This window comes from Leucopleurus acutus (genome assembly GCF_964270905.1).
Source record: "Leucopleurus acutus genome assembly, chromosome: 5".
Classification (NCBI taxonomy): Eukaryota; Metazoa; Chordata; class Mammalia; order Artiodactyla; family Delphinidae; genus Leucopleurus; species Leucopleurus acutus.
The window spans coordinates 124,105,796-124,162,033 of NC_139147.1; the positions used below are offsets into that span (position 1 = coordinate 124,105,796).

The 56,238-nt window shown below is 47.1% G+C and overlaps 1 protein-coding gene across 1 annotated transcript; it reads left to right on the forward strand.

Moving 5' to 3' along the window:
• The first annotated feature begins 5,753 nt into the window (after positions 1-5,753).
• RBP1 (retinol binding protein 1) lies at positions 5,754-29,610 on the forward strand. The gene is made up of 4 exons (XM_082839417.1): positions 5,754-5,991; positions 6,524-6,702; positions 26,606-26,707; positions 29,372-29,610. Exons 1-4 carry the CDS (start codon positions 5,919-5,921, stop codon positions 29,423-29,425), a joined length of 408 nt encoding a protein of 135 aa, XP_082695543.1. The 5' UTR covers positions 5,754-5,918; the 3' UTR covers positions 29,426-29,610.
• The last annotated feature ends 26,628 nt before the right edge of the window (positions 29,611-56,238 follow it).

Below are 56,238 nucleotides of genomic sequence, written 5' to 3' on the forward strand. Positions count from 1 at the left end.
TACAAGATCTCTCAGCTGAACCAGTGCCCTGGGGAACCTTCCTGTCAGACATCTGTAACTCCACCCAAATCCTCCTGGTCCTGTCATCTGGGTTGGTGGGCCTCTATTCCATAAAGTCTCCATCCCACTCTAGGGCTGTCAGGTCAGGAGACATCCAGCACAGTTGCCTCCCTGGCACAGCTTTGGAACTCACGTGGCGGGGGCCTTACACCAACTGCCGCTGAAAAAATGTTACCTGCCGAATCAGTAAGCAAAGGATGATCACATTACAGCCGCCCCTACGGTGAGCCCCGAGGGCACTCAGGATGGACACAGAATGCCGGCCATCTAGCAGTCAGTTGCTGCAGCTGCCCTTGACAGTACAGCCTGAGGAGACTCAGGATGAGAAACACAGGATACTGGCCCCAGATAGCTGAAGTACCTATCAAAGGAATGATTTTAGCAAGCCCAGACCCTTGCATCTTCCCATATGTAGGAAAGCGCTAAATTCATGAACTTGAGATTTCTGGTTTTCTTTAACTAACAGTAATCTTTTGATGTTCCAACTCCCTGGTCTTTGTTGCAAAACCCCCTGTGTAACCCGGCTCCGCCCTGCCCTCTTTGGAGCGGTCCCTTAGAGCCATCTGAGAGGCTGTGTCCCAGGCTTAAGTCCTCAGTTTTGTCTGCCGAATAAAACGTAATTCTCAACTTGTGCATTTTTTCAGTCGACAGAGCTTATGGGTAATTCCCCTACCTACCTGACATCTATGCCTGCCCCACAGAAATCACAAGATTCCACAGGACCCAGGCTTCATTTTCCAGGAGGCAATTGCAGATATATGTCTGTGAGGCCACAGGATTGGAAAGTTGGGACCCAGGTATCTTTGCAGGATGTTAGGCTGGGGAGGTGGACTGGAGTAGATAAAGTAAAGGGTGCTCTGTTCTTCACAAAACTACCACTACCAAAAATGTCTCTCCATTGAGTGTCCTTGGATCTGCCTCTGCCTTCTTTCACATCCTACTCTCATCCCTAGAGCCCAGGGGCATGGTCCCAAAGGAACAAGACAGGTGTGCTTGCCATCGTGCAGCCCTTGCAATCTCCTGGTGGGCATATGAGTCACCTCCCTGCCTACTGCACTCCACCAGATGTTCTGTTCCTTCTGGGCTGGCCGGCTTGCACAGAGGCTCATGCCCAAGACCTGTTACCATGACTGCGTAATGTACGAAACTTGTTTGGATCCTGATTCAAACGAACAAACTGAAACAAAAAATTATACGTAAGCTCTTTCTGGATATGTGATGATATTAAGGAATTAATATTTTTGGTTTTTAGTTGTGATAATGGTGTTGTGTTATTTTTGTTAAATGAGTCTTTATCTTTTAGAGATACTTCTTGAAATGTTTCCAGATGAAAGGATGTGATATCTGGTATTTGACTCAAAATAATTTTGGAAAATGAGGCATGGGTGGGGATATAGTTGAAACCAGATTGGCCATGGGTTAATAATTGTTGAAGCTGGTGAGGTTGAATCCATGGGAGGTCAGTGTACAATTAATTATCTCTCTGTTTATGGAGGTTTAAATGTTTCCATAATAAAGTAGTTAAGAAAGCAAAAAACAGTGAGAGGAAAGAAAGAGAGAGAGAGAGAGGAGGGAGGGAGGGCGAAAGGAAGGAAGGAAGGAAGGAAGGGAGGGAGGGAAAGAAAGGAAGAAAGAAAGAACGAAAGAGAAACACAGGGGTTTATAAACACGCAGGGTTTATCACAGTCTGTAGAAACAATTGTCATGTGTCAATGAAAGGTAACTAACCCACTCTGCAGAACCATTTTCTATACAGAAATAAATCCCCAGTCCACCTCCCCAAAGTGGGTTTAAGATTCTGGGACTTGAAGACCTGGTGTTTCATTTGCATATTTGCATATTCATAAACGCATCAAAGACAAGCGTCCTGTGTAGACCTTGGTGCCCCTCAGCCCCTGTGGCCTCTCACAAGCCCTCTCACCCCCGAACATGGTGGACACAGGGAGGCAGCTTTGCCGGGTCACCCTCGTACTTTCAGGCATTAGCTTCTCAGATGGCACGGCAACGGCTCAGGGACTGGAGGGGGGTTGTTCTCCACAACACAATTCCAAACACATATTTGAACACAGGAAAAGAGAAGAGTTTACCAGTCTCTGAAGTAAAAAGAACTCTTGAGAAGAGAAACGTGGATGAGGAAGGTTTTCTTTATCAGCATGAGGCAGGAGTATGAGGCCACCTGTCCCCGGCTAGGACGCTTGAGTCTCAGGGAGTTGGAGACCCAGCAAAGAGGGTAGGCACTGGAAGGCATGCTCCTGCCCAGCTTCTTGTGAGGAGCATCTCTGGGGGAGGGATGGAGCCTCAGGGTCTGTCCCAGGGCTCTCTGCTCCAACCCCACTGCCCTCGGGAAGCTCTGCTGCCCCACCAGCTAGGGACACACAGGGCAAGCTGCTTGACCACTCAGTGATACGGGAATAGGACTGCCCGCCTCACACAGAGCTAGTCAGGATCATGGGAAATCAAGGTATCCTTGCATGGAGATGGTTCCCTGAGCTCTGACTTATCCCCAGGGAGCAGACTGCTAACGAAGGCAACGGCACATTTCCTCCCCAGCTCCTCTGAGCAATCCTCTCCCCCAGGCGACCACCTTGGGGGCCCTTGGCTGTCTCCTGTCCTCCCTGCACCCAACCCAGGATTGCTCACAGGCCTCACACATACAGCCTCAGGGTGGTTCCCCACTGGCCTGGTTCCTTCGTGGTCCTGCTGGCTCTCTGGGACTGGTCCTGGATCTCTGGATCTCCACTGCTCTTCTCTGAGGCTAGTGAATGACAAAAGCCTGGTTAGGATGTCCTAGAGTGTTTACAAATCTCTCAGCCAGGAACAAGTCTGCCCCTTCCTCAGCACCCCCTCGTTCACCTCTCTCCCTCCTCCCCTAGCTTTTGCGTTCCCCCCCTCCCCTACCTCTCTGATCCCGGCCATCCTCAACACCCAGCGGGAGCCTCACCCCCTCCAGGGAGCCCTCACTGCCTGCCAGCCCCTCACGGGTCCCCTCTCTCTTCTTCACACTCTGTCCTCAGATTCTCTCCTTGCTTTACACATCCCAAGAGATATCACCCCAGATAGAAAGGAGCACCCAAAAATCCTGATTAATGGAGTAAAGCAAGCATGATGGAGTGGGCTGAGGAAGGACAAGCGTGATGATATTTAAAGCTCCTGCAACACGTCCACAGAGCACTTTCACTCAACTCACTGGATTGATCTTAAGGCCCCAGAAGCAGGGGGCACAGGCCAGCACCTCTTCTCTCCCTTGCCTTTTCTCTCACTCCTCTGGCTCAAACAGCCGTGTATCTGGAGCAGTACTCTGTGCCAGGCCCTTTGTATCCCTTATCTCCTTTGCTCCTCACCACCTGAAGAGGTAGGTAGTCAGAGCATCCCCATTTTACAGATGTGGAAACTGAGGCACAGAAGGGATAAGCAACTTAACCAAGATCACTCAACTACACAGTGACACAGCCAGCTTCAAACCAAGTGTTCTGCCTCTTAAGCATTCCCTCACAACCAGCCCCCAGCTGCAGGTAACAGCACAGCCAGCAGAGGCTACACTTGGGAGAGCCCTCCTGGGAGGAAACCCAGCAGGACAGGAGTATACGTAGCCACTGGGAGACTAGACCAAGACAGGCAGGAACCGGGCAAAAGCAGGCTGAACTAAGTGCCCTGGGCCAGCTCAGAAGACTGAGGCTGGGTGAGCAGATGACCGAAGTTGCCGGGGGGTGTGGCGAGGAGCTGCCAGACCTTGGCTTCTTGGGATGAACAAAGGAGGACTAGAGAGGTGGGGAAGGGGCGGGCCTCTACCTAGTGCACGAGGGGACCCACTGGGCATGGCAGAGAGCCAGCCCTGACAGCCCTTGCTGGGCACCTTCAGACTGGGCGGGGCAGGGATAGGCTGCCCCACTGTCCCACTGAGATGAGCCCTGGGCTGGCCAGGGAAGGCTGCAGAGCCAAGGCCTGTGTGAACGACTGATGGTGTGAGCGTGAGATGAGATGGGAAACAGGCCTGATGAGGGGTACAGCTGTCCACAGCCGTGGCCCTCAACCAGGGGTGATTTTGACCCCCCTGGCCCCCAGCCTGGGGCATTTGGCAATGTCTGGAGACATCTTTGTGGGAGGTGCCAACTGATATCTGGCACGTAGAAGCCAGGGATGCTGCTAAACCTCGTACATGACGTAGGACAGACCCCTCCCCACCGACCAAAAATTACGTGGTCCAAACTGGAGACAGTGCCAAGGTTAAGAAACCCTGGTGTGGAGCAGGGCAGGTGAGAGAGGCTGAGATCCAAGCCACTCCCTGGGATGAAGCTGCCCCTACTCTGATGAAGAGGTATCTTTTCCTGACTCAGCCAGATGTAGTGTGAGGACTCACAAGAGCCTGGGGAGGGTGGGTGGGGAGGGGGTGGGGCTGGAGCCATTGTAGAGCTAGAGTGGGAGGAGAATGGACCTGCTGTCATCTAGGCTGTGAGTTGTGCAAAAAGCAATTTAAAAGAGTTGTTTAGTCTTCAATAGAGGTCAAAAAGTCAACCCACATGATTATGTCATCTCCTTGCTGGCAAAGACAGAGGTTTTAAAACACCATGACATACCCACCAGGTGAGAAATGAGATGTGCTCAAAGATCTTCTTGCAGTACTGCTTCTTATAGCAAAAGATGGGAAAATAATATACACATAAATGTCCAGCAGTGGGGGGCAAGCTGGATACACGATGGAATATCCTGCAAAAGAATGAGGTCTCCAGAACAGAGTAAGTGAAAAAAGCTAAGTGCACAACACTGTGGAGTGTTGTACTGCCACTAGGTGAAAGCGGAGGGGAAAGTCAACAGTGTATTGATAATTGCTTACATTTGCATAAAGCAGTGGATCTCAAACTTCACTCTGCAGAGGGCCTTTTTTTAACCATACTTACTTCAAGCAACATCAGCCTTGCTTACTTTTATTTTTTAATTAATTTATTTTTTAATTTTACTTTTTGTTTTTGGCTGTCTTGGGTCTTCGTTGCTGTGCGCGGGCTTTCTCTAGTTGCGGCGAGCAGGGGCTACCCTTCATTGAGGTGCGTGGGCTTCTCTTTGTGGTGGCTTCTCTTGTTGCAGAACACAGGCTCTAGGCACGTGGGCTTCAGTAGTTGGGGCACGTGGGCTTCAGTAGTTGTGGCGCGCGAGCTCTAGAGCGCAGGCTCAGTAGTTATGGCGCACGGGCTTAGCTGCTCCGCGGTAAGTGGGATCTTCCCGGACCAGGGATGGAACATGTGTCCCCTGCATTGGCAGGCGGATTCTTAACCACTGTGCCACCAGGGAAGTCCCCCGGCCTTGCTTTATTTGGGGGTAGGGATGTGGGGAGTGCCCCACTTTTCTTTCCCGGAGTTGAACTGCCCAGCTTTCTGGATCCTGGATCCCCACCCCGGCCACCCGCGCTGTAAGCCTGTAAGTGGTCTTTTTCCCTAATTACTCCAGCAAACGCAGGAGAATGTTTCCCCACCCTCAAGTGGCCGCTGAATGTGAGAAGTTCAAGGCGTTTGAAGGAATCCCGCAGGTACCGAAAAGTTGGAAACAATAAAACACCCCTCACTTCCACCGCCATCTCCTTTTCCTTCCTAGGGAAGGAAACTGAAGGTCTGAACTAGGCGGAGGCGGGCCTCGGACAACCTGGCCCTCCGACATCCCGGCCCCGCCCCGCTGAGGGGGGAGGAGCGACAGCTACGGTGGATCCTCCCGCTGGCTTTGTGCGCGCTTGCAATCCAGCTGTCGCCGCCGCGCGAGCCCCTGCCCCCCGAGGGCGCACATTTCCGGGCCGCCCACCACCCGGATCGCACCGCGAGCCCAGATCTGCTCCCACCCGCTCAGTCCCGGTCCGGCCCAAGTCGCCCCCTGAAATGCCGGTCGACTTTACCGGGTACTGGAAGATGCTGGCCAACGAGAATTTCGAGGAGTACCTGCGCGCGCTGGGTAAGCGCTGCCCGCCGCGCTCTGCCCGGGGCGCCCGGCCGGGCAGCTGGGGGTGGGATCCCGGCGCCCTCCCGAGCCGGCCGCCCACCCGCCTGCCTCCGCCGGCCAAGCCGCCGTCCTGAGCACCCCGACCGGGGAAGGGGCGTCTCCAGGGGTACAGCAAGTGCGAATTGGAGGACGGGGGTTATTAGGGTTCATGGTGGTCAATGTCTGATGGTTGGCTCTCGAAGTGGATAATTTCATTAGGAAAGCTGGGCTTGGCTGGCTAGCTTCAGTTTTCAAAAGGTTAGCATAAGGGTAGAAAACTTTGTTGTAAAAAAAAAAAAAAACAAAGCAAAGAAAAAAAGAAAGAAAAAGACACAGACCAGCTAGCTGCACGCAGAGGCCTTGCTAATCGAGCAGAGGACCCCGATGGTTTTCTTAGGGGAGTGGGGGTGGGAGAAGCGGGCTCCTAGGGCCCGCTACCTTGGCAACAGTTCTCTGCATTTTCCAGTCAACTCTCTGCTCCTTTCTGCCCCGGCACTCCCTGCAGATGTCAATGTGGCCTTGCGCAAAATCGCCAACTTGCTGAAGCCAGACAAAGAGATCGTGCAGAACGGCGACCACATGATCATCCGGACGCTGAGCACTTTTAGGAACTACATCATGGACTTCCAGGTCGGGGAGGAGTTTGAGGAGGATCTGACGGGCATAGACGACCGCAAGTGCATGGTGAGGCTTCGCGTACCCCTGGGCATCTGTTGCCCAGGGGTCCTGACCGAAGGCAGGGCTAGTTCATCCGAGAGGGGAGCAAGCGCCTTTGTGTTCTTAGGGGTCCAAGATCTTCACACTCCCAGCCCCCAAGGTAGGCAGCTCTCGACTTATCAAGCATACATACCCTCCGAAATGAAAGCTGTGGTTTGTTGAGTCTCTCCTGTGTCCCGGCATGGGTGCTTTATACACTTGCCTTCATCTAATCCTCATAACAACCTCTGAAGGAGGTCTCAGTATGCCCATTTTACAGATGAAGAAACAGTCTCAAAGAGACGAAGCAACAGGCTCAGAGTAACCCAGCTAGGGAGGGGCTGGGCAGGAATTCCAGGCAAATCTGTTGACTCTCTTCTCTGGCTGAACTGTAGGCTGGGGGAGGAAGGAGAGAAGGGAGGAAAGCAAGATGAAACACAGGCAACCCTTCTGAAGTGTAAACTTCCTACAGGACCTAGCACGAAGCCACTCTAGGAAGCAGGGGGCACCGTGACCTTGCCTTCTGACCTGCCCCTCTTCATCCCCAAAGTGGGGTGTGGCTCCTGGCCACCCCCTTCCCTACCCTGCCCTCCACTGCCCCGAGCTTCCTTTGAAGCTTGCAGCCAACAACCTACTCAGCAGGTCAGTGCCGCAGCAGCCCAGGCCAGAGGAGGCAACAGTGGGGGAAGGGAGTGAGCCCCCTGCCCCCAAGGGTGGGAAGCTGGTGACCCGGAGACCCCAATTAGCGCCGCCACAGCAGCCTCCGGAAGGTCAGCCCGGGGCCTCCGTCAACATTCTTGGGGTCGCTGGGAGGTCAGGGTGCTCCGGGTCTCCCTTTCCCAGTCTTGGGTCCAGAGCTAGCTCACTCCCACCCCCAGGGAGCTGCTTTGCTTACTGATACGCTTCTCCCCGACGCCTCTTCCCCTCCCCCCCACCCTTTACTGCGAGTCTGCTCCGTGCCCTGCACCGTGCCAGCTGTTTTCCACCAGCCCCGTGAGGGAGGGGTTAATCCCATATTTTACAATGACGGAGGCTCCCAGAGGAGATTCCGGAGACTGCACTTTGAGGCCCACACTCCCGCTCGGGGCCAGGCTCCTCTGTGGCTACCCTTTGCAGAAGCCAGGTGTCTGGGGTTTGTCAGAACTGTGGGTGAAGGAGTGCCGGTGTCTGGGGATGAGGAACCCTGGGCCGGGATGACTCACCCCCCTCCTTGTTGATTCATCTGAAGGGGATCTGAGTTAGTGTCTGAGTCTGCGCTCGGAATGGTGGTGGAAGAGGGGGCGGCCGCCAGGGAGGATCCTTGGAGAGGCCACCGCGGGGACAAAACACTGCTGTTGTAGGGAAATGTCAGGTTGTGCCAGCCCACTCTTGAGGTACTTGCAGGGCACAGCAAACATCTCTATGTATTTTGGGTCACTGCCACCTGTGGAATGTGCTGGCTTGTACTTACCTGGCTAATTGCCTTCGCTGTTTCATTCCCACCCTCATCCATTACTGTATGAAACATTTATTGATCACCTAGGAACACTAGTTAATATAGGCAGACCTCGGAGATATTGCAGGTTCAGCCCCAGACCCCCGCAATAAAACGAACATCACAATAAAGCAAGTGACACGAAGTTTTCTGTTTCCCAGTGCATATCAAACTTACGGTTACACTATACTGTGGTCTATTAAGTGTGCAGTAGTATTCTGTGTAAACAGCAGTGTATATACCTTAGTTAAAAACTACTTTAGGGACTTCCCTGGCGGTCCAGTAGTTTATACCCCACACCTCTAAACCAGGAGGCACGGGTTCGAGCCCTGGTCGGGGAACTAAGATCCCACAGGTGGCGCGGCCAAAAAAAAAAAAAGAAAAACTACTTTATAGCTAAAAAAATGCTCACCATCATCTGAGCCTTTGGCAAGTCGTAATCTTTTTGCAATAGTAATGTCAAAGATCACTGATCACAGATCACCGTAACAAATAACGAAAAAGTTTGAAATACTGCGGGAATTACCAAAATGTGACACAGAGACCCAAAGTGAGCAAATGCTGTTGGGAAGATGGTACCAACAGACTTGCTTGATGAAAGTTGCCACAAACCTTTAATTTGTAAAAAACACAATATCTTTGAAGTGCAGTAAAACGAGGTATGCCTGTGCTCTTCAAGTGCTGAAGTACCTTTCCCATTTTATTTTAACCCAGTGAACCTTCACAATACTGGTTTCAACCCCATTTTACAGATAAGAAAACCAAGACAGGATTTCTTGTTGGGTGACCTTGGGAGGTTAAGGAAGTGGCAGAGGGAGGATTTGAATGCGGTCTGACCCAGCGGAACATGTCACGATCTCTGATGTCCAGGAACTCACAGTCTTTGTGGTAGAGACAGACGCACACACAGTCAGAACAGTGTGATCAGTGGTGACAAAGGGAAGCTCCAGAGGAGGGCATCTTGGAAGGAATTCTGGAGGTGGTGACTTCTCCACTTACTTGTAACAAAAAAGAGGTGGGGGGCTTCCCTGGTGGCGCAGTGGTTGAGAGTCCGCCTGCCGATGCAGGGGACACGGGTTCGTGCCCTGGTCCGGGAAGATCCCACATGCCCCGGAGCGGCTGGGCCTGTGAGCCATGGCCGCTGAGCCTGCACATCCGGAGCCTGTGCTCCGCAACGGGAGAGGCCACAACAGTGAGAGACCCGCATACCACAAAAAAAAAAAAAAAGAAAGAAAAGGGGTGGAAGGGATGGGTTTGGACACAAAGGAAGGGGCACACGGCCCCCCTCTTTTTTTGGCCATTAAGCACTAGGACAGTGGTAGGTGAACAGATCAGGGAGCCCAGCAGCTGGGCAAACTCAATGACATTGTATGAGGACTCGTGGTCACCTTTGCTGTCCCAGGACTCAGGGCAGCCCCCTCCCAAGTATTATAGATGGCATGAGCTAACCGTGCTGTTGCCTGTTGGGAGGATGGACGGCCCTCTGCTCTGGCCTTCCCTTGGCCCTTGCACTGCAGAGAAGCCCTTCTCCTCTGCTGCCCAGCTGGAGGGGGCCACAGGGAATAGCACGGCTGGGGGAGAGCCTAGGATAGTAGAATGATGGCAACTGTCCAGCCTCGTGCTTGTGAATGAAGGGGAGCTGCCTGCAATAGACCACATGGCCAAGGCCTGGAGGGTCCTCGGGGACCCCCCTCGGGGGGTCCTGGGCAAGGTGGTTGCCAAAGAGAGTGCACCACTACCCCTTCTGCTCCCTGTGCTCTGCAGCCACCAGCCGGGAGCAGTGGCCGGAGGAAGCCAGCTCTCAGCATCAGGTTGGCCTCATTCTAACATGTACTTCCCAGCACATTACAAGGATCTCATTGCTCGCCTGTTCTGTTCATTCCTTTCTTGGTCCTATAAGCATTTTGTGGTGCTCACTCTGTCTTTGCGGCCCTTGCGTTACTAAGATGAATCGCACAAGATTCCCGCCCTCGTGGAGTTCAGTGTAGTGGGGGCAGCAGACCAAAGCAGTCACTCATACTGAGATGGTGTGTTGATGGGGAAGGACAGGCAGAGAAGGGCCCCCCGGGTCTGGGAGGTCAGGGGCTGTTCCCACAGGAAGTAGAGTCTGAGTAGTGGCTTGACGGATAGGCAGGAATTAGGCAAACAGAAAGGGGACGAGAGGAAGGCCAAGGCCAAGAGAACAGCACTTGGTAGGTGCTATTTCAGACCTGTCCCACACCAGCCCTGGGCTCAAGCCCGGGGTCACAGAGGCAGCAAGGCCTCCTGGAGCACCCAGGCCAGTGGAGGAGACAGACACAGCCTCAGGCCATTACAGCCCAGTGCAGTGATGGAAGCACAGCAGGCTAGGAGGGCAGGGATGGGGGAATGGGGGACAGGCAGTGGTCAGGGAGGGCTCCCGGGAGGAGGTGACGGCTGAGGGGGCCTTGAAGGACAAGAAAGAATTAGGGCGGATGTGGAGCGCATTTCAGGTGAAGGGAACCACGTGCACAAAGGCCCAGAGGTCAGAAAAGGCCTGGCTGGGAGGGGTTTCATCCGGGACAGAGGTGCAGTCTGCAAAGACTTCGTGTGGCCAGAGTGCAGGGTGTGGCTGGGGAAGAGGGCTGTGCTGAGGACCCAGTGGGGAGCCTGGATGTGGCCCCGACAGGCCCCAGGGAGCCTTCTGGGAGAGGCGTGGTCAGGCTGCCATCCTCCGCAGAGGGCCCGGAGGCTCAGAGAGCTCTGCTCCTGCCTCTTTCCGTGGGAACCTTATCTGTCTTCTGGAGCAGCAGCCAGAGGACGAAATCTGGCCTGCAGATGTGTTGTTTTGTTTGGCTCACGCAATGTTTGACAAATTTAAGAGCCAGTTGCCAATGATTGCCAAAGATTGTAAGATGTCACAGAAAAATCCATATCTCCAGCTGTTTGCACCCCAGTACAATCAAGACTGCTGAAAATGCTGGGTGCCCTTTTATTCCTGCACCCTGTGGATGCCCAGGACACTGTCGCAGCTCCTTCTTTAAGATGGGACCTTCTCCACATTTCCACAGCCCTCCCCCCACCCTGGTACCTAAAGTCAAGGATCAAACAGCCATACGTCATTGTTTGCACCGTGTGTTCCTTAGAGCAGTGGTTCCCGAAGCTGAGACTGGCGGCGGCGGCAGCAGCAGCGTGAGAACTTGTTAGAAACACAGATTCTCCAGCCAGACCCCTGGTGGATCAGAAACTCTGGGAGCGGGGCCAGCAATCTGGGTTTCAATAAGCCCACCAGGTGGTTCTGGTGCAACTAAACCTTGAGAACCACCGCTTTGGAGAAAAGAAACCTCTCTGTACCTGTGTCTCTGTAAAAAGTGGACAACACTCATGATGTTTCTTAGGCACTCAGGTGTAGAGGGCCACATGCTGGCTTAGTCCGTCGCTGGACCCCTGTGGACACGGTAGTCCATGCCCAGAACCACCTGAAATGGCTCTGCGGTCTCTCCCCAGGCTGATGGGTGGAGGGGCTCAGATCCGTGTAGCCGGGATCGCTCAGCTCCCATTTGCAGTCTTTTCTCTTCAGGTCTTTACATGACCACAAGTAGCTGGGGCTGTGGTTTTGGTAGAAGTGTATCAAGACTGGACTCAGCTTTTCTCCACCGCCTCCTGCACGCCTTTATGCATTAAAATGAAATCTCAGGCCCAGTTTGAAACCAGTATTATGTATCGAATCTAGCAGATGGAGGCTTTGGCAGGGTGGGGACCTTCCAAGAAGGAGATGCTCCTTCGCTTCAAATACCGTTCCCCACGCCGGGGCCAGGGAGCCCTTCGGCACAAGGAATGATCGGGTTCCTGGTTCCCAGCTCCCCCGGCACAAGCAGCTTTTGTGGGAGAAGACGAGCGTCGGCGGGAATCCCAGCCGGGAGCCTGGCTCTGCATGGTGGGGGCAGAAGGGCCATTTGTCGTCCCTGTGGACACCAGGTCAGGTTTTCCCTGGGGGAGGCAGCTATGTTCACTCAGCAGCCAGCACCTCCTCCCAGGCTGAGGCCTTGGCTTCATCTCCAGCCTTGAACTCAGGATGACCCCTTCCACAGAGCCTGCCTTCCACTTCCAGCCCTCTGTTGCTTTCTTTGTTTTCACTGTAAAAGGAAAAAAAGAATTCAGATGGCACAGGAGAAAGTGGACTGAAAAGGAGAGGACCCCTTCCCTTACTTGGCCTCATTCCCACCCCCCAGAGGTCATCACTGTCACTGTTTCTGGTGGATCTGTGCAGAAATCTTCCTCGAATATAGAAGCCATCCAGCCATGTAGTTATTGAGAAGGTGATTTGTCAATATTTGTATCTAAAGCCGAAAAGGACAGAAAGAGGGAGAGACAGAGAGAGAGAAAGAAAGAAGAAAGGGAGGAAGGAAGGAAGGAAGACAGAAAGAAAAAAAAATCTACCTCTTAGCACATTGTTTTCTCACTCGATGATATTTCTTAGGCATCTTTCCATATCAGCACTTACATGTTTCCTTCCCTTCCCTCCCTGACTTACTTTCCTCCCTCCATCCATTCATCTAAGTATGGTAATACATGATGTCTACCAAACTGCCGTTAATGCTTTGGTGTAAATTCTTTTGCCAGCTTTCTTCTGATCCTATTCTTGATTCATTAAAGAGGTTTTTTTTTTTTTTTTTTTTTTGGTTCTTATTTTAAAAAACACGATGCCAAAGGCAGAATCCACTCCCTGGGCTGCAGAGCTGAGAATGCCATTGGATTTGGAAGCCTTCTGAGAGCCGCCCCTGCTCAGATCAGGCCCCCAGCGTTTGGCAGGGTCTTTTCCAGGAAGGAAACACGGAGTCTCTTTCATGTCTTAGCTAAAGTTCTTCGACCTTTGAAATCGGTGTCAGCAGCATACTTTTGAGGATTACAAAGGGAAGAATTAAAGCAACCCAAATAAAATTCACAAAGTAACTTTCAAGAATCACACTTGTTTGTTAGGTTTTGTTTTTTGTTAGGCAGGAACAAAGGAAAATAACGTGCTAAATCCTGACTGAGTGCCATGCCTGTCCCAGATGATTTCAGCACTTTTTCTCTTTTGGTCCCCACAGCAAATGCTGTTCAGTGAGTATCATTATGCCCATTTTACAGATGGGAATCTGAGGCTCCGAGTTGAGGAACCTTTTCAGCCCAAGGTCATCCAGCCAGCTGGTGGCAGAAGAAGGGTTCTAACTAGTTTATTTATAAAGCTATTCCAAGGTCTCCTATGGAGCTCTGCTGTGAGGCTCTTATTGTGAGGCTCGTCGCAACCTGGAGGTGAGCACAGACAGTACTGACAAGGCTTGGGGGTGTGGAGAAGGAGTGCTGGTAGTGGAGTCAGACATCTGGTTTTAAATCCTCCTCTATTACTTAGTTAACAAAGTGACCTTAAATGACTGGACCCGCTGCCTCTGTTTTCACATCTGCAAAATGGGCACCATGATAGCTGCTTCACCTGGCTCACAGCAAATTCTGAGGACCATGGTGATAGCACAGAAGACAGGGCCTGGTGAAGCCACAATACTATGTGCAATAAGTGGGCAAAGCCCTTCTGATACCCTAGACTGCAGGCAAAGCGAACTTGTGTTGGCCAGATGTTTACTGGAGGATTACAGCTGTTTGTTTTTCTGACCGTCATTGCTCCCCTTATTTGGTGGGAATGACCCCTACTTACCTGTGGGTTCTGGTGAAGCTGCAAATCCCAGTACATTGTGTCTCCTGGGATGAGCACCTTAAACCAGAGCCATGACAGTATCCCGTGGCCTGTCCCATGATTGTGCGTTTGACCTGCACTGGGCCAGTCGTACATTTCCTGCCACCCTCCATGGCTGCATGCAGAAATCCAACGGAAGGAAAAAATAAGATGAGGCTGGTAGATAAGCAGAAATGAGAGAGAGAGAGAGAGAAACCTCAGCATCGGAGGGTTGCTGGAACTCCTGACACTTAATGCCATTCTGAGACTTTTCGTCTGTACTTGAACCAGCAAATACATGCCCTTTCTTTCCCCTGAAACTATTTGAACTGGTTTCCTGTCACTTGCACCTAAAAACATCCTATGACATACAGAGCCCACAGATCATAGGTTAAAAACCACGTAAGTAGTTAAAGCAGTAGTTCTCAGACTTGAACTTGCCCCACATCCAGAGTTTCTGATTCAGAAGGTCTAGAGTAGGGACCAAGAACTTTTCTAACAAGTTCCTGACTAATGCCGATGCCGTGGGTTCAAAGATCGTGCTTGTGATAACTACTAAGAAAGAGAAATGAGGAAGTGGGCTGGCCCACGCCCGGGTTCCAGTGATGGTCTCGTCATGATTCAGTGTAATAAGCCTGTGCTGGGGTTAAGGGTGCCCAGTTATGGGGGATGAATGAGAGTGAAGGGATGCAGTCCCTGTGGATGGAGTCTGCCTGGGGACACCAAACTTGCAGCAGCCCATGATGGTTTGCAACTGAGGGTCCGAATAAGTGATACCAGTAGTGTGTTCAGCTGGACAAGCGTGGGATACAGCAGAGCAACGGGGAGCCTTGTCTTTGAGATGAACCTGGATTTGAATCCTGGGTCCACTCTCCAACTGTGTTTCCTTGGGGAAGGTACTCTATCCCTCTGGACTTCAGTGTCCTCATTTGTGAAAAGGAGCCAGAGGTAGCACCACTGATGGGATCTTGTGAAAATTAAATATGGTGATGAATTATTTCAAATTTCTATTGCTATGTAACAAACCACTTCAAAACTTAGTGCTCCAAAACTCCGAAACAATAACAGTTGTTTATTTTCTTCATGAATCTGCAGTTAGGGCAGGGCTCAAAGGGGATGACTTGTCCCTGCGGCATGCCATGTCCGTGAGGTGTTGGAGGGTCCACTTTCCAGATGGCTCACTCATACTCACTCTCTACTGGCTGATTGAGCTTCCTTACAACATGGCAGCTGGGTTCTAAGAACGAGAGGGCCAAGAGAACAAGGCAGAGTGTATGACATTCTTATAATCTACTTAGCCTCTGAAGTCATATAGCAAGGATTTTGCCATACTCTGTTGGTTGAAGCAGTCACAAAGGCCCACCTGTCTTCCCAAGGAAGGGAACATGGACTCCACATCTCAGTGGGGGAGCACGTCGGGTGGAAGATACTTTAGAAAAGTTCAGTGTGCTCTATGCAAACTAAGCTGTGACCACAGTGCCTGATGTCCGGTGAGTACACAGTGGGAGTTGGAATATTATTCTCTGGCTGAAGTTTGCAGGTCTGTCAGGGCTGGGCTCTCGTTTCTGGCTGGTCTCAAGTAGCAGCAGAGCCCACAAGGACTCCGTGGGGGTGGGAGAAGGTATGTGGTGCCTGGAGCTGGGCCTCTGCAGGCAGGGTGGGAACTCTACCTCCCTGGGCTGCCTGCCACCCACGGCAGGCCCTGCACGGGAGGCTGGCATGTGAGTTGAAGGAGGAAAGGATGGCCTCAGAGTGTTGGGAGTGGTGCAGGCCTTCACCTTCAGCCCTGCACCCACCTCCAAAAGTACTTGATATATGTTATGTATTCAGCCCTCCAACAATCCTAGCACAGAGGGGCTACTCTCCCATTTAACAGACAGGGACCTGAGGTCCTGCCAGGGTCGCACTCCCAGTTAACTACAGCCCAGGGACTGAACTTCAGATCTCTCTGACTCCCAACTTTGTGTGGTTTACAGAACAGGCTGCCTTCTGCTGGTGTCCCTAAGTGCCCAGGAACCACAGGCCATTAGAGTGACTGTGGGTTTTTAATTCCGTAGACCACTAGGTAGCCATGAAAGTGATCGCTGTGAAGATAAATGGAAAGTGTTTATGGGCGATCAGTCCACAAGTTCCATAGATTCTGCTTCTTAATCTCTCTCTCCCCTTTCCCCATCTTCTGAATATCTCTCGCCTGTAATAATAATAACAGTTAATGTCTCTCATGCTTACTACATGCCAGGCTTGGCGCTGCTGGCCGAGACCTGCGGCTTCCGGGCTGAGGGCAGCTGTTCCTGGCCCTCCTCTAAGCTCTTACTTGTTCACAGCCCATCTCCCTCTGAGGCAAGACCTGGCAGTCCGGCTGTGTCATAACCAGTTCAGTCCATGAACCAGACTGTCATCTTTGGAATCCCATCTCCGCCACTTACAGACTGGGTGGCATTAAGCAAGTTACTTCACCTCCCCGTGCCTTCACTTGTCTGTGAGATGGGAGTTATTATCAAGTAAGGGATCTACTTCACAAGCTACTTCACCATGAGGATTGGATGCAAGAAAGCCTGCAGTCAACTGCTCCATCAATACGAGCTGTTATTAGTAATTCTCTCGCCTTGTAAACTGTGTGCTCCAGAAGACAAATTCTGGAGGTGGCAATGTGTGAAGGGACACCTGGCCATCCAGAGAAGAGCTAGCGGGGTTACATGTGCAGAGGCTGGCCTGAAAGGGCACTTGCCTCTCCACCCTGATGGAGGACGGTGCGGGGCAGTGGGGTGGGCCGCAAGGCCAAGAGCAGAGGGGAAACCAGTGCTTACTGAGAGTCCAGAGCTGCAACAGGTCCTTGCAACCCCTTGTTTCATTTCATCCTGGTGGCTCTGTTCTGTGGCGGGACTCATTAGCCCCATTTTGCAGATGAAAAAATGGAGGCTCAAAAGGTAAATTGCTGGGGTCACCCAGCTAGAAAGAGGTGGGGATAGATTGGAGCTCAGGCCCGCCTCTATCCAAGGCCATCTTCAGGTCCCTCCTGAACGCCCAGCTCAGTCAGGCAAGCTGCTGTCTGCTGACCAGACGAGCCCCACAGCCTGCCAGGTTCAATGGCAGTGGCATCCAGGGCAGCAAGATGTTCATGTGGGAGCAGTAGGCAGGACATGGGTTCAGAGCTGGGGAGAAGGGGGTTGAAACCATGACTCATGCTCTTCCTGGCATGATGACTAAGCACTCCAGGCCTCAGAAACTTGGGGCCAATGTCACTCCACTGGTTAACTTGTGTATATAAGACTAATCTATGGACGAAGAAACATACGCCTGGGATATTTTGTCATTTAAAAAAAGGTGTAAATTACAAGAGTACGCCTAGAATGTTTTCTGCCACTCATTCATTCTGTTGATTCAACAAATGGTAATGTGCATTTTCTCTGCCATAGATTCTAAGGTAGGGGCTGGTATCCTACAGTGAATAAAAGGATTCCAGAGCCCAGAGAACTCTTGGTCAAGAGACCCTGACCTGCTCTCTCTTCCCTGGTTACGGAACAACCATCTTTTATCTTCTGGGAACTGTTTGTTTCTGTTCGCCTTGAAAGATAAAAGATAGGGGCCAGAGGCTCTCGTGGAAGAGATGAGGCCTTGGGTGGGCTCTGCCCTCCTGAGCCCCTCTGAGCACCTTCTGGCAGGACGGCCCCTCCTTTATTCCACCCCCACTGCAGGTGAACCTGAGAATAGGCCGATTTCTTACACTTGCCCAAGCAGCAAAACCAGCTCCGCCCGCCAGCTGAGCAAATATTTGGATTTTCCATTGTACCAGGTTTGGCCGGTTGGAGCCACATAGGTGTGAAGTGAGGAAGAAGAGATGCTGGTAACTTCTAGGGGCGGAGGTGCAGGATCACACTCCCTGGGGAGTGTCCAGCCTGGCAAAGCCCATTCAGAAGCCTCACTCATGCAGCCCCTGACCTCCCTGCATCTGTGCAGGCTGTCCCCTCTGCCTGGGATTCCCTCGTTCCTCTTTTCCAGTTTCTACTTCTTCACCTAACTCTCTTGATGTGTTTTGGTGTCGGTTCCAGCATTACCTCCTCCGGGAAGCCTTCCCTGATGGACCTCTGTCTCTACTTCAGAGGCGGACGAGGTGCCTTCCCACTTCCAAAATCACCATCACCTGCCTCTACCCAGCACTTGCCGTTTTGCTGGAATTCTCTGTCTGCTTGTCTTCAATAGTCTGTGAGCTCTTGAGAACAGAATCCTCACCTTCCCTGCCTCTATTTCTAGCACACGAGGCTGGTGTGCAGGTGTGGCACCCGCATTTGCTGAATGATGCTTCCTTACGCAGAACCATGATGCAAAGTCTTACTGGTCATTCAAGGGTCAGCTTAGACCAGGGAACTGCAGAGCCCAGTAGCCAAGAGCATGGGCTGTAGAGTCAAACCTCATCTCCGTACTTCATGGCTGGGTGACCTTAATGCCTCAGTCTCCACATCTGTAAAATGGGGAGAAGCATAACTGCTCCAGGAGGTTTAAAGAATCAACTTGATGTGACCCACGTTTTAATACCCTGCCCAGCACATAGTGAGTATCAAATAGATGATTTTAGGGTGATGACGGTGATGGTGATAATGACAGTGCTGTTATTACTTACACCGGGAAGTACCCAGCACACAACACACAGGTGCTGTTGATGCCAGTTTACATGCGTGTCTTCCCTCCAGCCTGAGCTGCTCCACGGCAGAGCTTGGGTCCAGCCCAGCCTTAGGGCCACCCTCAGTGCTGGGCCCCTGCAATGACCGAGCCCAGTCCCACAGGATCCCTGTGACCTTCTCCAGCCTCACTTCCCTCCCACCCCCCGCATCCAGAACCTTGGCCTCATGGGGCCTTGAGCTCTCTGACGGTTTGTTGTTTTAAAATTAAGCCTGGACACTTTCTGGAATGTTTAAGGAATTTAAAATATTTCATGTCAACATGAGTCTTAACATTTTATCATTTAGTTTGTCCTAAGAATCGTGTTATCATTTGCTGTCCGCTTCTTCATGGTGTTGGAATCACATTTGCCCATGCGCACGAAGGCCTGCTGTGGCTTTACTGGTCTGTAGCTGTTGCTTCTAATGGCTTTTATGTGCCTAGTTACTCGTTCGTGTTTTAAGGCCTTATTAATCTAGTTTTAATATGCTTACAGAATGAATCGGCTTTTCCCCCGAATGTGCTGATTTTAGGTCATTGCCATTCCCCTGGGAAAGGATCAGAGGCTCACCCAACCTGACCTCCCAGGCAGGGCAGCTCATGGACTCAGCCAGAAAGAACTGGGTTCAAATGATGGCTCAAGCCCTAACCCCAAGGAGGCTTGGGCTGGTTACTTAACAAGCCTAATTTTGACTGGCTCTAAATCTTGAGGTGGAAAGCCCCCAGCACCATACCCGGCACTTGGCAGGTCCTCAGTTACCTTCCCTGCCCTTCCCGCCCACCCACGTATTTCACAGGCACCGGAGGCTGAGAACCTTCTCGTTATTCCAGAAACCCTCAAAGGGTGAAGCACACTGTAACATCAGACTCCAGGAGGAATGGCCAGTTTGTATCTTTTAGCGATTCACGTCATGCTAGAAAGTGTCTATCGCTGTCTGGTTTTTCAATTTTCCCCTTATATTTGAAGAGCACAGGCTTGGGAGTCAGACCTGGGTCAGTCCTGGCTCTCCCCTTTGCAAGGAGAACCACCGTGGACAAGACCTCCCCTCTGAGGACCTGGCTCTGGAACCACAGAGACAGTAACGTCCAGTCCCAGCCCTCTGGGAAGCGGCTCTGTAAGCAGAGGGCCTCCCAGAGCTGGGCGGGCGAGTTGCGGGGACTGCTGATCCATTTTCCCCCTGCTCATGAGAGTGGATGTTTGGGGCACGTGGGAGCTTTAAGGAACGTCACAAATTCTTGGCAGCCAAGTTGAATCCCACTATTTGTGGTTCATGCCAGGTCACTGCCAAGAGATGGGTCCATTTAGTGGGAATGGTCTGTCACTCCCAGTATAGGTCACTCATACAGGGTGAGGGGCCTCGAGGCTTCCCTGGAGCCAGCTTCCCCAGGCTGCCTGTGGGAGCTGAGTTTTCTATGTCACCCCAGGGCCAGCTCGAGTTTCTAAGTGGTCAGGGGAGCTGGATAACAGCTTTTGAAGTGACAGTCCCCTGTCAGAGTAATACAAAGCTGTCTTCACTCACCTTTTGGTGCATGTATCTCCGGGAGAGCTGCTGACAAGGCCAAAGTGTTGGAGGTTATTCGTTTTTAATAGAAAAGTGAGACCGGCTTTGCTTTAGAACCAGCTGCCCTGGGCACCAGCTCTTTTGCAGACTTCAGATGGTCTAGGCGGTGAGAATGACCGTTGGGAGGGGAGTTGAGGGTGGCCATCCTTTCCCCTTGTTCTTGGGTTTGTCTGGGCTTCATTTCCAAGATGGAGTTCCCAGAAGTGGGGTGCTGGGCAGCTCTGCCTATCCCCGTGGTTGGTACCATGCCCACCTCAGCCCGCACTGGCATCTGCCTTCCTGTGTCACTTGAAAAGCACCAGAAACATCTCCTTGCCTGAAACTCCCCCACTAGACCCTGATTAAATGGATTAAGCAATGGTGAGTGTCCCAGCTGGGCAACCGAATTGAATGACCTCTTAAGGACCCTTTCAGATCTGCACTCACGGGGCAAGCTGAGCCTCGTCCCAGACTCTGCCTGGTGTGGCAGAGGTGGCCGCTCACCACAGAGGGAGGTCACAGGAGTCCTCGTTATCAGAAGCTATGTTTTGTGTCACAAGAAAACAAGTGGCCATTGTTTGCTACATCCCCCTCCCAACGTTCTTTCTTTTGCTTCTCTCCTCTCATTTGTTTGTAGGTGGTGCTCCTCCTCCCTGACTCCCCGCCCCCCTTTTCTGTTCTTAGGACAAATCTGACCCTCTGGGAAATGGCTGGCTTATTCCCACAGGGTACAAAGCTTAGAAAGGAAAATCCATGCCCACCCCATGTGAACATGGAACAGCAACGTGGGAGAACTAAATCGCCTTTTCAGAGCCATCGCGGCTGTCAGTGGGGAGTCTCCAAATAGATCTTCTGCTTAAACAAAGACTAATTAAATTTTAGGGGAAGCGGACATCGCAGGGCTCCTGGGCACCCGGCTCAGCAGGCAGCCCCTGCAGGGTCTCCTCTTGGATCCAAGTCTCCCGGAAAAGAAGGAGCTCCTGAAACATTTAGCCATGGTGAATAGCTTGTCCGTCACTGCTTCACAAATCTCCGACTTAGAAAAGAAAGGCTCTAGTTATTGTTCAGCTTCTACAGGCAAATCCCCCCCGCCTTATCTAAGCTCTGGACATCGTGATTACCGTGGCCTCGGGCCCCCTGTGCCAGCCCTATGCATTTTATGTATATTTTCTCTCATCGTCCGCATACACTGGTAAAGTAGGTCTTGCAGTTATCCAAAGCCACATAACAAACCACCGGAAAACGTGATACGTTAAAACAGCCACCACGTGCTCTCAGGATGCTGTAGGTTGATTCAGTGTCCACGGCTCCGTGTGACTACCTTCAGCTGAAGGCTCGGCTGGGGCGACCAACAGACTCTCACAACCTCTGGCAGTGACTGCTTTCTCGTCGTCTGGGGCTTATCATGTGGGCTTTCACTCTAATAGAATAGCCTTCACTTCCTTAAAGCACAGCAGCTCGGTTCCAAGAGGCGAGGGTCCCGAGAGGACGAGCCCCCAGCGCACAAGGACTTCTGAAGGCGCCTCTTACCCCACGCTGGCTGCTGTCCTGTTCGCCAGAGCGAGTCGCGAAGCCAAGGCCAGAATCAGTGTGGGCGGGGCCTCACAAGGGCGTGAATGGCATGTGACCCATTGGGAGCCCCGGTGGAACAGTCTGCCATAGCAGGTACCATGAATCCCCCTCTTGTAGATGAGGGCACTGAGGCTCAGGTCATTCCACACAGTTAGGGACAGAGGACCCAGGTCTGTTGACGATGCTGACAACACTGGGTCAACCTGATACAGCGTGGGAGGGCGGCAGGTACCTGAAGCCCAGGGTAAATTACAGCTGAGCTTCCCAGAGGACAGCCCGGCAGACTCCCTGGCCCACTGGGGAGTGTTCCACCCAGCAGATCAGAGCCATGGGGCTATGTGAGGGCGCAGGCAGCATTGGGGGGCATTGAAAACATGCTCCAGGCCACAGTCCCAGTTATAGTCTGGCGCTATGACCCTGTCTACCCCCAGCCTCGTACCTGCCCCTCCTTCCGCACTGGCCTGCTTGTCGTCATTCACTCTGTTTGGGATGCCGTCCCACTTTAAAAACCTAGCTGTGTTTCCTCTGAGAATGAGGGGCCCTCCTGGGCACTGCAGCCCCTGTGCTTCCCCTGATGGCAGCACCTACCACACTGAGCCGTAACTGCCTGGCACTCCTCTGTCTGCCCGTCTCTTCAGTGATCTCTTAGCCCAGCGGCCTTCAGGACTCTGGCTCCCAGCACCCCACACCCAGCAATGGTTGGGCTAAACTGAAGTGTGTTCCTCCCGGGGGCTGCTCAGTCTTAGCATAATGCCCATGTTTTCTCTGCACCCCCCAAAAACTGAGCAGACATCGGCTGGGTGCATAGCCTGGCCTGGGAAACAAGGGGGCACTGAGTCACGCAAGGCCCATGTTCCGGCCCAAATTGTTTTCCTCATTAGCTGGGTGACACCGAGAAAGTCACCTAACCTCTCTGAGCTCAGCCTCCTCTGTATATCCAATACAGACGAGAATAGTGTCTTTTCTGTCCCACTCACTCTGGGTCAAGGGTCAGCGGGAACTCGGGGCTTGAGAAAGCGCCTGCTCTGGACACTGACATAGCATTGGTGCATTAAGGATCCCTCTCTTTGAGGGTCTGATCTGTAGGGCTCTAAGAAAGGGTTCTCTATGCTCAAAGAGCCTTCCGCTCCCTGAACCCCTCGATCTATCATGAAGCCTGAAATTGCACCATCCATCATTCTTTTGGTAAGGTATTTTGATTATCTATATCCAAACGGTTCTTGTTAAAAGATGCCAAATGAATCCGAAAGTGTAACATGTTAGCACAGGAGCAAAGCCTGCTTTACTGGGTTTTTTTTAATTTAATTTAATTGTTTTTATATACAGCAGATTCTTATTAGTTATCTATTTTATACATGTAAGTGTATATGTGTCAATCCCAATCTCCCTAGCCTGCCTTACTATTTTTTTTTTAGATTTTTTTTTTAAATTTATTCTTGTCTGTGTTGGGTCTTCGTTGCTGCACGCGGGCTTCTATTGCTGCGGTGAGTGGGGGCTACTCTTCGTTGCAGTAAGCAGGCTTTTCGTTGTGATGGCTTCTCTTGTTGCAGAGCACAGGCTCTAGGTGCACAGGCTTCAGTAGTTGTGGCACGTGGGCTCAGTAGTTGTGGCTCCTGGCGTCTAGAGTGTGGGCTCAGTAGTTGTGGTGCACGGACTTAGCTGCTCCACGGCATGTGAGATCTTACCAGACCAGGGCTCGAACCCATGTCCCCTGCATTGGCAGGCAGATTCTTAACCACTGCACCACCAGGGAAGCACCTAACCTGCTTTACTATTAATGAACATCTCTTTCATGCTCATTCTCTGACATTGACATTGGAAGGGAAGCAGGTGTGAGCCTTTTGGAGATCAAGGTGGTGATCCTTATCAAAAGCCTTAAAAATACGCTCACTCTTTCATGCGACAATTTTTCCTCCGGGAATTTATTCTAAAGAAACGTTGTGCTCAAAACTGTATACAAGGAAGTCTTCTTTGTAGTAGCACAGAATTATAAATAACCTAAGAGTCCAAGAATGGGTAATGGGCTAAATAAGTATGTATGTACAATGAAATACTACCAGGATTGTCCTCATGGGCCTGTGACCAGTGCAGTCCCAGAGGCTTCTGTGCCCAGAAGGGCCCCTCACTTGGTTTAATGCTCTGCTGTCACTGTCTTAAAATTCTTAATCGTTTTTTAAAAACGATTCATTTTCATTTTGTGCTAGGTGGGCACTACAAATTACATAGCCATTTCCTAAATATTATATAACAATTAAAATAATGCTTATGAAGAATATCTGTTGAAGTGGAAAATTGCTTCTATTAAGTGAAGAAACTAGAGTGCAAAGCCATAAATGATGCAATCCGAACTTTTTAAAAACAAAAATATATGTGTGCATGTGTGTGTATACACACACACACACACACACACACATATAAAGACTGGACAGAAATACCCCAAAATCTAATTATCTCTGAAGAAGCAAGATTTTAGGTATTCTTGTTACTACTCTATTCTTTTTTGAGCATTTCTCGAGTTTTCCAGGACAGAGGGTATGAATATGCTCATAGACTCTAATATTTCCGGTAGAGACAGAAGTGTATCTATTATAACTGAGCACCAGTGAGTCTCTCTTGGCCTCTGATAGCGTCTGGAGCCCTCAGTGTGCAGGGTAGACTTCTGGATAAACTCATGAAGAGAAGCTCAGTTGATGAGGAGGCCAAGTGTTCTTACGAGCTCCTTGAAGTTGAGGACCGTCTGATTTCAGTCCCCACCTCCCTTCACAGTCTGGGCATGGACATGGCACCCAGTGAATGGGCATCTTGTCGGTGGCCTGAGGTCGTTAGTGGCCTTTACCCTCGACCCACCTCGTCAGACATTCACTTCATTCTGTCCTGACTTGGAGGTGGGACCTTCTTTCTGGCTAGGGGCTGGACATGTGCCCCGAGTGATCTGTGCACCAGGGAGAGGAACCGCCTGCCCCCCACCAGGTCCTCCTGTGCCCCTCTCCCTCTGGGCTTCAGGAGCAGAGGGCAGATTGATGCCTGTGCAGAGCCGGGGGCACACTGGCTCCACCTGTCCCCCTTGTGCCCGCCTCTCATTGCATTCTTCATCCCAACAGTAGAGGGCGGTAGAGATCCACAAGCTCAGGCGTGAGACTGGGGGTTGGGGAGGAAGGGGGGAGGTGGTGCTCCCTAGGGAGAGGCCCACTCACTCCACACCCATTTCCCAGATTCCTCTTTCTCTCCTAAATCTTTATCAGGCTCTAGCTGCCTGTTCTCTCAGCTGAGCATGGCAGGAACAGAAGAATCCTAGAACCTTACCTCTGTAAAGCCAAGGCCTCTGAGTTCATGGCCTCTGACACCTCACATGACAGATGGGTGGGGGGGCGGGCAGAGAAGTGATGGACTTGCTCAGAGCCACACAGTGAAGGGGCAAATGGGGTTCTAACCTCTACAGGGGGAGGCGGGGCCCATGTGGATGGGAGGTGGGTAGCTGCAGATATGGGAGATGCCCACTGCACACAGGTCCCAGTCTAGACCTGTGTGAGCTCCTGGACCATCTCCCCTCTAAATTCCAGCACTTCGAGCCCTGTATTTCTGGGTGGGTCCATGTGCACAGGCTGGGCCTCCTCCTGCTGTCTGTCTGCCCTTCAGCACGCCCAGTACTTGGCGGGGCACGCGGGGCTCAGGGAAGATGTGAGCGCTCAAAGGTGGGGCCGGAGGCAGGGGCGGAGGCCAGACGGGCGGGCAGACCGGGGGCTTCCTCCTCTTTCCCCCACGGTCCCCTGGAATGTGGAACCTGCCTGAGGAGCTTCCTGAGCACGCCCCGCGCTGTTCAGTCTCTGTGCCTTCGTCTGGTCGTGGTCCGCGGAGAAACGCTCTTTCCCAGCGCCTGCTTGTCTCTGCTTCCGCTTTGCTCTCCTGTCTTTCAAAGCCCAGCCTGGTGCCTTCTCCTGCCAGCGCCTCCCTTCCCTGAGTCTCCTCTGGCTCCCGCAGCCTCTGGTCTGTAACTCTGGTGACGCTGGGCACCTAGGGAGGCAGCGTAGTCCAGCGGGGAGGGGAACCTCTGAACATCACAGATCCGTGTTCTGATCTGGCTCTGCCATTGACACCTGGGGGGACTTGGCAAGTACCGTAGCCTGATCTGTAGAGCAGAGATGCTAGCCCATGCTCCACGTGGACAGTCATGAGGATCCAGTCAGCGCCCAGAGTGCCTGGAAGAGCTGCCGTTTGTACCCACAGAGGGTGATGTATATCTAAGGTCATTCTCCAGGCAGTGAAAAGGTGTTTGAGGCGGGTGGGGGGCCTCTTTTTTGGTGTCCCAAGACCTTGCAACGGTTTAAACAGTGAATGAATGAATGAATGAATGTCTGGGGATGAGCAGGATATTCTAAGAAGTCTACCTCTCACCACCGAGATGCAGGCCAGCAGCCGTCACGCACCCCCAAACCCCGTGTGCGCTCAACCCTCAGAAACCCCTCCTCCCTTCCCAGCCCCATTCTCAGCCTTTGCACTGACAGCTCCCGCCCCAGTGACTTTTTCTCCCCTAATTATCCATTTAAATGAAATTTATGAATGTTTTTGTGAATTTTAAAACCGATTTGCGGGCTTCCCTGGTGGCACAGTGGTTGAGAGTCCGCCTGCCGATGCAGGGGACACGGGTTCCTGCCCCGGTCCGGGAAGATCCCACATGCCGCGGAGCGGCTGGGCCCGTGAGCCATGGCCGCTGAGCCTGCGCGTCTGGAGCCTGTGCTCCGCAATGGGAGAGGCCACAACAGTGAGAGGCCCGCGTACCGGGAAAAAAACAAAAAAAAAAACAAAAAACCGATTTGCCTGCTTTAATAAGAGCACGTGATGGACAAGGAGTATGAGGCTGCAGATTTTCTGAAATGAAATTGACTTGAGCGCACCCTGGATTCTCAAGGTTGGGGCTGCCCCTCCCCCAGCGCCCAGGGGCTGCTGGCTCCAGACTGACAACTGTGGTTTTTGGCTCCGCAGACCACGGTGAGCTGGGACGGGGACAAGCTCGAGTGTGTGCAGAAGGGCGAGAAGGAGGGACGTGGCTGGACCCAGTGGATTGAGGGTGACGAGCTGCACCTGGTAGGTTCCAGGGGTACGGGGGTAGGTAAGCCAAGCTGGGCCCCAGAGGCCCTGGTCATGTTGGGGTCTGGATGGACTTTGGAAGTATGCGCCATGGGTGGACCTTGGTTCTGCTCTGAAGCTTCACTTCCAAGGCCCTGGGGAAGATGCTTGAGTGACTTTAAAAACTGAGCAATGTGTTTTCAAGGTCTAGGCTGACCCACTTGTCCAATCAGAGGGAGGAGGTGAGGAGACGCATCTGCTAAGCATGAGATGTGGAGCATTCTGTATCTCTTTCCATTGTCTCAGCAGCCCGATGGGCCAGGTACTGTTAAGGTTCTTATTTTGGAGATGAGGACACAGAGGCTCACATCCAAGTAACACAGCCAGAAGATAGCAGAACTTACATTTGCTCCCAAATGCTACCTGTTTTCACCATGTCAAATTGTGGCTAGCCAGAGCCAGGCGAGTTCTCTAAGCTTCTCAAGACATGATCTTGTTACCTGAAAATTGGGTTCATCTCTTGGTGGGTGTCGAGCCAAAAGATACAACCGAGCCAGCGATCCGGAGAGGGAAGGGTTTATTACTTGGATCAAGTGAGGAGAACACTGGGGACCTTTCCCAAAGCTGTGTCTCCCTGAACAGCAAAATTGGGGAAGTTTTAAACCAAGGGCACATGTGTATTCATGAAGGGGCTTGAGCAGAGGAGAATTCAGCATTGAAATGGGGCAAAGGTCAACAGAGTCCTAGCTTTTTTTTTTTTTTTTTTTTTTTTTTTGTGGTACGCGGGCCTCTCACTGTTGTGGCCTCTCCCATTGCGGAGCACAGGCTCCGGACGCGCAGGCTCAGCGGCCATGGCTCACGGACCCAGCCGCTCCGCGGCATGTGGGATCCTCCCGGACCGGGGGCACGAACCCGTGTCCCCTGCATCGGCAGGCGGACTCTCAACCACTGCACCACCAGGGAAGCCCCAAGCTTTAATTGATTGAAGTCATGAGGGTCAGAAAAGGTCCACATCACAATCCCATCCTCCACCTGGGTGGAGGCCTTAGCTCCCGAGGAACTCAAAGCTGGTTATGTGTATTCCTTGAGGAAGAACCAAGCCTCTGTTTTATCACTGAACTGTGATAAACAAGTCCCTGAACTTGACTGCTTTTCCTTGGTTTCTGCATTTCTTCACTTCCCTTAAGATCAGTAATTACTGAGACCTGTTCAAGGCCAAGCACTGTAGCCAGGCTTAGATCACGAAATGGCTCAGGCCAAAAATGGCTTCGTTATGTCCGGGCACTCCCTACCCTATCTGCTTACCATCTCTACAATCTAGGTTGGAGGAGGAGAAGCCTTTCTCGGCTCAGGTGTGGGCCCCACTCACCCTGTCCTCCAGCCTTGGGATCGCTCGTCAAAGCCACTTCTACTCTATCCATTGTCTGGAAAAAGCACATCCAAATCCAGAGTAGGGGCCTTAGCCTCTGGGGGGCTAAAAATAACACCTGTCCTCTGAGCAGAGACCTCCTGTCATTCCTTCTGCCGCCTTGGAACTCCCCAGCTACTTTCCTTCTGAGAAAGGCGCCTCATCCAGGTGACTTGGGGTCTATTCTGACTCACCGCGTACTTTTGGGGAGGTGCCTTCCTTCCCTCAACCTCATCTGCAAAACGCCATCCTAGTACATAGGGCTTCTGCCAAGGTCAGGGTCTGCAGGAGCTTTGGGACATGTGAGCGCTGAGAGGAGACACATCATATTCAGAGGCAGCGTCGGCTCGTGTAGAGCCTGGGCTGCAATGTCTGACCTTGAGCCTTTCTCCCTCCTGGGCCTCTGTTTCCTCAACTGCAGAGCAATGAGGGTAGGTTATGTGATCTCCACTGGCCCTGTCAGCTCAGTAGTTCTGTGGCTTTTCGCCAGAGGTTGCAAAGTGCGGGCCACAGGCCTCTTTTATTTGGCCATCCGTGGGCTTCAAATTTCTTCAGCCAGTAATTTAAAAATTGGGAGATGTCACATAAATATTCAGATTTCTAGACTCCTACCAAAACAAACAAACAAACAAAAAGCTTCGCAGGTGTGGCGACACTGTGCTGTCATTCTTGCTGGCAACACTCAGCAGGGGTTGCCCTGGAGGCAGAGCATGGACTTTCTTAGCTGCATTTAGCACTACCCTGGAGCTTTTAAAAATAGCAATTCCAGGACCTCACCCTCTGAGATACTGATACCAGTCTAGCCTAGAACCCAGGCATTTTTCAAACTCCCCCAGTAACTCTAATGTGCAGCTGAAACTTGGAACCACCACGCTGGTTTGCAACCATGGTCTGCAGTGACCCCTTTGGGGATTGAGCCTTGTGTCTGGCCCTGATTTCTTGCAGCCCTGCACACAGACTCTGACCTGGGCTCAGGCCTGACGTTCTTAAAGCCTTTGGCTTGTCGAGGGTAGTAGACGGAGGGAGGCATCTGAGAGTCCTGTCAGTCAGCTCTGAGCCGCATCTGCCTCCAGCCAGCTCTGTCTATAGTGCATGGCCAAGACCGATGTCCACTGACCCAGTTCAACTGACTCGCCAAGGAATTGTCTAGTTCAGACCAACTCTTGGGGAGAAATAGCAGTCACGGAGTATTTTCCAAGTCCCTGCGCCTGGATCCTCTGAGCCCCAAGTGTGACCTTGCTTTGGCCAATAACAAGAATCTGTTTTCGTTTCAGGAGATGAGAGTGCAGGGTGTGGTCTGCAAGCAAGTATTCAAAAAGGTGAACTGAAGCCTGAACATACCTTAGTCTCGAGGAATGCGTGGCATGGAAGGGGGGGGCAGAGTCCCCCTCTCTGCTCAGCATGGGGCAGAGAGCCAGCCTGCATCTGTTAGCAGAGTCTGTCTCTCCTGGCTTTGTCTCTTTCCCTTTTCTTCAAACGAAGCCATCCCAATAAAAGTGGTCTCTGCTCGATATGTCTATTTTGGAAAAGCTTTGAAACTCCACTGTGCTCACATTTTCTCTGAAGGCTTCTGAAGCTGTGCTCTTGACGCCAGCCCTGAGCAGATGGGAGAGATTCAGCCCCACGCCTGCAGATTTGGTCCTGATGTTACACCTGTACGGTCTCTCTCCAGGGCACAGGCCTGGGTCCCGGGTCTGTGGCCTGACATTCAGTCATCTATGTTTTAAGTACCTACCGTATCATATGTCCAGTCAGGGCCCAGGTGTAGTGAGTGCCGGAAGCAGGCCAGGATGCCCTCTACCTCGGAACTTAGAGCCTTGTTAAGGTCAGACCAGCAGTGACTTCATGACTGCACTTACAAGTGTACAAGAGATGCTCCAAAAGTTGTTTGTAAATGAAATGGAACCGGATAGAATTTTAAACTCAAAGCTGGAATGAGGTGAACATTAATGAAAGACAATTGCCAATTGGATTTAATTTCAGAGATGTCATGAATACACACCTCATCACCCCAAAACCATCCGCACCCCATCTATGGGCTTATGTAAAGCCTTCCTCTTCACTGTTACGGATGAGGCATAACTTGCCAATCCCCCTGGAAGAAGAAAAGCAGCCTCACGTTCTCCCTAAAGTGTAAATGACTGCTAGCTGTGCCTTTGCCTAAAGAAATGGGGACACTGAGTGAGGAGGGGGGACACCATGGGTAGGAAGAACCCCTGGGAAAGGAAAGACTCACATTGAGGACCCTGAACACCAAACCTGCCCAGGCTGGGCCCTGCCCTTTGGGAAGAGCGCTGGGTTAGGAGTCAGATGTGCTGGGATGGAATCCCAACACCACCACTCACAGGGCTACCACACCGCTCTGGACCTCACGTCTCTAGTCAGAAACTCACAGTAATAATCCCGCTCCCTTCCTACACAGATAGGTTCTTGAAGCTTGTCATGCATATAAAACTTGTAGGCTGCCCAGTGCTAAATCAGTGGCTCTCAGACTTAGCTAAATCTTAGAACTACCTGGGGAGCTTTTAAAATTCCGTGTACCCAGGCCACTACCCAGGACCAATTACATCAGAATGTCTTAAGGTGGGACCCAGGCATCAGGGTTTTTTTTCGAAGCTCCCCAGGTGGTTCTAGTATGCCACTGGAGGTGAGAATCACTGCCCTAGACCAGTGTTTCTAACCTGGGGGTAATCCAGCCCCCGCCCAGGGGCATTTGGCAAAGTCTGGCGATATCCTTGATTTCACACCTTGGGCTGGGGGGTGGTGCTCCTGGCATCTAGTTGGGTAGCGGCCAGGGATGCAGCTAAATAGCCTTCAATGCCCAGGACAGCTCCCACCACAAAGAATCATCCAGCCCAGTGTGTCAAGGCTGAGAAACCCTGCCCTAGACAAACATAAGAAATGTTTAAACTTTTTGATTACCGAGGTCATTTCCCTAGCCTACACCAAGGAGATGAAATCCCAGAATGGCCTAAGATCCTGGAGACCCCCTTCACGTTTGTGGCCTTGGTCTTTTTGTCCCTGAGGGCAGAGAACTCAAAGGCAACGATTCTTGTAAAGACCGTTCGTTCATTCACCACACAAATGTTTAATGAAGGCCTACTGTGTGCCGGGCACTGACTGAACACCACACCTGTTGGGGATCCAGGCGTTCCCATCCCATCCCAGGGACTGAGACCCCATCAGACTTCCACTCCCAATATATAAATGCCTCAACCCAACAGTCAGGTTCTGACGGGGGTCTCAATGGTGTGGCCCTGCTGGTGTGAGTGTGCATGTGATGTAGGGGTCCTGACCCCACCCTTGGGAGCCTCTGGTACCCAGGGGAGACTCCTCACTCTGATCGAATCGCTTGAATACTAGGACCTATTTCAGTGGGCAGTGGGAGCCACAGGAGGTGTTTGAGCGGTAGAGTGACATGACCCACCTTTCAGCAGAACTAATCTGGTGGCCGTTCTCTCCACAGTAAGAAAAGGTGAGGAGTCCAGTTGGAGTTTAGCACAGGGCAGTCACATTTAATTGAAATTCACTTCATATGAGATTAATCTTCCCAGAGAAGTACAGGTCAAATGGGAGGGATGCTTCTTTTTGTACATAAATCTGTAACAGGGAAGCAGGCTTTGGGCTTTTAACCGCTGCTTTCCATTTTCTCAGCTCCATTTCCAATGGCTTGGAAAAGGCTTGCTCCTAAATTGGCAGCTGTATGTACCGTGGTGCTTGTTCAGCCCTCTTTGAGGCATTTTAGCACTTCTGACTTCCAGTGCAAAGCTATTGACGTTGGCTCCATTTCGGGAACACTACCGCAAGCTCCACCACTTAACTGACACTTGGATACCATTGTTACAGGTTATAAAAAAGCTTTTCAGTTCTAACCACAGTGACTGATCACATAACTGGGCACTAGGAATGGATTCACTTACTGAATTTCCAAAGCATGGCAAAAATACCGTGATGCCCACAGGATGACCAATGATGGAGTTTGCCTAGTTTCCAGCTCACCTGGTGCCACGAGGCTGTGGAAATTGTGTCACTCCATCTCGCAAATCCCTGGACCTGCCAACTTGGAAATTTTTGCTGTTTTTTTCACATTTTTCAAATGGAAGGGTTACATTATTTCAAAATACACCTGAAGTGAGACCTTATTAAAGTATTTACATCACATAATTTCAAATATTCAAAACCTAAGGGGACTTCCCTAATCGTCCAGTGGTTAAGACTCCATCCTTCCACCGCAGGGGGCGCGGGTTCGATCCCTGGTCAGGGAACTATGATCCCTCATGCTGCATGGTGTGGCCAAAAAATTTTAAAAATAAAAGAATTTTAAAAACCCCAAAAAACCAGGACTGCCATGTGCAGCAACTCAGGTGGGAGGGCTGAGGCTGGGCTTCGGGCAATGGAAGGCCCTTACTGGGAACTCGGGGTGAAGTGGCTGAGTGGCTAAGCTCTGGCCACGTGGCCCGGGTTCGAGTCCCATCTCTGCTACTTCCTAGCTCTGTGAGATTAAGGCAAGTCATGCAACCTCTCTGTGCCTCAGTTTGCTCATCTGTAAATTGGGACTAATAATTCCTTATAGACTTTTTGTGAGGATTAAATTAATCTATGTAAGCAACTTAGAGCAGATGTATATTTTATCTGCAAAGAGATTTGAACAGTGCCTGTTGTATAACAAGCCAATTTATGTATGGGTAAAAAAAAAAAAAAAATCAGGGGCTTCCCTGGTGGCGCAGTGGTTGAGAGTCCGCCTGCCGATGCAGGGGACATGGGTTCGTGCCCCGGTTCCGGGAAGATCCCACATGCCGCCGAGCGGCTGGGCCCATGAGCCATGGCCGCTGAGCCTGCGCGTCCGGAGCCTGAGCTCCGCAACGGGAGAGGCCACAACAGTGAGAGGCCCTCGTACCGTTAAAAAAAAAAAAAAAATCAGAGATCTGAGAGGCACTTCAGAGTAGAAGCAACATAACTCACTGCAGACACGACAACACAACACGGTGTGGGTGACAGAAGAGCGGGAGAAGCCAAGGTCAGGGCAGCCGGGAAGCAGTTAACAGAAATCAGGAGGGGTGGGTTTCTAGGGCAGGAAGCCCCCAGGCTGCCTCAGTGGTGGGGGTGGTGGAGGAGGCTCGTGCAGAGCCTCTCTCTGACCTCCTGGGGGTGCAGACCCCAGTGCAGGTTGTCTGCCACCACACCCCCAAAGGATACTGACAGGGACCCCAGAGCTTCTGATGCAGACACAGTGACCCTCCATCACAGGGCTGGCAGGAAGATGGACTTCTGACATGAAACCCCCAAGACCCCTAAAATGTCATTCTCTGGGCAGCTTCCCAAACCTTCCCACAAGAAAACTCTAACACGTGAACCCCAAGGACCTCTCTGGACACCCAAATATATAACCTCTGTCTCGGTTAATTAGGACACCACTACCGCTCCTTTCAGGTGCAAATTAAACAGCTCTATGCTGCATTGCAATTCAACTCTGCTTAATTCTCTGAAATATCCCTTATCCACGCTACCCGACCCCACCTGCAGAACTGAGTCTCCAGGGCCTTCACACACTCACCCCCAGCCCCATATCCCGCCCTGAGCTGGAGACCTGCAGACCTGCAGAGCTGAGTCAACAGAGGTGGCGGGGACCTGCTAATCACCCACGTCACAGGAATGGGTTTCCTCTCAGGCAGAGTTGGGACAAGGAAAGGGATGGTTGTCTCTTTGGAAAAAAGGACTTGTTTTGCTCTGGGAAGGATACTTACCAATCATGACTTCTCCCATTTCCCCTCCAATAACCAAAACCCAACCCATCCTTCAGAGACAATTTTGGGGTCCTCTTTTCCCTTCTCCACAGCCCACAACCCCTGCTTCTTTGAGTTCTCATCCTCTCAGGGGTGATTCTGGCCATTTCCCCTTTTTGAGATGATCTCAATAAAGAAATACCAGATCAGAATGACAAAATTGTTGTTTATTTTATTTTATTTTTTTCTGTATGCGGGCCTCTCACTGTTGTGGCCTCTCCCGTTGCGGAGCACAGGCTCCGGACACGCAGGCTCAGCGGCCGTGGCTCATGGGCCTAGCTGCTCCGCGGTATGTGGGATCTTCCCAGACCGGGGCACGAACCCGCGTCCCCTGCATCGGCAGGCGGACTCTCAACCACTGCGCCACCAGGGAAGCCCTGTTGTTTATTTTAAATGGTTGCATGTAACCAGTAGTTTAGCAGATAAAAATACAGTGTAATATAATTATGCTGTGCTAATTCCAAGATCATTACAGAATTTGTAAAATTAGTGAATTCATAGTGTCCCTGAGGCAGTCTGGTCCAATAATGGTTCACAAGTTTAAAGGTGGAGAATGAACTTCATTACTGTCTCTCTGTGACCTTCATGTGTAACTTCCTTTGGTGATAATGTCAAAAGTTGAAGAGCCCCTCATGAATGTGATGTCTGGGCCAATGGGTCCCTTTCCCCAATACCGCAGGCTCCCACTGGAGGCCCTATTTGAACTCCTAGCACTTAACTCTCAGTCCTACCATTGTTTCAGACACCCTAGTGGACATTTGTCACATTTATGGCTGTCTGCCATCTTGTGAGCAATTCTCCCATGTTTAAGGAGCTTTCTTCATTAGGAATTCCATCTCTTCAGGGTATTAATAGAAGGGAGAACTAGCTTTCCCAGCCTACCTGCACCCAGGCTCCAGGTGTAAGACCGAGGTGCCCTCACTTATATGCCCCCAACAGAAAAGATTTGGAAAAAGAACTATGTGAGGTGGATAATGCTGATTGGATCCTTTGGGAATCCACAGGGATTGGCTTTGGGATGGCACCAGTGGCAGAGCTTACGGTTCCTGGTGTCCAGTGTCATGGTTGCTATCTACACTGGCAGTGGATGCAAAAGAGAGAGGCCACCAGACCTCTGTGCTTCCTACACACACCACCTATGAGTGGTCTCTCCAAAAATTCAACTTTGAATCTGGTCAAGTCTCCAATCTAACTACATATTTACAAGCAACACAGGGGCAGAAGGACATGTTAAAGGCCATTTCAGGAATTTGATCAGCAATGAGAAACTAGAGGACAAACAACTTGGTTTCTTCAACAAATGAATTGCAAGGGACAAAAAAAGATACAGACAGGGAACCTATAGACTAAAAGAGACTCAGGAAACATATCAACTAATCATACTATTTAGCCTTTATTTGAATCCTAATTCACACAAATGAACTACAACAACAAAAACTAAAACGAATCACAAAGGACAGGAGATAAACAGTGAAATTTGTACACTGGCAACGTTTGATAATATTACCAGAAATACTGTTCAATTTTTAGGTGTGATAATGGCATTATGGTCATGTATTTTAAGAGTTCTTATCTTTTAGAGATAACACACTGAAATATTTATGGCATACTGTCTGGGATTTGTTTCAAGATAATTATGGAGGGGAAGAGCAGAAGGAATAGAGATGAAATATCACTGGCCATGACTTTATAAATGTCAGAGCTAGATGATGGGTGTATGGAATTCATTAAACTATCTTGTCTGCTTGTGTAGATGTTTGAAATATTCCACGATAAAAACGTTTTTAAAAACCAGTGAAAATAAATAAAATTTAAAATAAATAGATGATTCTGCATTCAATCGAACTCCATCTGGCTTAACTATGAACACCCTTACAGAACTGATGGGCTGGGTCAGCCAGGCACTCTCCGTTTTAGATCAAAGCATGGGAAGCAATTTCTTCTCTCCTTGGGGAGATGGAGGGTGGAGCTACTTGGAGATGGAGGCTGAGAATCTGTAGTACACTCTGGCCATCTGGTCTCCCTCAGCTCATATATGCTCCGATTTCCGGGGCTGCAATGGGAACTGTGGTGCCCAGCTCCATGGCTACCATGCATCTCTACTCCATCCCAGCTAGCTAACTGTCACCCAACTGCAGCCAGCTTTCTCTGCCATAAACCATCCATATGGACCTCTGTAGCCGAGGGGACATTGGAAAGTGTATGGAGGTGATGGAACTCTCAGAGCCAGGTTCTGGTTTAGGTGCTCTGAGAGAGCTGGAGTGGGGTCAGTGAAGTGGTCCTCCAACAATAGTCCAGGAGAGTGGCAGTGAGAGGCCATAGCAAGGCAGTGGGATGGAGAGGAGGGGCGGTTGCAAGCAACAAACCTAACAGAGAATCCATTGACTTACCAAATGATTAAATTTGGAGAGAGAGGAAAAGAGAAGAATCTGGAAAAAAACATTCCCCATAAAGTGCCCGGCAGTTTATTCCCTTTATCTCCTTCAACCTTCACCCTCAGTGTAGTAGACCACTGACAGTTTGCTTGTTCCAAGTCTGGTCCCCTTTCTTCTGGTCCATGTGGTTCAAACAGGACTTAACTCCCTTGCCCCCAGCCAGTTCCAGGGTTGGACACACAACACCAGCCTGGCTAATCAGACCCAGGGTCACTGGCCCTGGCACATAATCTTGGGTTTTTAGCTTAAACCACTGGGAAAGAGATACTCTCTATCATTTGGGGATGCTGAAAGGGTAGAATGTCAGCTTGGGACTGCTGAGAGCCATCACGTGGAGAGAGCCTTATTGGACTGAAGTCTTCACGGAGGAAAGCAGAGGCAAGAGATGAAGAGATGCTTCATTATTTAAGCATCAGGATCCAGCCCTGCCTGACGCCAACCCTAACACTGGGCTGTTGACTTATGAGCCAATTAGCTCCTTTGCTCTTCCTTAACTAGTGTGAGTCAGAGTTCCATTACCTGTGACTAAAATAGTCCTAATATATCAATCTTGTGTGATAAATCTTACCATCCCCAACCTCCTGAGGAAAAAACGGAATCTCTGACAAGTCAGTGAAATTGCTTAAAATTATGCACTTTCGTGTGTCAAATAGGATGTTTTCTTCCCCCAGCCCCTTTCTGTCTGTCCTCTCCTTTTATTGAGAAGGTTCTTTGGCATACAGAACAGGAAGAGATTTTTGTGAGCAAATGCAGCACCCCGTCAGCACCACACACATATACACCCCACTCTGGCAGAGACCCTGGACCCTGGGGCTCTGGGAGAGAAGGTGGAGATGAGCAGAATAGTAATTAGACCAAGTCGCTGAAGACAGAGTAGAAGAAGGGTGGAGACCTAGTGCAGAAGAGAGCTGTGGTGTTTTTAAAATAGTTTGGCCAATTCTTTGACATGTCTTCTTTCGAAAGGTGAAACCTCACTGTCCCTGGATCCACCCACCCCCCCAGCCCTTGAACGTGGACTGATGGCAGAAGTGATGGTGTGTGACTTCCAAGGCCAGGTCGTGGAAGGATACAACTTCCTCCTTGCTCACTCTACAATCATTCAGTCTGAGGGAAGCTAGTCACCACGTCATGAGGACACTTGAGCAGCCCTTGTCCACAGGGAGAGCAGTGGAGGCCTCTCACCAACAACCTGTGAGCCACCTTCCAGAGCAGATCCTCCAGTCCAGCTAAGCTGTTCTCAAACTCCTGACCCCCACAGAAACTACGAGATAATAAATGTTTATGTTGTTTTAAGCCGCTAAGTTTTGGGGGTAATTTGTTATACAGCAATTAATAACTAATACAGAAACTGTCTGATACACAGATAGGGTGGCCTCTGTGTGGACTGACAGTATCTCAGTGGAAACCATAACCGACAGCTATGCCTTGTCTTCTGAACCCCATGAGTACGACATATCCGCCAATGGCAAGACTTCCTTTCTTCTCTGTAGGGCTTTCTAGGCAGAACCCAGAAGCAGCGCTGGGGTTGGCACCTGGGTCTTTCTGATGCCAAAGACTGTGCCTTTCCATAGGGCCATACTTCAGAGTCTGGATGTCAAGCAGCTGGAAGAGCAGGAAAGAAGAGCTGAGAAACCTCAGGTTGTTCCTTTGAATCTGACAGAGGCCAAGAATTAGAGGACAGAATAAGATGGTGCTTCTCTTATATTAATTAATTAATTTATTTATTAATTTATATTTTTGGCTGTGTTGAGTCTTCGTTGCTGCGCACGGGCTTCCTCTAGTTGCTGCGAGCGGGGGCTACTCTTCGTTGTGGTGTGCAGGCTCCTCGTTGCGGTGGCTTCTCTTGTTGCAGAGCACGGGCTCTAGGTGTGCGGGCTTCAGTAGTTGTGGCTCACGGGCTCAGTAGTTGTGGCTTGCGGCCTCTAGAGCACAGGCTCAGTAGTTGTGGCACACGGGCTTAGTTGCTCCGTGGCCTGTGGGATCTTCCCAGACCAGGGCTCGAACCCGTGTCCCCTGCATCGGTAGGTGGATTCTTTTTTAATTTTTTTTATTTATTTATTTTTTACGGTACGCGGGCCTCTTACTGTCATGGCCTCTCCCATTGCGGAGCACAGGCTCTGGACGTGCAGGCTCAGCGGCCATGGCTCACGGGCCCAGCCGCTCCGCGGCATGTGGGATCCTCCCGGACCGGGGCACGAACCCGTGTCCCCTGCATGGGCAGGCGGACTCTCAACCACTGCGCCACCAGGGAAGTCCCGGTGCTTCTCTTATTAATTTAATTATTGAAGACCCAGTGGAGATGTGATTAGGGTAGAGATCAAGATGAAAGCATATTGGATTGGGGGGGCCCTAAAATCTAACAAGTCTATCCTTATAGGGGACAGAAAGGGACACACAGAGAAGAGGTCAATTTGAATCTGGAGGCAGAAATTGGAGTGATGTGTCTACACACCAAAGCATGCCATGATTGCTAGTAACCCCTAGAAGCGAGGAGAGAGGCACTCAGCTGATTCTTGCTCAGAAACTCCAAAAGGAACCAACCCTGTCAGTGACTGGATTTTGGACTTCTGGCTTCCCAAAGTGAGAGACTAAATTTCTGTTATTTTAAGCCAAACAAAAAGAAACCCCAAAAAATCCAAAATCAAAACCCCTGCCAATGATATAAAATAAATAGTGGGGCAATAACAGGTACCAGTTTCAAAATGGCCTTACTGGATTGGGATGTCCCCTGATGTCTTTCATTCCTCCGTAAATGTACACTGATCACCTGATCAGTGCCAGGGCCATGTCCGGAGCGTTCACATTGGAAACTTTACATCAGGGCCAGGGGCCAAATGAACTCCTCAGACGGACCGTGCTATAGGAGCTCGCTGGCATATGGAGAGCAGGGTGGAGTACAGGATCTAGAAAGACGCCCCCTGCAGGGGGTGGACTGAGCAAGTTGGGTAGATATTTGGAAAGGTGAGAGGGAGGAAATTTCTAGCAGGCACAGGGATGCAGCCCCAGGTGATGCACTCTGGGCTGGTCCATCATGTGGGTGGAAAACCAGAGGGACAAGGGGCATATTAACTCCTGCACTATAGCACCTGTCTCCTCATTCTGATGTTCACGGCCCCCTTCAGAAGTCCCTCCCCTGAAGCTCCCTCTCTGTTTGAGCCAGGCTTGTCTCCTGAAGTGATGTGACGGTTCCTGCCCCACACTAGTGTTCTTCCTGTTCCCCCTGAAAAATGCCTAGTTCTTCCCTTTCTAGAAAATTCTTATGAATTTGCTCAGAAAGTCTCTCCTCCTGTGGAGAAAAGGGAACCCTCCTACACTGTTGGTGGGAATGTAAACTGGTGCAACCACTATGGAAAACAGTATGGAGGTTCCTTAAAAAACTAAAAATAAAGTTACACATGATTCAGCAATTCCACTCCTGGGCATATATCCAGAGAAAACTCTTATTCAAAAAGATACATGCACCCCAATGTTCATTGCAGCACTATTTACAATAACCAAGACATGGAAGCAACCTAAGTGTCCATTGACAGATGAATGGATAAAGAAGAGGTGGTACATATACACAGTAGAATACTACTCAGCCATAAAAAAGAATGAAATATTGCCGTTTGCAGCAACATGGATGGACCTACAGATTATCATACTAAGTGAAGTAAGTCAGGCAGAGACAAATATCATATGATATCACTTATATGGGGAATCTAAAAAAATGATACAAATGAACTTATTTACAAAACAGAAACAAACTCACAGACATAGGAAACAAACTTTTCCTATGTTTCCTAAATGGTTACCAAAAGGGAAAGGTGGGGCGAAGGATTAAATTAAGAGTTTGGAATTAGCAGATACACACTACTTCCCTGGAGTCCAGTGGTTAAGACTCTACGCTTCCACTGCTGGAGGCACGTGTTCGACCCCTGGTCAAGGAACTAAGATCCCGCATGTCATGAGACGTGGCCAAAAAAACAAAAGCAAAAAGCAAACTATGGGGCTTCCCTGGTGGCGCAGTGGTTGAGAGTCCGCCTGCCGATGCAGGGGACACAGGTTCGTGCCCCTGTCCGGGAAGATCCCACATGCCGCGGGGCGGCTGGGCCCGTGAGCCATGGCTGCTGAGCCTGCGCGTCCAGAGCCTGTGCTCCGCAACGGGAGAGGCCACGACAGTGAGAGGCCCGCGTACCACAAAAAAAAAAAAAAGAAAAAAAAAAAAGCAAACTATATATAAAATAGATAAACAACAAGGACCTACTGTGTAGCACAGGGAACTATATTCAATATCTTGTAATTAACTATAATGGAAAAGAATCTGAAATGAATCAGACATATATATATGTATGAATCACTTTGCTGTACACCTGAACCTAATACAACATTGTAAATATATTAACTATACTTCAATTTAAAAAAAAAGTTCCTCCCTCTCCAAGAAGACTTCTTTTACTGACTCTTTCCTAAAAATCCCACTCAGTTTTGATTGGTTTGGTGCTGCTGTGACCTTGGCAGAGAAGGGACAGCCAGGCTTCCCATCTAGGAGCTCTCTCTTGTTGATCCCTGCATGACCTCCATCAGGCTTTCTCCAGCCAGGCAGGACCTGGTCTCCTGCCATTCTGCTCTCCCTCATCACTTCGCCCTGTGTTCTCTGAACGACTGGACTGTGCAAGTAAGTTAATGAATAGACCGAACTTCATACACTGTGGTTATCAGCCCAACCTTGGCCACACTTTCATTTATGGCCCTTCTAAGGAGACCTCCTGACCATGTTAAGAAATCTTCCTGCCACGCAGCAGTAGGTGGGGACCTTTGGCCCACAAAAAAGGCCACGTCTGAGGGGGTGCTGCTCTTCAGATGAGGTGAGCATTGCATCACCTAATCTGGCGTATCAAGATAATGCCTGGGGATGTCTTAAGAAAAAGTCTCTGCTATTTTGTACTTTGGGACTCTTACCACTTTATAGCCCCTAATTGATAACTTTCAAGGTTGCTGTAATCACTACAGACTTTTTCCCCAAGCCCTACTTATTCTTCAAGACTCAGATAAAGGCCCTGCCTAAGCAAGACACATTTCCCATCAGCCCTGGATGACCCCTCTCTACACCCACATTGTATTATTATTAAGTTCCATTCTTATTTGTGGCCCATTAACTCACTTAAGAAAATTTTGGATCAAAGAGTAAATCAAAACTGAAATTGAAAAATAGTTAGAAATTAATCATAAAAAGACTACATGGGAGAAAATATTTGAAAATCACATATCTGGCAAAGGACACATAAATGAAATATGTAAAGAACGCTATAAATTTAACAGTAAGAAAACAAAGAATCCAGTTAAAAAATGGGTGAAAGACCAGATTAGATACTTCTTCAATGAAAATATAAGGATAGCAAGTAAAAAGGTTAAAAGATGTTCATTAATCATTATCATTGGAAAAATGCAAATTAAATCACGATACATACCTTGATGTACTTGTTAGAATGGCTAATTTATTTATTTATATTTTTTTAATTGAAGTATAGTTGGTTTGCAATGTTGTGTTAGTTACAGCACAGTGATTCAGTCGTGTGTGTGTGTGTGTGTGTGTGTGTGTATATATATATATATATATATATATATATATATATATATATACATTGTTTTTCAGATTCTTTTCCCTTATAAGTTATTACAAAATACTGATTATAGTACCCTGTGCTATACAGTAAGTCTTTGCCGGTTATCTATTTTATATATAGTAGTGTGTATATGTTACTCCCAAACTCCTAATTTATCCCTCCCCCCACCACCTTTCCCCTTTGGTAACCATAAATTTGTTTTCTGTGTCTGTGAGTCTGTTTCTGTTTTGTAAATAAGTTCTTTTGTATCCTTTTTTTTTTAATATTCCACATATAAGTGATATATGATATTTGTCTTTCTCTGTCTGACTTACTTCACTTAGTATGATAATCTCTAAATCCATTCATGTTGCTGCAAATGGCATTATTTCATTCTTTTTTTATGGCTGAGTAATATTCCATTGTATATATGTACCACATCTTCTTCATCCATTCATCTATCAATGGACATTTAGGTTGCTTCCATGTCTTGGTTATTGTAAATAGTGCTGCAATGAACATAGGGCTGCATGTATCTTTTCAAATTATAGTTTTCTTTGGATATATGCCCAGGAGTGGGATACCTGGATCATATGATAACTCTATTTTTATTTTTTTAAGGAACCTCCATACTGTTTCCCATAGTGGCTGTACCAATTTACAGTCTCACCAATAATGCAGGAGGGTTCCTTTTTCTCCACACCCTCTCTGGCATTTATCATTTGTAGATTTTTTGTTGGTGGCCATTCTGACTGGTGTGAGGTGATACCTCATTGTAGTTTTAATTTGCATTTCTCTAATAACTAGCAATGTTGATAATTTTTTACGCGCCTGTTGGCCATCTGTATGCCTTCCTTGGAGAAATGTCTATTTAGATATTCTGCCCATCGTTTGATTGAGTTGTTTGTTTTTTTGATATTGAGTTGTATGAGCTGTCTATATATTTTGAAAATTAGTCCCTTGTCAGTCACATCATTTGCAAATATTTTCTGCCATAGAATGGCTACATTTAAAATCTGATAATACCAAGTATTAGCAAGGCTGCAGAGATACTAGCTTATTCATACATTTTTTATGGGAATATAAAACGGTAGGGACACCCTGGAAATGAGTCTGGCAGTTTCTTTAAAAAATTAAATGTACACTTATCATACAACCCAGCAATCACACTCCCGGCTATTTTCCCCGGAGAAATAAAACCTTATATTCACACCAAAACCTATGTGTGGACGTTCATAGCTGCTTTATGTGTAATAGCCAACGTCTAAAAAAAAAATCCAGCTGTCCTAATGAGTTTACACATCATTTCTCATGTTTGTTAGAATTTTGAGTTTTCTCTTCTGTACCGGTACTAGTGCTAGTATGTGTCCTTTGATAATTTTTTAAAAATTAGGATTGCTGTCTTTTTTTCATTGATTTGCAGGAATTCCTTGAATATTCTAGATATTATTTACTTGTTGGTTTTAGATATTGCAACTGTCTTCTTCCATCCTGTTGTAAATTGAACTTGTCAATGGTATCTGTTGAATAAAAATCCTCATTTTATAGGTAATAAATGTAATCATTGTTTTGCCTTATGGTTTGTGCTTCTGAAATTGTAAGAAGTCTTTCCTTGCCCTTAGGCCCATAAACAATCCCCTACATTTTCTTCCAAAAATGTTATAGTTCTACCATTCGCACTGAGGTCTTTAGTTCGCTTAGAACACACGTTTGCATGGGGAATCAGGGAGATATATGGTTTTGTTTTTCTCTGTATAATGAATCAGTTTGCTCACTCTCTGTCCCTTTCCCATTGATTTGTGGTGTCATTTCTATTATACATTAACTTCCCATACACAGAGGGGTCTGTCTCTGAGTTCTCTATTCTGCTCCTTTGGCCTATCTGTCCCTACTTGTGTTAATACCACAGTGTATTTATTACTTGGGCATTGTAGTATATCTTAATATTGTTAAGACAAAACCCCACACTTCAATCTTTTAAACGAAGCTATTCATGGACCTTTATTCCTCCATATAAATTTCAGAGCAATTTTATCATGTACCCCCACTAAAAATTTCTGCCTAGAATTTTGTTTGGGAATATATTGAATTTATAGATGAATTTGTGGGGAATAGAAGCCTTCAGAATGTTAAATTATCTAATCCAAGAGTATAGCACATCTCTTCTTTTATTCAATCATCTTATGTGTCCTTTAATAGAGGTTTCAAGATTTCTCCAGAGAGATTGTGTATGTTTTCACTTTTGTTAATTCCTATACTCTTTGTAGATTTCCTGCCCTTGTGAAAAATTTCTTCTTTTCTATTATATTTTCTAGTAAGTTATGGCTGGCATAAGGCAATGCTATTGATTTTTGTAGTTTGCTCTTACACCGGGCAGTTTCTGAAATCTCTTATCAGTTCTAACAAATTGTGTGTTGATTCTGATTTTTCCTAGGTAAATGATTATATCACCTCAAATAATGACAGTTTTAAGTCTTCCAATCCCTACACTGCTTATATAAAGCAGTCAAGAGCAGAGAGAAAAAGAAGAAAAGCTTCCAAATTCGTTTTACAAACTAGTGCAGTATTTATACCCAAAGCAGACAAGATAGTCTAAACAAAGAAAACTACATATTAACCTAATTCATAAATATCTATGTAAACGTCCTAAATAAAAATAATAAAAAAGTACATTAAAAGAACAATTCACCCAGAAAAATGGTGTTAATTCCTAGAAAGTAAAGTAGGTTTGATGTAATTCATCACATTAATATGTCAAAGGAGAAAATTATTTGATCATCTCCTTAGATGATGAACATCCAATTCTGACTAACTTAAAAATAAAAGCTTAGTAAAACAGACATAGATGACTGACTTCTTAACAAGATATATTAGACTAAAAACTAATCAGTCCTATTGGCAAGACATTAAAAGCATTTCTACTGAAATCAAGAATAAGCTATAGATACCACTAATATTTTTGTGGAAGGATTAGACATTGCTGCTGGACAATCGAAAGGAGTAAAAGTATAAAAATTGGAAATAAGGAAGCAAACTATCATTATTTGTAGATGATATTATATTCATGAAAATACAAGAATACAAGCAAATCAACTAAAAAACTATTACAGATAATAAGAAAATTCCTAAAGGTAATTGGTCACAAAATATGCTCATGTCAGTCAGTAGCTTTTCTAATACAAACAGAAAGCAATTAGAAAATAGAGTGGGAGAAAATATTCCATTTATAGTGGTAACAACTGACAAAATCTTTAGAAATAACTAATAAAAAATATGAAAGATATAGTCACAAAAAGCTTTAAACTCAAGTGTTCATATAAAATAAGATTTGGATTAATGGAACGCCCTACCCTGTTCTTCTTGTATAGGAGAACTCAACCTTATAAAAATGTCCTTTCTTCCTAAATTAATATATAAATTGAATATGAAAATTTTCTCATTTTCATAACAAAATGGAATTTTACATTAGTGAGGAAATGATTTGAAATGGTGCTAAATAATCAATCACACATTTGGGGAAATAAACTGAACCAAAGTTTATAAGCTAAAAATGCAAGTGTAAAGGTTCTAGAAGTAAACGAGAGGTTTTTGGTTGTATTTTTAAAATTAATCTTAAGGTAGGGAAGGCTAGTCTAAAACACAAACTTCAGAACCAGTGAATTAAGTTTGATATCTTTAAGTACTTATAAATTAAAATGTCTGCACAGAACTTTCAGTTTAAAAATGTGGATTGAATACATGAATTTATCACTGCTCTTTCCCCAAATTTCACTAAAATGACAAAGTGTTGAAGAAAAAAATTTTTAAAGAAGATGAAATCATGACCCTCATACAAACATATACACTTGACAACGATTTTATTTAACTTATTAATTAATGAGGGAACCGGAAAGATGTTACAATTCTTACAAAGGAAGCTTTGGCTTACAGATTTCTATTCCCCACCTAACAGAATCTGTTCACATTGCCCTGTTCAGGAGTCCTTTGCATAGCTGTAGACTGGAAGCATTTTCATTATTACTAGTCCTACAAGTTAATTTCTATCCCTGCAGAGTTGGAAAACAGCCTAGTCAAAGACAATCAAGGATAACTTGAATGGGTAGGCTAGACAGGACACTCATTAACATTTTTTGCCCATTTCAAAATCTTTTGCAATTTTCCTGATAGTCTCCCCCACTTGTAATCATAATAATCTCAAGAAAGATTATTCTTGGTGACAAAATAACACTCTTCTCATAAGGTGTGTCCTGATTATTTACATAGGTGCAGGGGGAGTGTTCATACAGGTCTCTTCAAATTTGCTTTGTGATACCAACGGCAAAATAAGTTTGAACAATTACAAAATTAACTTCCACCTGAAAATCTTCATAAGGCATCTCACTGAACTTTTAAAAAGTCTATCGGGGGCTTCCCTGGTGGCGCAGTGGTTGAGAGTCCGCCTGCCGATGCAGGGGACACAGGTTCGAAGATCCCACATGCCGCGGAGCGGCTGGGCCCGTGAGCCACGGCCGCTAGAGCCTGCGCGTCCGGAGCCTGTGCTCCGCAACGAGAGAGGCCACAACAATGAGAGGCCCACGTGCCGCAAAAAACAAAAACAAAAACAAAAGTCTATTGGGACTTCCCTGGTGGCGCAGTGGTTAAGAATCCGCCTGCCAATGCAGGGGACACGGGTTCGATCCCTGGTCTGGGAAGATCCCACATGCTGTGGAGCAACTAAGCCCGCAAGCCACAACTACTGAGCCCGTGTGCCACAACTACTAAGCCCACACGCCTAGAGCCCGTGTTCCACAATAAGAGAAGCCACCGCAATGAGAAGCCTGCACACCACAATGAAGAGTAGCCCCTGCTCTCCACAACTAGAGAGAAAAAGCCTACATGCAGCAACGAAGACCCAACGCAGCCAATAAATAAATAAATAAGTAAAATAAAAACGTCTATTATTTGTCATCCCAAGGCTAAGAAATAAGCCCAAGAAACTCCCTCTACCAGATTCTACTTGCAAAGTTCGATGAATTCTTCTTTTCTCAAGGTTCCCAAAATAACTTAGGTCTCTTGGCCCACCAGGAAGTGACCTCCCTTACTACCTGTGAGACTGGACCCTGTAAACGAGGCACCCAGGCCAGTTGTCCTGGGAGGTCATAATACACAATGTCTCTTTAAGTACTACCAGACTTTGTTCCTTAAGTGTGACTTGTCAAGCCTGATTAAAAGAGCATCGTACTCAAATATGATACTGCAGGAAGGCCCTGGATGTTTAATCAGTTCGTTTAATTATGTTCTGGTAGAAAGACAGATTCTTATTCAACTTATGCAAATAATTGTATTGCCATGAAAAGGAAACTCAGAGTCTCTGAACTCTAGGGAGTTGGTACAACTAGATATCACTTTTAAATGTTTCACTTTAGCTCAAAAAAGCAGAGTCCACCAAATTGCTATGGGTTACAGAGAGCATGAGAAGAAACAGAAAGGGCTTCCTTATAGATCTAGAAAATAGTACATTAAAACAACATTAGCAATATTCCAAATAAATAACCACGATAAAATTTTGCTCATTGATTCATTCAGTTCTACATAATTAATTCTTGTTCCACTGGATCTTGCATTAGTAGTCTCATGAAGCCATCTGTTTCTCAACTAAAAAGGGTTCTGGAAATCCTAAATCAGTCCACTGATATGGTCTGAAAGTTGCCTAAGTGATTCCAGCTCAGATACTTCTAACCAAGGCTTGATTCTTTGAAAGGTCAATATTTTGAAGTACCTCTTTCCACAAGGCTCTGAAATTTTCCTTCTTTGTTGAAGACACAAACTCTGGCTTGCTGCTGCTAAGAGAGACCTCAGCAGGCATTAGAGTAAAACACAAACTATTTATAAATGACAAAGCTGTGGTTATTTTATTACTGAAAAATTTCAAGTGTGGAAGGACTGATGAGAGTTTATAATAAATATAATGCAAGAATAATACAACTGACAAGGATATATGGGTGTTTGGTTGGTGACATGCAAAACAAAGATAATAAATCCATTCTCCAAGAAAAAATTTTAAACAAATGTCTCTTAGCTCAATGATGAAGTCTACTTTCTAAGAAGCCAGTGAATGCTGCATCTGATTTATAAAGTTGGATTTTATAGAGGAAAAGACTCTTGAGATATAACATGATAATCCTTTGATGTGATATGTATATAATATACCTAGACTATTGAGTAAAGAGAATCAATAAATCTGAAGTAGGACCTAGATATCTGTATTGCTGTAAAACTTCATGATTAGGTCTGATATGCATTGAGAACAACTGGCCTAAAAATGACTTGGTTCAAAGTCTTTTAAAAAAGAAAAAAGAGGGGCTTCCCTGGTGGCGCAGTGGTTGAGAGTCCACCTGCCGATGCAGGGGACACGGGTTTGTGCCCCGGTCCAGGAAGATCCCACATGCCGCGGAGTGGCTGCGCCCATGAGCCATGACCGCTGAGCCCGCGCGTCCGGGGCCTGTGCTCCACAACGGGAGAGGCCACAACAGTGAGAGGCCCGCGTACCGCAAAAAAAAAAAAAAAAAAAAAAAAAGAGTGCAATCAACATTTTAAATAATAATTGAAATATATTGTTGCTCAATATCATCAGGTAAAACACTACCAGGGCTCAGATAAATAGGGGGAAATTCAACAGAACAATTTTATAAGACTTTCAATGTGTTTTCCTTGAAATTAAAACATATACAGAAAGTGAGGCATTGAAAAATCTCCAGGGGTTTCCCATAAAGCATAAAGTTTCTGAAATGTTTTTATTAATAACATCTTACCTATACAAATTTAACCTATGGATGGGTGAGCATCTCTTCTGATTTGACAACTCTTCCCATGCAACTCACCAAACCTGATTACTTCTAGCATCCCTTTTTGTAAGGTAAAAAGACACATTTTCCTGATTTTTTTCCAGGAACCCTATGGGAAATCTCTAAGACTATTTTAGGTGTATAAGATGTCTGGCAAGTTTTATTTTCTTCTATTTTGCAGACCTGATTTTTGGAAGGCAAAAATCAAAAGTGTTTTCAGAGGAGATTTGGACACTGGATTAAGACAGGCTCGTGAGTACCTGTGAAACAATACTTGGTTATTTATTGAATCAAAGGGAGAATAAAACATTTAAAAATAAACAAGAACCTTAATATTTTCATCAACAAGGAATCTTTTTCCTCCTCTTTTTCCTCCTCCTCCTCGTCTTTTTTATAATTAAAAGTGTAAAATCAACATACAGCATGCAAAATTATTCGGGTAAATCACAGAATCTTTGTTTTCTAGGCAGATTACACAGAGAGTAAATAAGGTAACCATCCACTTTGGTTCCCCCAAGGCTCTCCTGGTTTTAGCACTGAAAATTCCACATCCCCGGAAACCCCATAGTCCCAGGCCAATCAGAAAGGTGGATCACCCTAGAAAGAGTAACCATTCACACTGTAGCTGAAGACATTAATCAGAAAACCAAGGGAACAAGTCCATCAAGATTGAGAACTTTGCAAAAATTTTAACACGTTTTGTAGCTTGTGAGATTTAGTATTATAAACCAGGACAAGTAAAATTCACTTGTTTGACTCAGGACAAATCCAAGTTTTATCCTCTATTATGCTCTTTTATACTCTGGTGACACTTTTATTCTAACACAGATCTCAAGGGGTCCACATGTTCAACTCTAATTTCATAATAGTATTTAGATGCTATTTCCATTAGCATGCTATGCATTCATCATGGCCATCTTCAAATGGATAAATGAATATTCTAAGTATTTCTTAGTTTTGATTTTTAATAGAGTAAACACAAATAGTTGTAACCACATAAATAAAAGCTCTTTGTGTCCCTCGATACATGCGAAGTAGTTTGAAGAACAAAAATCCCAAGAACCACTGCTTATGGAAAAGCAAAAGCATATTCTCAGTTGTATTTCTCTGATTATTGCAGTTGCAACCACTCATATTAATTATAACTTTTCACTAAAGTAATTAACTTCTATTTCACAGAGAAAACTAGAGAGCAGATCACTGAGAACTTTCTGTCACACTGAAGCATTTTAGCAGATTAGCGAAGTTTATAATACAATTTTTTACAGTCACACGCATTCCTGTGTGGCAAAAATGAGCACATTCACTAACATGACTTGTGGTTATTACTTATAGCACATACAAATAAGAAAAATTAGGCTTAGTAATCAATGTGTCAGTGTTCCAGGCTACTTAGAAAGTGCCTAGATATCCATTGATTACATGATTAATTTAATTTAATATCAGCTTAAAATTTTAAGTTACCAAGAGATCTTGCAAATGATCTTCACGCTAACATACTACAAAACACAATTACTGTTGAAATTAAGTTTGTCAGAATCATGATTCGATTGAGTCAGACATAAATTTACATTTTTCATCATCTTAAACATTATGGAGGAGTAAAGCGAGCTAATTCAATCAGCAAACCTGTTATAATGTTTGGGGAAAATATACCCAATTAGAAAAAACTGTTTGCTTGTATTACAGTTGACCCTTGAACAACAGGAAGGTTAGGAGCACCAAGCCTCCACACAACTGAAAATCCCCATAGAACTTTACAGTCAGCTCTTCCTGTCCACAGTTCAGCATCTGTGGAGTCAACCAATTGTGGATTGTGTAACGAAAAAAATTATTTAGTGAAAACATCTGTGTATAAGTGGACCCACACAATTCAAACCTGTGTTGTTCAAGGATCAGCTGTATACTTCACAGTGATAAATTAGAGGAAGACAAAGTTGTTTTCGTTAAACCCACATTAGTAAACTGGTCTTGTTTGCCGAACATTTACTTTAATTATGTGAATTTGGATTCTTAAAATGTTTCTGAGTGAGCTGCACAAAGAACAATTCTGGGCACATTTTTATAGCACATTTAAAGTATTAGAAGTTTACTTATCTTATTTTTCAGGATTTTATGTTAGCACTTATTTATTCCATAAACCAATCAGGACATAGCTCCTTTAATTTAAAAGACTTTGTAATTTAATTCATTTACACCCTCCAGAGATAGGAAAATACACACACACACATTGAAAGGTAAAGACCTTTCCAGACTTCCCTGGTGGCTCAGTGGTTAAGAATCTGTCTGCCGGTTCAGGGGACACGGGTTCGACCCCTGGTCCAGAAAGATCCCACATGCCGCGGAGCAACTAAGCCCGTGTGCCACAACTACTGAGCCTGCGCTCTAGAGCCCATGAGCCACAACTACTGAGCCCACGTGCCACAACTACAGAAGCCCGCGTACCTAGAGCCCGTACTCCGCAACAAGAGAAGCCGCTGCAATGAGAAGCCCGCGCACCGCAACGAAATGTAGCCCCTGCTCGCAACAACTAGAGAAAAGCCCGCAGGCAGCAGCAAAGACCCAACGCAGCCAAATAAATAAATAATAAATATTTTTTTAAAAAAGAAGAAAGGTAAGGCCTTTCCAAATTACAGACAGAGAGCTTACAGCTTTAATTTTAGTCAAAAAAATTTTTTTTACCATTTCATATATCCAAAAGAACTGTTCTCTTTCCTAGGGGGCATGAATTTTTTAACTAATTTGTAGTTAAACACATAAGCAAACATAAATAAATAGCCAGGTTCTCTGTTATCGCTCACCCAGCAGAGAATAGATACCTATCATTCATCTACAGAAATCCCCAAACGGTCAGACCGTTAAACCAAATTCCCAGTCATTGCTGTCACCAATGAGGTATAACTTATGGGCTCTAAGTAAACCAAAACCAACACAGAAAATTAATTGAGAGTTGGAAAAAACCCAGAGAATATAGGGTTGGCGAAGTTAAAGTTCTATTGACACCTGGGACTCATCTCTAGGAGCCAAGAAAAAACTATGCTCTGGCTTCAGCTGTTCATGAAGGATTCTCTGGGCACAGAGACTACCTGACTCTGTCAAGGTGAATCTATTGTGCATCTCAGCAAGAACTCCAAAACTGTTAAAAGATGATTTTTTAAAAAGATGAAATCATAACTCTCATGCAAACATAAAATGAACACTTAGCAAAGATTTTAAATTAACTCATTAATTAATGAAGCAAACAGTAAGATGTTGCAACTGGTTCAAATGAGGATTTGACTTACAGAGATTTATATTCTCTACTGGACTATATATATATATAAATATTTATTTATTTTTTATATATATATAAAAGAGACAGAGCAAATAGAGGACATAAATGTATATGTGGGAAGGGAAGGAGGAGCTGGTGTGAGTGCTACATCTTCAGAAGTCAATAGAAAATGTTTAAAATTGATATAATTTTTAAAGTGATGTAATTTTCTTTAGAAATGCAGAGGCAAGGGCCAGCAAAACAACTAAAAGTGGTAAAAGGGTTGCTTCTGGGAAGTAGGAAGTTAGTGAGTAGGGATGGGATAAAAGACTTCTGTGTTTAAAAAAATTTTTTTTATTGAGGTATAGATGATGTACAATATTATATAACTTTCAGGTGTACAACACAGTGATTCACAATTTTTAAAGTTATACTTCATTTATAGTTATTATAATATATTGACTATATTCTCTGTGCTGTACACCATATCATTGTAGCTTATTTTATACACAGTAGTTTATATCTCAATTCCCTACTGCTATCTTGCCCCTCTCCCTTTCCTCTCCCCACTGGTAACCACTAGCTTGTTCTCTACATCTTCAAGTCTGTTTCTTTTCTGTTATGTTCACTAGTCTGCTTTATTTTTTAGATTCCACATATAAGTGATATCATACATAATTTTCTTTCTCTGTCTGACTTATTTCACTAAGCATAATACACTGTAAGTCCATCCATGTTGCTGCAAATAGCAAAATTTCATTCTTTTTGATGGCTGAGTAATATTACATTATATATATATATATATATATATATATATATATATATCAATCACATCTTCTTTATTCATTCATTTGTTGATGGACACTTAAGTTGCTTCCATATCTTGGCAATTGAAAATAATGAGGCTATGAACATTGGGGTGCATGTATCTTTCTGAATTAGTGATTTTGGTTTTTTTGGACATATACCCAGGAGTGGAATTACTGAGTCATATGAAAAACTTCTCCATTTATTATAAGCCTTGTACTACTTTGACTTTTGTAATATCTGCATGCACTGTTTTGAGAAAAGTAGAAAATAAAAAAAAAAAAAACGGTGCACTAAAGGTAAAAGCAACTGAGAGAAATAATTGTAACAGTTATAGAATAAGATTAATTTCATTAATATACAAAAAACTCTTTAAATCAATAAAAAAGACTAACAACCAAATTTAAAATGAACAAAGGATATGAAAAGGCAGCTCATAGAAAAAGAAAAAAGGTTCACAAATATTTGAAAATACGTTCAACTGTACTTATAATAAAGAATCTATTTTTTCTTTTTTTTTCCTGCGGTACGTGGGCCTCTCACTGTTGTGGCGTCTCCCGTTGCAGAGCACAGGCTCCGGATGCGCAGGCTCAGCGGCCATGGCTCACGGGCCCAGCCGCTCCGTGGCCTGTGGGATCTTCCCGGACCGGGGCACGAACCCGTGTCCCCAGCATCGGCAGGCGGACTCTCAACCACTGCGCCACCAGGAAAGCCCAAGAATCTATTTTAAAACAAAAAATACATTTTTAAAAACCTATCTGAATGACAAAGTTTTTTAAAATTATTTGCTCATACACTGGGTTGCCAAGAATGTGATGAAATAAGAACTCTCATACACTGGGACAACCTACTTGAAAACCACTTTGACATTTTCTGTAATTTGCACATAAACACATGTACACGATAGATCAGAACAGCACAGTTTGTAATTGCAAGTAATGGTAACAACACAATGACCTTCAACTCAGGACAGGCTAAATTAATTATGGTGCTTGTAATCAACAGAATACTATACGACAGTCAGAAAGAATGAGAAAAGTCTCTGTATTGATATGGAAAGTTTGCCAAGATAAGTAAAGGGAAAAATGCAGATCCAAGTCTGTTGTATTTTCCTTTCTGGATAAACAGGAAAGAGGGAGAAAATATCTTGAAAATTGGCTTTCTGTGCATAAAGAAACCCTGAAAAGATACACAAACAATTAATACAAATGGTTTCGTATTTGGCAGTAGCAGCAGTGGGACCTGAACACAGGTGACCCAGAATTTTCACTTTTTTGATATATTTTTTCATACTACTTGAATTTCTAACCATGTGAATGTTACCTGTTCAAAAATTCAATAAAATATGAATAGATAAATAAATAAGAATGAAGTAGATCACATGTGCTGATTTGAAAAGATTTCCAAGATATATTAAATGGAAATGTCAGATACTCCTTAGGTCTGGTGGAAGGAAAGCTCAGTGGGAAGACGTTTCCATCAGGTGTGACTGCCAAGGGCAGTTCAGGGATTCCTGGAGAGGCAGGAATAGTCCCCCTGGGAAAAGGTGGTCTAGGGTGACCCCTGCCAGCTCTCTACCTCCTCCTGAGTAAGGGGATGGGGAGGGTGGAGGACAAGAGAACTGCAAATGGGTCCCTTCCTGGGTCAGAGAAATCTGATCCCAAAATGAGGCTTTATGACTCCTGCTGTCCTGTCCTGCCTTCTGGGGGCAAAAGTGGAGAAGCAGCACAATTTATATAAAACTAAAGCAAGGCCCACTGCTGCCTGGTGGCTGAAGGAAGTCCCAGGTCCCCTTCCTCCTGGGTCTCCAGGTGAAGACAAATCCAGTGGCTTCTTCGGGAAACATTCGATCTGATTCACGTCCATGGCTGAGGTGGGCAGTCTGCCCAGCCAAGGGCAGCATGACGAGATTCTCCTCACCAGCCCAGCATTGATCCAAACACACTTCCATGCTCCCAGTGGCTGTCTTGAGGACACTGTGGGCACGAGGATGGCCGCGGCCATGGCCCTAGCCATTACCAATACCTGTTCCTGAGGCCTGGCTCTCCCAAGTCCAGGGGGCAGAGCCTCCAGAAAGCAGGGCACTGAGGGGACTATCAAAGTCTGGTGGTGTTTCTGGCCCAGCATCTTTGGCCACCCTCTCTTCTCTTTATAGCTGACCTCTTGGGAATTTTATATTTGCTTGTTTGTCGTCTATCTCTCCCCGTGTTCTAGTGTATATAATGTACTCTATCAATGGTTCTCCCACTCTGGCAGGTATCAGAATCGCCTGGGGGAGGAATAAGGCACACAGAGGCTCAGGATCCTTAAAGTAGCATAGGGCCTGAGCTCTGTGTGTTCACCAAGTTCACCAGGTGATTCCGATAGGACCGAAGTTGGAGAACCACTGCACTGAATCTTTCAGACATCTAATTTAACCCCCAACCCTGCTTTAAGAGGTAACTACTATGTTCCTCAATTAGAAAATAAGACCTAATAGGCCAGATAGAAAAGGGTCTGGGTTCAAACCCACTGTCTTCTTACTAGCTGTGTGACCATTGGGAAGGCACCTAACCTCTCTGAACCTCATCTTCATCGTCCTTACAGTAACATCCCCCTCTCTTACAGGGTTGCTAAGAGAGTTAAAAGAAACAAGCCGGGCCAAGTGCTCAGCACTCACAACGAAAAGTCACACTCTTTTTCTAATCATGGCTCAAACCACTTATTGGAAACAAAACACTATGTAATAACAGTTTTTGAATGGGTACATCTTCATTGCTTTTAACACATCAAATGGCATTTGATAAATGATGGGAGAGTATATGGACCAATATATTATCGATTAACTCACCAATGCTTTCATTTAATTTGAAGTCTTGAATAGAAAGATTGCTAGTAGCTCATAGCGCCACTGGTAGTCAAAGTCTTTCTGCCCTTCCTTCCACAGAATACGCAGACAACTGGGGCTTTCTGCTGTGGAAAGACCCTCCCCTACTCACACTCAAGACAAGCAGTGTTCACTCCACAAACATTTGTTCATTTCTCATCTGCCACGTGCCAGGCACTGGGGATATGGTGGGGAACAAGAGAGAAAATGACCCCTAGTCTCAGGGAGAGAAACAGTAAATAAACAGATTGTGCGTAACCTGGGAAATGGGAGACCTTCCTTAGGTCTGGGGGAAGAAAAGGTCAGTGGGAACAAGTTTCTACCAGGTGTGACTGCCAAGGGCAGTCCAAGAATCCTCAGAGGAAAGGCAGGAACAGCCCCCTTGGGAAGAGGTGGTCTGGGGGTGACCCCTGCCAGCTCCTTACCTCCTCCGGGCTGTGGGGAGGGTGGAGGAGAAGAGGATCGCAAATGGGCCCCTTCCTGGGCCAGAGCAATTTGATCCCTGTGGCCAAGAGAGGGATGAGGGCTTGTGACCTCCTACTCTCCAGGCCTGACTTCTGGGGGCAAAAGTGGAAAAGCAGCACAATT

Coding starts and splice junctions, on each gene's coding strand:
- RBP1 (XM_082839417.1), top strand. CDS start 5,919: ATGCCGGTCGACTTTACCGGGTACTGGAAGATGCTGGCCAACGAGAAT. Junction 5,992..6,523: donor GGAGTACCTGCGCGCGCTGG/GTAAGCGCTGCC, acceptor CACTCCCTGCAG/ATGTCAATGTGGCCTTGCGC. Junction 6,703..26,605: donor TAGACGACCGCAAGTGCATG/GTGAGGCTTCGC, acceptor TTGGCTCCGCAG/ACCACGGTGAGCTGGGACGG.